Source organism: Aphelocoma coerulescens, chromosome 2 (assembly GCF_041296385.1).
Source record: "Aphelocoma coerulescens isolate FSJ_1873_10779 chromosome 2, UR_Acoe_1.0, whole genome shotgun sequence".
NCBI classification, from domain to species: Eukaryota; Metazoa; Chordata; class Aves; order Passeriformes; family Corvidae; genus Aphelocoma; species Aphelocoma coerulescens.
Genome location: NC_091015.1, coordinates 116745252 through 116817340, shown reverse-complemented (window position 1 = coordinate 116817340; position 72089 = coordinate 116745252). Strand labels below are relative to the sequence as shown.

General features: G+C 40.0%; 2 long non-coding RNA genes across 2 annotated transcripts; one reads left to right on the top strand and one right to left on the bottom strand.

The window, feature by feature from the left end:
* Positions 1-28185: 28185 nt before the first annotated feature.
* LOC138105882 (uncharacterized) lies at positions 28186-66272 on the bottom strand. The gene is made up of 6 exons (XR_011148764.1): positions 66132-66272; positions 37797-37835; positions 35882-36009; positions 35355-35545; positions 28457-28575; positions 28186-28308 (listed from the first exon to the last, which is right to left on the bottom strand). It is a non-coding gene; the product is annotated as an uncharacterized lncRNA (long non-coding RNA).
* Positions 66273-66748: 476 nt separating this feature from the next.
* Positions 66749-71878, top strand: LOC138105881 (uncharacterized). Its single transcript, XR_011148763.1, has 3 exons — positions 66749-66818; positions 69432-69610; positions 71801-71878. It is a non-coding gene; the product is annotated as an uncharacterized lncRNA (long non-coding RNA).
* The last annotated feature ends 211 nt before the right edge of the window (positions 71879-72089 follow it).

The following is a 72089-nucleotide window of genomic DNA, read 5'->3' as shown; positions in this document are numbered from 1 at the left end:
GAATCAAGAAAAAATGGCAGAACTTTTACTGTACACTCTAGAATTTTATTGGAGGTGCAAAAGTATTTCAAAGCAGAACTTTTGCTTCTAGTAAAAGCCACCTGAAAAATACTGAAAGCCCACTATAATCTCACTTTTTTCAGTGTATCTTTATGGCATTTCATTGTGATTAAGTATCATGGGGTGGTAAATGAGTCATAGAACAGCACAGAATGATGTGTTAACATCCTCAGTTCTGTATTTTTTTTCTCTTGCGTGACTGGAATTGTCCTGCTATTCCGTATCCACTGGTACATTTGTGACATACGCCTTCAGTTATAATGCAGTTATGTGTTCTTTGGATGATAACAAAAAATGGAGTTGGATTTTATACCTTTATTACATCAGTGATCTCCAACTTTTTCGAGCAGTTCTAAAACTATCTTTTCTTAAATGACTCATAAAATTCCCCATGCAATGTGTACTCCCCGTAGCCAGGCTAACAAGACTTAGCTACTGCTCAGGAGTCTTCTAGAGCAATATTTGTCATACCTCCTCCTTGGTGTGCTCAGGCAGTAACAGCACACAAAAGCAGATTGTATCATTAATCTCAGATCTGATAGAAATAACAGAAGGTTAGAAGAACTGATTAAAATAAAAAGAAATATTATCACAACCAAAGATAAGTGTTGACCTAAACTTCTCTGAAAGCTAATGCACTAGCAGCTATAATTCAACCCACTAATGTCCACTGTCTGAACATGCTATCATCAATCAGGAAGCTCTCCCAGGACTTCAAGATAAAACCAAATGGAAGGAGTTTTTGTGCGGAGCTGTTGCGCTAAGTGAGGAACAATCTCAAATGCCTGTGAGGTGAGGAGTGATACATAACAAATAGAGGCAGATTTACAAAGGATTTAGGGCTAAGCTCTGCTGGACTGGGGCCGCCTGAGACACTACATCTTAGGGAAATAATGGATGCCATTAAAAATGGCTATTTATTGCACTGTGCTATTTTTGACTTACATGATTCGCAGTATTCCCTTAAGAAATCTCTTAAATACCATGGAAAATACATCAGTAATCAATGGGAATTATAATGCCTAATGTGGGAGGTATATTGTAAAGTTCAGTTTAAAGCACAGGTCAGAGAAATCAGACAAGGGAAAACCTTAATTGCATACCATCAATGAATCTATATGACTCTCTAATTACAATGTAGACTGTTATGAATCCAAGTGTTACTTCATGAAAGAGATTTATTACTCACAAAAAGCTTTTTAATCCCCTGTGTCCCAAGGAAGGGACATCACAATGCAAAAGGCTATTTTTCTAGTCAAAAGTGCTGTGAATCTGCGTCTTGTAGCTGGAAGTTGTGAAAAATTGCAGTAATCAGAAAAAACCCCAACGACCTTCATTATAGCTAATATTTCATTTTAAGTCATGTGGGCCATAAAGTGGAATTTTTCTCTGGTGTGATTTTTGTCACAGAACCTCTTTTGTTTTGCATGATTATTTTTAATGCTTAGCTGTAAGGAATGTCAGTTTGTTACTAATATGGATGTGTATATATTTACACAACTCTAATCAATAGATAAGAAAGTGGTTTTCCCAAACCAGCAAAATGAGGCCCATAAGGAAAGCCCAAGGGAGTGAGCACTGAGCACGTGGGGGGAGCAGGCTGCCTTGTCATACTCTGACCTCCAGAGCTTTCCAAAGGAAGACTGATTTTCTTTAATTGGCATAAGCAAGTACACATATTTTAGCAAGTACATATACTCACTAAATAGTACAGACACAAAAAAGTACTTGAATGGAGGCATGCATGTAAATAAACAGCAGTCACATCTATTGCCCACAGGTGAATCCTCATAAATCAAGCCCACTAGGAAAAAACAGACAAAAGCTCCACTAAGTTTTCCATTAGCAGACACACACTCAGTCCCCTATGAGGATTCTTTTTCGTAGCTTGTAGAAAGGCAGCGAGTGAGGAGAAATGTCCTGGCTCAGAGCTAGTTCGTCAGTAAGCAGCAAATGTGTTAGAAAGCCATTCCAGTCCGTCAGTAGGCAGCAAATGTTCTTAAAAGCCACTGCTGCCCAAAATGATCTTTTAGAAAATAGAGCCATCAAGAACCCCATTGTATTAGAGAAAAGCAGTGGAAAGGCATTAGAGATGAGATTACATTTCTGCTGGAACTGAGAAGTAGGCGAGTGAGCAAAGTGGTCCAGGTGACAGTTTACCACCTTTTCATAATACCTTCACTTGTCGTATCTGAGACCCTCACAGCACAAGACTCAGGCACATTTCCCATTGGCCCACCTCAGCATTTTCCACATTCATCTGTCTTACCCTTGGGCCTCATGGTGAAATACTGCAGATGTTCTGATATGTGAATCCTCACAGGTGCATAAAACCCTTCTAGCTGCTAAGTATAGCATACAGACATTGACCCCAACTTTCTCCCATGGTTTTGCCAACAGGCACAGAGTCTTGTGCACAGCCTTTGTGTTAGGGAAAGCATTTGTGGGGTACATCCAGCTGGTCAGTTCTTGTACAAGAGCTGTTTTTGACACTGTGATATTCATAAAATGGTATTCTCTGTTTTCAAATTTAACACTTTTTACATCAAACAGAATACATCTCCAAGGGAGAAGTATCTGCATCTTAGAACGTGAGTAGTATCTCCATTTAATTTACTGGAACAATCATTTTCAGATTTAGATTTAGAGAAATGAAGCAAAGACTCATCTTTGCATAATTAAACTAATCAGGGCAAGTTTCACTGGGAGAGAAGATTGTTAATGAAGCATTTTACCTGGTTTGTGAGAAAAGGAAATTCTTAATAGTCTCCTCATCCCCACTTCTTCAGTATTCTTTCCTCTAATTTGATTTCACAGTATTTACATAACAGATATAATGGGATTATTTCCTAACTACCCTATAAAAGTACTTTACATACTCCTCCACCACAAAAAATACTTTCCAACCATTTAAAGATATTTAAACAATTCTCAAGTAATGTAAAAATTTGTTTGTCTGATGAGCATTCTTAGAGTTACTTGCAGAACTACATATACAACTATAGCTACCATGCCCATAACTCTTCTTTTTTTCCCAGTGCCCCTTGAATAGAAGTTCATTGCTTGCAAAAAGAAAAAAAATCTTACTGTTCACAAACCCCAACATATTACATGTGTTCTGAAATGCATCTAAAATCTCATATCACCTTCTGTTTCCTGTGATGTATAATGTTGAAGCTAAAGTCACCTGATTGTTCTCTCATTTCCTGCAATGAAGGGCAACTACATTGAAGTCTCCCAAAGGAAATAACACGAGGGTAATAAACTCCACCTCCAGCACAAGTTAACCCTCGGCTTGTGTTGGGGATGACTGGCAGGTTCAGGGCTCTGCAGCCCTGGGCAGCACTGGTCTCCCACGGCAGGGCTTGGCATTGCTCTCCTCTGATCTGGGGCACTGGCTTACAGGCTGCGTGCAGCGTTTGAAGGACAGGACATAGGCAAAAGCCACAGATCGCTGGTCCTGTCAGCTGCTTGGGGTCTTTTATAATAAAATAAAATAAGAAAGTACATTTAATTCTCGGCTTCAGCTTGTCTGTGCCTTCTCCCAGCCCTGGCTAGAAGTGGAGCACAGGCTCCCCGTGCATAAACACCTCTCCAATTGCCTTGGCTAGGATTACCATCCACCCACAAGTTCTTCCTAAAGAGAACAATAAGAATATATCAAATGGAGAGGAATACCTTTAGTGGTAAAAAGGAAAAACAAAAGGAATGCTAATTTCTCATCAAAACTAGCAAGTTCAAACTGAGCAGATGCAGAAAATCTATATCCACAGAAGCTCCCCCTCATGACTGAATTCTACCAGACATCACCTCTCACAATAAAGTTACAAATAATGACAAAAATTATCTTTAAAAGAAACAATGTCAACTCACAGGACATAACACAGTTTCATATGTTACTGAATCAGGCAATTATTTCATGAGATATCCAGAACACCCTGCTCTTCTGTCGGTGTCTCATAGTAATTACTCCTTCTGATAATTGTTCCTTGCTGATTAATCCAAGATAACTTAATATCACTGATGTAATCCTTTTCATTGATTTATAACTTCTAGAGTTTTTTATCTAAGAATAAATCAATAAGAGTTGAAAAATGTTTGTATAAATATATGTGATTGTAATGCAGCAAATCACTGTTTTTACCATGCTACCTTCTGATTAAGAAAACTAAGTATAATATGCACTAATATATATATCCTTAGGTAACAGTATGGAGAGATATTAAATAAATTAAAATTAATAACTCCTTTCTATTAAAGCTTATTCATATTGATGATACTTTAGATTTATGATGTTGTACACTTTCCAAAAGACTTAAGATATCCTAACATTTAATATTAGTTATTATTGATTTAAATTAGCATTTATTTACTTCTTTTCTTAAGCTTCAGGATATCCTCACTCTAAAGATATCCTCTGAATATATAAATATTCCTCTTTTAAAAGGGAAGATTCTTTTATAAAATTTGACCCATATGGTTTGAGATTTGAAGAAAATACAACAGTATTTTGAGTTTTAAGGATGTATTCCTGGCAGTCAGCTTAACACCAAAGTAAGACAGGAAAGCTGTCCACTTAACGATGCAAATACTATTAGAGAGAAGATCAATATCAAACCCAGGGTGCTACTGAAACTGCATTCTTATTTTCTTCTTACAGTTTTATATTTTGCTCTATGATTTCAAGACTTATCTTTGCTCAGTATATATGTATTGCTGAGCATTTACAGAAAAAGAAAATTGTCAAGTGTTTCCAGCATTATGGAAATTTCTATCCTACAAGTTTCATCCAGCTGTGTTTTCTCTTGGACTAGTCATGACAATAAAGAGCACAGCAAAAAATGAGTGCCATTATTCATTGCAGATACTGATTTTTTTTGAGAACTTTTAGTTTTTGATAGTAATTCGTAGCCATTATTGTGTATTTTTCTCCAGCAATAGTGTCTGCAGCCATGATCTGAACAACACACCTAATTCCTGAGTAACTTCAGATACACAGATGAGTAGAAAATCTCTTATGAAGATATTTAATGTGTCGAAATGTAAAACTGTTTCAGTAATAAAATAATCTTTTGAATACTTTTTGCGTGGAGAAGAACTAAAATTATAGCATGAGAGAAGATTTCAAGGTAACTGAACCCAAAGGTTTGACAGTGCTCTTTGCATCTTTGACAAGGCTCAGAACAGCAGAACACACTGGTAGTGCTGGAAGCTCACATTTTTCCCCCCTTGCCCTTTCATCTTTTCAAAATTGTTCATGTCTATAATGCAGTAAAAGGAAAAGAAAAAAAAAGGCAACATTTTTCTTCTTGTAAGACACAGGTTGATTGCTATCTCTTTTTGAGAAGTAGTATTTGCAGAAATGAGGTCACTGTCTGAAATCACTCCCCCATCTGCTCTGTTTAGCCTGTGAGTCATATGGAGTAAGAAAAAAGATTATCTGAGCCAGAGTTAACGTGGAACTGAAAACAATAGAATAGCACTGCAACAAAAGAGATTACTACCCCACAGTTTGCTCTGTTCCTCTCTATTTGCTTACTAGCTTGGATGCATTAATTAAGAAAATCAATTGAAAACAAGGCAGTGAGAAAAAATAGAGTGCCTAATTGTGATTAAAGCAAACAAAGAAGTGATCACAGAAGAACCACGGCAGTCAGGATGCAAAGTGAGTATTTTCAACAAGAAGTGCTACAAATTTGATCAAGGATGAGATAATACCATTATGTCTTGTAAGTGCAACAGACTGGTATGCCTTCTGGTCCGTAGAAGTAAATCCCAAGGAAGTCTCAGGCTCTATGTACATGGTGAGTGGGGGCACAGACACAAAAGAAAAAGAGTAACATAACAAGTTATAGGAGGTATCAGTATACTAGTGACACCTTGCACTCAAATCTTTTTCTCCTGCAAAGTTTGAGAAAAAGGAAGTTTATTTCTGCAGTTTTCTTCCCTATTAACATTCTATACAGATTTGACAAAGTTCTCAGAGAATAGATGTCTTCCAAAATAGACAGTAATGAGATTCATTGAAGTCAACATTTATTTTCCTTTCAAATTTCTGGGTTCATCTACAGAAGTAGGTCAAAATATTCCACAACTAGTTCATGACCTAAAAATGCCACTTCAGATGTTTTGAAACTATCTACAAAACTGGGTTTTAAAAATACATAATAATGTATGAATGAAATGAAAAGTGAATAGTAAAGTAGAAGTAGACCAAGGCTTAGATGCATCTTTTGACCAAAGAGCTACAGATTTTGTTTCTTGAAAAATAAAGTATTTAATGTTACACGTTTGTTGTACGACATAGACAGAGTTAACATGAAAAAAGCCCAACCTGAGATGTGCTTTTCTGCGTGATTCTGTGGGTGGGTTGCATAGTGTTTATGTCTGTCTTAGGGAAGAGAGGAGAAACAGCTGCTCACACACTTTCTGCAGCGAAGAACTGGGAGCTGGCATCACCTTCACCTCTACCCGAGCAGATCCACCTGCACCCCCTGGGGCTGAAATCAGGCCAAGCTCAGCACAAGAGCTCTTTCACAAGAGGAAGCTGCTGCCCTGCTGCTGATGCTACCTGTGCTCAGAGCCCCAGCCCAAACCCCAGCCCACAGCTCTGACAATCAAATCTCACTGGAGAAGGGTTGGGTCAAAATCTGGCACTTCCCCATTTGCAGGAGTGCCTGAATGTTGACCCTCTGCCTCCATAAAACTCAAGTTTCAATGTGTGTTCTTCTGCCCACACTTACAATATCTTCATCTTGGCAGCTGAACCCGAAGGCAAGTGTTTGCATAGGCTTAATCAGCTGCCTTTTGCTTTCAGTCTCAAATTTATTGAAATATTTCTTTGGTGCACTTTTTCAGGGATGTTACTGAAAGTGGGGAAGCCATCAATGGCACAGGAGAAGATATTGCTATAAACCCCACAAAATTTCAAAGTTCATCAAGGAGCAGCTTAAGCAGGAGGATTGTTCATTCAGTTCTTTGAAAGGGAAAGAGAGGGAGAAACTAATGCAATGATTGAACAAGATAAAATATGCAACGTTCATCAAAAGATAAAAATTTTGATGAAAAATAGAATTAATTTTAATGGTAAACTATTCAATATACTGAATATAACAAAGGTTGGGTTTTGTAACTTGATTAATCTTGTAGGAAGGACAGAAAATGAATAATTTAGTACATTTAACAAATTATTATTTATTAAAGCATTTAATAAATGTTTAAAGAACAGTTGGCAATGCCCATTATTAGTAAACAAATCTATAATCTCACTACTAGTAAAATAAGAGTAAACATCAAGCCCTTATTGATGCTCAAATCCATAAAAATAAAAATGCCAATTCAGATAAATTTTTGACATTTGTTTTTGATGGTTTTTTAATTCAAATGAGTGTTTCAAAGCCAGCTCTCACTGAGGGCTGCATACTCCAGTCCCTTGCTCTTCTGACAAGAAATTAAATGTGAAACAACCAATATGGAAACTAATAGCTGAACTCATGAATTCTAAGTCCTAATGATGCAAATTCTGCTTATATTTCTAGGATGTGAATTTGCATTTTGAGCTGGTATGAAACTTGTTCTTATCTAAATAAAAATTTCTCCCAAGTACTAAAAAGAAGTTAAAAGGATTTTTATTACTCCCTTAAACCCTAAACCAGCAAATTCTTCTCTTTTTTGCTCAACTTTGCTAGCTGGGAATATTTCATTATTGCCAGTTGAATAGCTAAAATACAGACAATTTTTAAGCAGCAAGAGCCAATGCATTTGCAGTAAAATTCATTCAGTGACTACATTGAACTGCTGAATATTAAAATCTGTAAAATCTTTCACTTTGCCTTAACTGCAATGACAATGTCCCTGCAGGTAAAATGAGGTCAGTTCACTTCTTTCTCTCTCACTTCACCCCAGGCCTGTTCTCATAACGCATATCAAAACACCCTAAACTAATAAGGCTGACTGAACAACCACATTCTCCTAACACTTCAAAAGCAGAGCCGTAACCGCTGACGCAGCCAGCTGGAGTGTCAGCCCCCATGGGCTTGCACCTATGGTTACAAAGTGCTGGAGAAAACATGGAACTAGAAACTCCCAGCCAGGACAGTCTTTGTATGTTTGTGATCCTATAGCTCTGTTTGCAGTCCCAAATGCTAATAACACTCCCCCCCTGCAAAATTCTGCTGGCTCATCCCCACCCCCATAAATGCTCCAACCCTTACAGCATTAGTGACCCTGAGTTTGAGAACTGCTGCCTAGGTATTTCCCTCCCCTATGCTATATTTGTATCCAGTCAATGAATCCGAAATCCCACACTAATTACCATCTAAGCTGTTATAAAGAATCTACACGTGTTACTGCATGAAAGAGGATTACTGTCCTTTAAACTTAGTAAGGCTTGGTAATCCCGTGTACTGCAGGACTGGACACCATAAGCGATGCAGGTTTAGGGACAGCACTTTGGGCAGAGTTCCCTTAGCAGAGTGCTTCAGCTGTCACCACTGCTGTCTGAGAGGTCTGCTCATGATTGCACTGCCACTTGGTGAGGAGCAGGTGAAAAAAACCAGTGCAAATATATGCTGAGTGTATCATTATTCTATTATGTGTTTTACCAATTCTTTTAACAGTTCTGTAGTGTCCTTTCAAGATGGTGATGGCAGATTTCCTTGATGGTATTTATGGCCCTTCAAAATTCCTCTGAAATACATCTTAGAGTTAATGGTTTGTGTTTACAACAACTGTGGGGGAAAAAAGTAAGCAGAGCTCCTACCCTAAGAGGTCAGATAGTCATCTTAAGCCTATGCTTATCTCCCAATCTGAGTATTTTAGACATCTGAAATTCCTGCTGATGAACAAGTTAGTAGTTGATGACAGCATGAGAAATACAGCAAGCATTCCATTGCATTAAAATGTGTTTTCAAATTTGATCAAATAATTTTACAGCAAGCAAATAAGAATGCTCTGATTTTATTTGCAGACATTGTGGAAAAAGGATCACTTTTATTTATAACTTATAGACTATAAAAATTTTACACAGCTCCATTAAGAAGCACTGGAAATCATTTGCTCCTAAAGACTTATGTAATATCTTCCAAAGCTCGTGCCTTTTCCAGAGAAGAGACAGGACTATCCAGTAGAGAAGACATTATCTCAAGAGACTCCAGGAAGCTGACTTTTGAGAAAGGCAGTGCTTAAAAATCAAGGAAATATCTATTACACAGCTAAGAAGCATTGGAAGACAGCTAGGAGACTAAAAAATATACCAAAAAAGTCTATTTTTAAGGAATTTTCCAGGGGTTCAGTTTAAAAAGACACAGAGTGGGAGGCTTACAGAAAAAAAATCAGTGAAGACAAATTGCTGAGTTACAAATTTTAGAAGACTGACTCCCCAGAACTCCTGGATTTTTCAAGCTTTCAATGACAAAGAAGATTTAGAAATGGCTGATTTAGACACCACCACTAAATCACATTGTCAAGAAAATATTTTCATTATCAGTAGCACAAATAATCATGTCTACCACAGGGCATGGTCCATTACTCATAAGTTGGTTTAATCAGCTACAGTAGTTTTGTGAATATTTTGCTGAAAATAGACCCTTTCCAGATTAGAAGTTTCTTGTCAATTTAGAAAAAAAAAAAAATCTCCTAAACAAATCTTTTGCTATATCCGTTTTCATCCATGACACGATTATCCCAAGATGTGGAAATATACCATGTCACCAAGGAAGGATTTGCTTATGCAGTTAAAAAATCAATGTAAAGTACAAATATAAAAAAAGGCCCCAAAATCCCAAACAACATTTTTACATTGCATCTTAATTAAAAAGAAAAAAAGTAGAAAACCCAAGCTAAGCATTTTACACGTGTCTGCCCCTAGACTGAGAACTCTTCTGCAGATGTCACTTGTCTACAAAGGTCCAAATTCTGCAGAGTATTTCTTCATTGAACCCAACTAGACTCTTTGCCCTGGTACCTTCTGGCCTTGAAATCCATGGTTAAACTCCTCCCCAACAATTTTTAAACCCAAAGTTAAGATTATTTCCCTTGTGTCCTCATTCAGTCATTCTCAAGCCACTGAAACCAAGGAAATAGTGTCACAAAAACATGTCCTCTACAAAATTTTTAATTCTCATGTCTCAATCCGTGAAGTCAGTAGATCAGTAAACTTCACAAATGTGAAACTGCAATAAACTGCAGCAATGTGTAGGCAACATTGAAGTGAAACACCACCGACCTCCTCAGAAGTACCCCATTGTGTTCCAGCAGAGCAGTAACCAAGGTTTGTTTGGTTTTTTCCCCAGAGGTCAGTTAATCTAAAATGTTTTTGGTGCATGCTTCAAAGTTTTTCTATTAGGAGAGAGGGCATAAACTTTCCACAGCTTCTATTATTTCCCTGCCCTTTTGCATAACTTCACATTTCTTTATAATGAGTTAACTGAGTCATATAAGGTGTGATGATACTGTCTATAAAGGGACAAACTGTATGCTTTTGCTTGTTGATTGAATCCAACTAAACTCTTTGTCCCAGAAACTCAAGGTTCTAAGTTTCACAGATAAGCTCCTCATTTCCCCAGGAAGTGAGTAGCTCAAAATAAATATTGCCCACTGACACTTTCCTTTATAGTGGTTATAGAAATCCAGTTAGAGAAAGCCACTTCAAATAAGAAAAGGTTGTAGATTTTTATATAATACTTTCAACACTCCAGTTGACAGGTTTTGTGCATGGCAGTATCTTCAATTTTCTTCTGATGGTGTCTTGTTATTTTTTTGTGACCAGTTAGAATCAAACTTCTCAGGAAGTACCTGAGTGTTCCCAAATACACTTCCCCTACATCAATATACTTAGCTTTCTCAGCCTCTCACTTTGGCAGTGCTCTTCTGAAATTCCTGTGATCTCATGTCAGCTAACATCAGTAATTTCATCATGAAAACAACAAGCTTTGCTGTCCTTGTATATAAATCAAGTCATGCTAGTGTTTCCAACCTTCCTAATGTAAATGCTACGTTATAAGACTGAGGACTCCATGTCTGAAAGAGGTCATAATTTGCCTCCTCGAAGAGTGTTTACAAAACAAAAGGAAATCTTGCGGATTTCTGTTGCTTCATGCAAATGCATTATCATCCTTTTCTCCAAAGACAAAATCTGAAGTCTTGTAAAGATCAATGCTTTGAAACATTATTCTACCTGAAATCTCTCTCACCATTCCTGACAGAGAACCTACAGGGAAAAGTTTACTTTGAGTTGACCTTTTAAAAACTATTTAACATGGTATTTTTGTGATTAAAATTATTAAATTACCTGTGTGCAATATGATATCTCTTCACACATGTGATTAAAAGACATCTCAGAAAAAAAGGGGGGTTAAAAACATCAGGGAAGATGACAAGAGAACCAGCCCAGAGGCATGTACAGGACCTGATGCACTGCTGACTTTCTGCATAGCTGTTTCTAACCTCTGCAGCAACCATGGTCCGTTTCAAGCTGGGCCCCCCGAGAGGCAGGAGACATGAAAAAACAGATGATGATTGAGCATTAATTGAAATTCCAAAGTAAATATGACTTTAAAATATTTTTTTCTCTATATTATGTAATCTTTTTAATATGTAGCAGTAGATGTGCAGCATTACGGTCTAAGGTTTGCAGGGAAAGGAGGGTAAAGGTAGCCGTAAAAAAATAAGGCAAGCTTGCAGCCACTGGTCTTTAGGAAACTGATAAAGTTACTCTGAGACCAAAGATCTCATATTTCCTCTGTTCCAGCTCTATCAGTAAGTCTAAGGAAAAGGTATTGCCTCCCTACAAATCCTTCTTCCTTTTTCAACACCGCTTGATCAGAAACTTTGGGGTCAGTTTTACCCAAGTGGCAGAAAGACAGAGCAATTATGTTCCTGCACCATAGAAGTGGAGTTGGTAGGAGTCAACATATACTAAAGATATGCAAGGCTGGAGGAAAAAATAAGTGCATCTTACAGAGAGACTCCAGTCTTTCTGAACATACCTTTTCAGCTGCAGTAGCACTTTGCCAAAACATTTTTCCTTTCCCCCTCTATGACAGCATGCTGGAAAGTGCTTTGCAGAGACCTTTCCTCCCTTCCCCCACATCACATTATTCTTTACATCTTCTCTCTTACACTGAGCAAATGATGCAGAAAGAGTGGCCAGTGTTTTCCACACAAAACAATTTGTTGACTGTTAGAGGGCATATGGGCAGGACAAGTGCTGCCTTCAGCAGGGTATCTGTGCCCTCTGTCATTATTTTCTGCTCTCGCTGCCCGTTCCTAGCTCAAAGCAAGCCCTACTTCCGTCCACTACTCACAGCAGTCGTTTAAAGGACAAGAGTTTTTTTGTGGCTGTACTGCAATTCACAATGCCAACACAGAGAGCCTCGTTCCTTCTCTAGTTTTTGTCTAGGAACAAACACAAAAGATGGGGTGGGGGAAGGGAAGGAGAGATGGAAGAGTGCCCCATTGTTTCTTCTGGTGTATACGATATTCCTTGCAATGTTCACAGACTTATCATATATTAACTGGGTTACCTACAGAATATTAAATCATTATAAAAATATTAAAATACCTGAGGGTAAGTTGTTTTCATTTCTATAACTAGAGAAGTAGAAATACCATTGTTTTTATTTAAACTAATTATCCATGTCTGACAATTACTTTTTAACTGGTATTCAAATCTAGTTGCTATTTTGGGGAGGTACTTTTAAGCACATGATAGGTAGCAAACACAAATATTTCTGAGATTTATCTACCATAACTCAGTACTACCGTTTTATATAAAAAGGATTAAATGTGATTTTCCAAGATACCTTCTTTTTCACATGAGTTAAGTTTTATGAGTCCTTTTGTGGGCCTCTTTATTCATAGCCACATTTTTATAACACAACAAAATCATGTGCACTAGTAGATGAAAACAAAGAAGGAGCATTTAAATTCCTGGAGATTTAAAAAATCATGTTTCCATGCCGAACAACACAAAGTAAAATCCTCCTACCATCAGTCATCTCACCAGTGAATGTACTGTGAATATCCAATTTAATTTACTATTGTAAATCAAAGAGTAGATAAAGTTTTAGTGTACTTAAAACTGAGGAAAGCTATGTTAGATTTGGAAGAGCTCAGGGAAGGACCTACAAACACAAGTACGTGGGGCTCTGACCCCCAGGGAAAGTAAAAAAAATGAAGTTCCAGCTAAGTTATCCTTTTACAGCTATTACCATTTCTTAGCTTATCATTTTACAATTACTATCTCTGCTAGCTTGAACACATAACTGAGTATAACAGTGAAAAAAAGATATCACAAACCTGTGCTATCTTTAGCTCTTTAGTTTCTCTCTAAGAAGAAATATGCCTAGCCTGCCCTATTAAAATTTTTTCATTTACCTGATTGTCCTTTATTCCATCCTCAGCTAAGCACTGGACTGTGGATAATGTAATCTCAAAGTATCTCCAGGAAAGAATTCAATTTTTTCCTTCTGTTATGAATGTTTAGGTAGGCAAATTGCAGTCAGTCAAAGTTTTGCTTTGAGGGTAAACATTTGACCCAGTTGATACAGAGAGATGGTCAACACTCAATTAGTCACTGAAATGAAAAGATTTCTTTCCATAAATGGCGTGCGTGCAATAGGCAACAGAATTAAAACATCCCATCTTCACTGAGACAAGGAGTACAAACACAGTGGGATAAAACACTCCTTGCTCCACATAACTTTTATCTCCTAAAATCAATTGGAACTTTTTCATGTAAAACGTTACAAATTTTGCACTACTTCACTTGTTACAGTACAGAAACAATCATCGTCCATCTAGGGAAAAAGGGGGTACAGCACACTTCAGGTCTGCCTCCCTCTCCAACAGGCAGAATGGGTTTGATGCAGAGGTAAATAATGAGATGACAATAGAGCTGCTGCCTTCCAGGGAGGCTTCCCGTGGCTGTTCAGGCAGCAGCAGTGAGGGGGGAAGGAAGAGCCTTGCCCTTGCTGCACCTGATAGCAACATCCCACTGGTAAGTGTAGAGATTTTGAAATAGAATTCTGCTCTGTGTTCAAGGAAAAAACAATTATAATTTGTGAATTTAAGTACTTTGAACCCCTCTGAAAGGTTCAAACAAAGTATTTTTCCATTTTGCATGTTTTCATATAAAGTTGAAATAAAATTTGCCATGTTATTGAAATGAAATCCTGAAATTGGGCTGGAAAGCTCTGCAATGAAAGAATGATGCTCTCACATTGTGCCTGCTTCAAAAGGGAATTTTCTCAGTGCCAGTCTGTGTCATTGGAAAATGTCACTGAAAAATGCCTAGCTGACTTCGGGTAAGTGTCTAACTTCCAAGAGTTGTCTCTCCATCTCTGGGATGTGGAAAAGGAAAGTGGAAGTTGTGTATTGACCCTCAGTCTTGTCTTAAAAGAGTGCAGCAGTGTGCTCTCTGATACTTGAAACTGATGGCAAATCTGGCTTACCTCCCTGCTACACAAGCACCTCAGGTATTTTTAGGTATAAAAATATCAGAACTATTTGTGTTCTGAAGGGTGCAGAATAGCTTGAGAGCAACGCTAAGCTTCATAAGAACCAACATGACAAATTTGCAGCCTTATTTGTTAAATGCCAAATGATATTCCATTTTTCAGTGCTTAAGCCCACCATCTCTGCTGCAGAATTCATTGGTTTCTCCAGCCTACCTCAACATTGAGATTTTTTTGTTCTTGCACACAGCCGGCAGTCTGGCAAGCTAATCGTCCTCTGCTGATTCTACCAGATGCCTGTGAAATAGAAAGCTGCCCACCACCAAACAGACTGGCAGCTTTATGACTGTGACAATTGCTTGTGGCAAAATTATAATTAGTACACCAATGTTGCTATGCATTCTAAATTGGATCACACTGATTCCTGCTCCAGTTTTTTCAGACACTCTGAGTATGATTTTTAAACAATTGTGAAAACAGCTGCATGCTGATTGCCATTAAAACCAATATCCACCAGATCTTAGCATCAAACGTGGTGATGTTTCTCTCGCTACTCCAAGAGACGGTTTCAGTGGCAAGAACTATGTTGTGTTGGTCCAGGGAAGGCTGTCATTGTTCTTCCCAGAGCATAAAACATCCTTGAATGATTAGAGATAACAGCTTGTGTAATGTCTCCAAGTGGTTGCTGACATGCAGATTACACAGACTTTTTGCTAAACAGAACACTTTATACAAGGCTGTTGCTGTGATTAAATATTTTTCATGTGTTTCCATTCCAAACATTTTTAAACACCTCTAAGAAAGGGAGAGTAGGTGGAGAAATACGACATGCAGAGAAAAATACTTAGACATTTAACATTTTACAAAAAATATTCTTGAACAGGTCAGAAATGCTGTGCTTCCCTCTGATTGCTGCCCAAAAATGGCTGTCATGTCACTGCCTGATCTCTGTGAGCGTGCAAGATGTAATTCCACCAATTTTTTTTTAATACAGGTTGGTGTTGCTTAGGGAAAGGACACGCAGGGTGCACACCTCTCTTTAACCAGTGCAGCAAGTTATTTTCAGCCTAGTGCAGCTGGCATGAGGTCTCATGGAGGTGTTTGGTGGTGGGGGAGGAGACATCTTTCCAGGGAAGGTGGGGTCTCCTGAACCAAACAGGAACCATCACAGGTGGTGGTTTCTCACCTCCCATAGTAAAGCCTGGCTGAAATCAGCTGCAGTGCACTTGCAGACTAGTGAAACCAGCCTATTGTGAAATAGAGAGCACAGCAGGCATGCTAAATACCATTTTAAGGCACTTGAGATAAGAGTTAAGATGAGATGCTCTATTTGTGCCAGACAGCTGTGTTGCAGGCTAGTGGAACCTTCCCCAGAGATGCTTCCTGCTGCAGGGGTGATGGCAGGTGCCAGGACTCTGGGCCATCCCTGGCCCCCCAGATCCAACATTTCTTTGGACAGACCCACAGGAAAGCCCCAGGGGGCTGCCCAGTAAGGCTTCACAACCTGCTGCACACACAGAGCAGGTGGGGGGTGGGCAGCCCTTGCAACAAGCAGGACAGTTTTGCCATGCATTTGCTAACTGGCTGGTTGTAAGTTTTATAAATCACAGAATGGTTTGGGTTCGAAGGGACCTTAAAGGTCATCCAGTTCCAACCCCCCTGCCACAGGCCAGGACAGCTTTCTCTAGGTCAGATTGCTCAGACCTCCATCCAACCTGGTCTTGAACATTTCCAGGGATGGGGCATCCACAGTTTCTCTGGGAAACATGTTCCTGTGCCTCACTACCCTCAGAGTAATGAATTTTTTTCTAATATCTAAACCTACTCTTAGTTTGAAGTCATTCCCTCTTGTCCTATCACTATCTGCCCTTGTAAAAAGTCCCTTTCCAGCTCTCTTGTAGGCCCCCTTCAGGTACTGGAAGGCTGCAACCAGGTAACCATGAACCCTTCCCTTTTCCAGGCTGAACAATCTCAATTCCCTTAGCCTTTATATATAAGGCTTTTAGAACCACAAGCACCACAATATGAGATATTTTTCTTTGCATTGCTTACAGCAGAGCAGCACTTGGAATAAAATCTTGCTGGTCAGAGCTCCCAATGGAGAATGTTCAAAGGAACATACCAGGAACAGTGGCTCTTGCTTCCTTAATGATAATGTGCTTTGTAGGCATTTAGTGATGGCTGCAACAGATATGAATAAAACACCATTCACACACTGCCACTACATGATCTGTCCTCCCATTTTGATTTTCTACAAGGTAGGTGCAAGGTTGGGAAGCCAAAATGTTTGGGGAAGAAATGAAAAAAATCACATGGCAGTCAAAGCTGTTTATGAACATTTGCTGTAAGGCAAACAAATGGAGAACAGAAAACCTGTGCCTGAGATTCTCTTGCACACAGCTCACACAGCCACTGTCACTCAGCAAGGACATGTGGGTGTCTCAAAGGGACACCACAAAGGGAGTGATCAGCAGCCAGCATTGAAAAATCCAACTTTGGAGCTGAGATGTGCTGATTATAAATAGCTGTGGTCACCATCATAATGCTGAAGACCTAAACACTCTTTACTGTTCAGGATGGGTCTTTCTGTTGGTATTGCAAATGCCATCATCTTTTAAAAGAAAATACTCTTTCAAGACAGTTTCATTATTCAAGGCCTGCCAGTGAGCAAGTAAATCACCCTTACTCATGCAGTGATTAGTCCAGACAAAAGAGAAGGGAAAAAGTCAGAAACAAAAACTGTCCTTCCGGGCATCTTCTTTATCATTCTTCCTAGTGGATCTTAAAAAGGAGCAAAAGGAAAAAAAAACATAACCCAAACATCAAACAAGTCATACCAGCTTAAAATATCTCCCTTGAATAAGGAAAGGTACCAATCCATTGTGTGACAATACAAAAATTCTATTAGTATGTTAGCACAATGTCACATATTAATATTGACCTAAGATATTATTGAAACTACTTGTAGTTGAAAGCAACTCTTCTATTCCCATACTATGTTTTACCTGAAGTGAGGGAAATCAAGGAAGGAAGCAAAACAAGGGGGAACAAAAACAGTTTTGGAGGTTTTATGGACACATAGGAAAAGAGTCAGTGGGGAAAATCTCTACTACTGCAGACTAGCAATGAGTAAGGTATGGCTGAGGGACAGCTGGAAAACCCAATAAGACCAATAGCTTATGTTTTTTTCCAGGAATGGTGTAAAACAAATAGCAAACACTGTCTCATGGAGCAATTGTTTGTGTATTACATGGTTTTCTCTCACTGGTGCTTGCTCTTTTCAGATGGTCTTTACAGTTTGGTATCACATAGTGCTTGGTACACTGTGGAAACAGACAGCAAATGGGAAACTGTTGATCCAGTTAAACATTAGCAAGTTATAGGCAGTTAGCAATTAAGTGGATTGATCCTTTTGGTGCTATTTGGAAAGCAGCTGGAAGACTTTAGGGATGTAATGGAAAAATTACAATCAAAAGTAATCCAGCTCCCCATTTTCTTCAAAACAGCTGCTTCTTTTCATTGAGGAACTTTGCATGTCTTGCTAAAATTTCCTATTGATTCACATACTTTGTGAAAAGCATTTATTAAGTTATAATATCTTCTGTGGTTTGTTTTGGGTTTTTTTTTTGGATTGAAAATACAAATTGCCAGAAATTCACAACAAAATTCCACACAAATGGATAAGAGCAAGAAATTGCGCATGGTAATTTGCTCACAGGTTGTCTCTCACCTTGTTTCATAGGTGTTGGTGTGCTACCTTCAATGACTAACATTTAAACAATTAGCACAAAATCATCTTCTGAATACCATGGTTTGCACAGGAGAAACATTGTGGTGATTAGCTCTATGCAGTTAAGGGTGCATGTGTGTGGCTAGGGGAGGAGGGGAAGCAGTGTTCCTGCCTGTGCATATCTCCAGATGTTCAAAACAACAGGAGCCATCATCTCTAGCATCAGTACAGATACTACAGTACTCAAAGCTCAATTAAAAAAAAAAAAGTTATCCATTTCCAGAAACAGTGAAAAGTCACAGATGTTATGAATGTAGGGGCTATACTACTCCAGCATGTTCCCACGCTCCTTCATCCACTATTTTCTCCACAGCTGCATCCCCAGGCCCTACCCAATAGCCCCCTCTGAGGAAAACCAGTACCAAAAGGATGAAATCCATGGAAATATACAGCTTTTATAAGATGTTAGGCAATTTAGCTATTAATAACACTTGACGTCACACCTTCAGGGAAGCAAGAATGCTACTGAAGGGGAGATAAAATAGGCCAGCTTCAACTCAGTATGGCTACAAGAGCTGCAGCCAGCCAAAGGCAGCCCTACTGCAACTCACTTCTCCAGAATAATAATGCTCTTTAAACTATCTCTGCAAGATCTCTGTTTCCAGTGATTTTGCTGTCAGCAAATTAAAAACAATAAAGAGACAGATAATATACTTGTGGTAATTTGAATACTATTTCACGTTAATTAGCCAGGTCAGCCTAGCTGCAACACTTGAGTTAATTGTGGGAAAGTGGTATCATCAGTTCACTGCTAGGTAGCAGTGACAGAGCTGTTCAGCAGCTAATCCATCATTCAGAGACAGAAGCAGCATTTTGAAAGAAGATATAGAGCTTCAGGCATTGCTTTTTCTCTGTGACCCACTGATGGAGCTTGTTATTAGTATTAATGTTTTACTAATGAAGATGGTAAAGGAAAGGGACATTTACAGATATGCCTAGACTAGGGACTCCTAGCTCTCTCTATCATGGTCCATTTCCCAAAAGGACAGAGCCCTTGTAATTCCAAAGCTGTCTTTGCTTATCTGGCTAACACTGTGTCCGCGGTCACACAGGCATTAGGAACACTCTGTGCCATGCAGCAGTGCTCTCCTCCGTACCTCCACTCCCACCAGACTTGGTGCAGAAGGACAGCATCAGTTGTGACGTTTCTGTGAGGCAAAACTTGTTAGCAAAAGATTCAGCACTGCAGCAGCAGAGCCGTGTTTTCCCCCTGACCCCAGCACTGCTCTGTCTTGCTCAGTACTAGCAGAAAATTTTCACATCCCCAGGGGAGCCCTCAGGACCCCTGCAAGCTCCACTCTGCTTTTCTGGACAGCATTTTCCCTGTCTTCTTTATAAAGTTAGTCTCTCACTTTGTTCTTCATAAATGCTGCTTAGAAAGCCCAGTGACAACCTGCTTAGAGGAGAAAAAAAGGAGCATTTGTCCTCTCTGAATACAGTACAGCACACATACAAATATACCTCTTAGCTATAAAGGATTTCTTCTTCTTTCCAGAAGTAACTTATAAGAGTTTGCTCACTATAAGTCAAATACAGCTGATTAAGAGGGGTTACTGTTCGTATAAAAATAATTTTCCTTGTCATGACAAAACTTATTAAAATATAGTAAAAAACCACAAATTGCTGCCATCAGTTAGAAATATTTGTGATACAAAAATAGACAATTAATGGGCATGTGAAATTGCATCATACTGATCCCAGGCCAATAGTTTATTATTACCCAGTTTGCGGGGCAGTTTCCTCAACAGAAGGCATCAAATTGGGTAAGACACTTCCATTGGATTAGCCCACTGGGTCATTTTCTGACTGTTGGTACAGCTCACTGTAGAAGTAGACATGTTTTAAATATCAGCAAAACTTTAATTTTATTTCTATACCACATCATAAAAAGAATAGGTTAGCTGTAGCTTTTTGACCTTATGAAAGAAAAGGCAGTAAGCCAATAGAAAGAGCCCAACCTAGCTGATTGCTCTTTTAGGTCCATGACCTCTAAGTGCTAAAGGTTAAAAATAAATAAATGCACAGTAATAGCTGTCAAGACTTTTTTTCTGTTTATGCAGTGTGCAACTGGTTTGCATTTTCCATGCTCTCACTGAAGGTGTGCATCCACATTTTTTCTCCCTATGACAATACTTAAAACAAAACAAAACTAGCTCTTCTCTCAAATACAAGATCCGAGTGTATCTCCCACATCTTCCCCCCTCTCCACCCCAAGAAAGAGAAACAGCATTTTAATCCCTGAGAAAAAAGATTATTTTCAGTGTGGAGCCAACATGTATGGTTGCTATGGTGACATAACAGTTGGCTAAATTCAATCAGTTCTCCCTATTATATGGTATTTTGTTTAAGATCACTACTTAAAGAAGACTCCCTTCCCCCCATCATTTAAAGGTACTCAACAGGCTTATTACTGTACTGACCACTTTGACACAATCTCACCTTGATGTGAAGCCTCTTCCCAAGGGAACCTCCAATAAGCAGCAAGAATAATCAGCTAATAAACTGTGAAGACATATGACACGTTGCATTCTCCCTTTACCTTCCTCTATCTTATCTGATACATTCCTGAATCCTTATACACTAATGTGTCTTTGCAGAGGCTATTTTTAACACATCAGCTACCTAAGCAGCTGGCTGTTTTTTTCCCCCACTACATGTTTTCATTTTCTGACATTTTTCAAATAAGTATAATTCAATTTTCAGCTATGCAGAAGTTTAGCCACAGTGGAATCATCTTGAAACCCCACAGTAACATGTGTAATGTTCAACATCACTAGGACTGGGAGCTTTTTAGAGTCACTAAAGGCAATTTCCACTTCCCAAATAAGAAAAGTATTAAGGCTTACGAAGGGAGTTTGAAAAAAATTTGATTGAAGTAGATAGGAGGTCACTTTAGTCCCATAAATATGTCTAAAATGGCCATAAAAACAGTGAAAAATGAGTATAGTTGACATGGGAGTCAGAGAAATCTCAGTACAGGAAAGACATGGACCTGCTGGAGCTGAAACACCTCTCCTATGAAGACAGGCTAAGAAAATTGGGATGGTTCAGCCTAGTAAAGAAAATGCTCCAGGAAGACCTCATTGCAACATTCCAGTATTTAAAGGGGGGACTTTAAGAGAGATGGAGACAGATGTTCTAGAAGGGCCTGTAGCAACAGAACAAGGAGTAATGGTTTTAAATTGTAAAAGGGTAGATTTAGACTACAAGAAATGTTTTACAGCAAGGGTGGTAAAACACTGAAGTGGTTTGCCCAGACAGCTGCCATGCCTGGAAACATTCAAAGTCAGGTTCGATGGGACTCTGAGCAACTGCTCAACTTGAAGACATCCCTCCCCGTGGCAAGGAGGTTGGACTAGGTGACTTAAAAGTTCTTTCCAACCCAAACCACTCTGATTCCATAATCCTAAATGGCACCCAGTGTGTTTGTTAAGGCTTTAAGAAACTGGTTATTAGATTGTCCATCTTAAAACAGAGCCTTTTGTGCCCTGTTTCATCATGCAACCAATCTCTAGAAACTCCACAGTAAAAGTACAGGGAACAATGGCACAGAGTGTCTCTACCTTGCAAGCAGAGTGAAATGGTGGTCTCTGTGCAACACCCCGAGATAATTATGGCAAATCTGGATTTGAGCAACACTTTTACATCGGCATACAGCGATAGACAAGGGATAATGGCTTTAAACTGAATGAGTGTGTCTTTAGATTATGTATTAGGAAGAAATTACTCACAATAAAGACAGTGAGACACTGAAACAGATTGCCCAGAGAATAGATGCCCCATCCCCAAAAGTTTTCAAGATTGGATGGGGCCTTTGTCAAACTGGTCTAGTGGAACGTATCCCTGCACACGGCAGGGGGCAGAAATAGAGGACCTTTAATGTTCCTTCCAACCCAAACCGTTATATGGAGACTGCAGATGCTAGCAAGATGTAGGTTTTTTACACATGCAGGGACCAACACTGAAATCCAGGAGTCTCAGACATTCACTTTCCTTCCTTTTTAGCCCTATCCACCCCCTGTTGCCACTCATGGAAGTGGGTTCCAGATTTACTGACGGCCTCGAGCCAGTGCTGGGAGAAAGCAATTGTGCCACATCCTCATCCTGCTATTCAAAAAGAAATACTCCCAGAATTGATGATCTCTTGGGACAGGGAATAAAGCCTGAACTGAAGCAAGCCTTGCACTGTCTCTGCAGCATCTCAGTAACTGTAGGGGCTCCTTTCAGCTTTTGTCTTTTCCTTCTCATCCTTGCTGTTCATTCATCATAAAAACACACAAGCTCATATTTTAATGACAACTTGAAAGATCTCTTTTCCTCTCTTTCTAGCCAAGGACATTGGATTCAACTCAAAATACTGTTTCAAAATGTTTTCCCCACTTAAAAAGCTCACTGAGAAAATTACCTAAGAAATTCTGAAAAATTTATTTTATCCAGCAGTTGAAAACTATGCTAATCCTGACAAACCAACTCCCAAATTAAAATTGTTGCAATAACATAATTGTGTAAATTTATATTGTAAGACTGCTTCACCCACCGATGTGGCAGCACAAAAAAACTCACATCTAACCAAGGGAAAAGGTCTCAATAAGATGTATGGTTTGCAATGGCAGCAAGGCTGAGGCCTTTAATTTGCCATACTTTTTCAATTCCACTTTTATTTTTATTCCAAAGTCAAATAGTTAAGTTGACAGTAAAGAAAACAAAGCACACGAGCAGAGAGAGAATTGCAAGGTATCTTAATGTAAAAAAAAAAAAAAAGTATTTCAAAGTTTTAAAAAGGATTGTCTGCTACAAATCTGCAAAGCAAATCTGAAACTATCATGGAATGTATTAGTGTTATTTACATTCAATTATTTGCACTAAACCCTCTATGACTGATGCCTGGAAGAAGAGATTTATTTTGTGCATTAAAGGATCTTCTATTTGGAGTTTACAATGAGCAGATGGGAGCAACTGAGAGTAATAATCTTTTTCTTCCAGTGTACTTAAATAAGTCACCAGATATTGCCTGCTGTTAAAACAGAATGGAGCTAATGCCATCTATAGATATTACTGCATTTTCTATGCTGAGAAATGCTTAGGAAGTTTTGACAGTTGTTTGGATACTACCAAAAATTCCTTCCAGGATCCTGGTCTTTACTGTGGAATAAGGTAAGTTTTAAAAGACAGACACTAATGACATCAATAAACTTTACTTGATAGGTACCATAGCAACACCACTACCAAACTCTGATGAGCTCTGGAAGGTGTCAGAAACATTTCAGCAGTTTTATTGAATTTTCAAAACTGATTTACAAAGGTTAATGCACATCAATTATTTACTTGCAAACCCTCTGAAGGTTGCTGGGTTTCGAAGCATGTAATTGATGGAGGACCGTGAAAGTGGAGGTTTCACGGACTGGCTCAGCTAGATGGCGTAAACATACCTGAGAAGCCATGGCTCTTCTTTAGGGAGAAAGTATTCCAAAGCTTCAGGCCAGGGACCTTGACAGCAGCTCACAATATTAGACAAAGTCTTTAAGTTCCATCTTTGCTGCTGATTTGAGTCCTTTTAGGTAAACCTAGCTTGAAAATGCAGTCACGTGTAAAAGAAAGTTGAAACTACCAAGACAAATTGTTTTGGCAGGAGATGAACTGTGCAAGGAGCAGAAATGCGAGAACCAGGAAGCAACACCTGAGCTAAACACCCGTGTGAATGGTTGACAGCAAGCAATTACAGGCAGCTTCCATAAATTCACCACCAAAGTTGAACCCTCAGTTCCACATTCATTTCTACTCTTTTCCTGCCTTTAGTTCACTTTTTATTTTGCTGTATTTGGGCTCATGTCCTCATTCACCATCCTTTTTCTTCAGAGGAAGTCTCAGAACCAGTGAAGCCCCAGTACCAGCCAGCATGAAAGCAAGCCCATTTCAGAAGAAGCATTACTAGGATGGCTACTGAACACTGGGAGCTTGGTTTTCCCAAAGAAAAGAAAATGGGAATGACAAGCTTAAAATTACTGTAAAATAGAGAAGTGCTTACTGAATACCTGTATGCTTTCTTATCACTCAACAGTTTGTTTGGCTTTTTTTTTTTTATCATGACTTTTCTAGATTGCCTTTTCAGAGAAGACACTGAAGCATAAATTTAAAAATCATTTATGTGCAACAGCATTGAAAGATTTAACAAAGAGCTCTAGGAAACATTGATTTCCAAACAATTTTTGTCAAAACACTGAACACACAAAGAAAAACAAACTCTGCCCAACATTTACATGAACAAAGCATCTGTTTGTCTCACTAAGTAGAAGAAAATAAAATCTTTTTTTTGTCCACAGAGGAGAAAAAAGTTTGGCGAAAAAGATTTGGATTTGGTCCAAAAAGCAACCAAGAAGATTTCAGGAACTTCCTCCAACCCCACAATTTTGAAGAGACCTGCTTAGCTAGTGTTTAAGTTTCTTATAACCTTAAAAGTTTTAGCTTTGCAGAGATAAGAAAGAGTCACCCCAATACCAAAGCAGCTCAGCCTCAGCCATACCTACATCTAATTAAGGCTCAACATTTCTGTGCCCATATCTCTGACAGTTTAATCCAATAAAACATACTCAGATTAGTACTACTGTATACTAACAGGATTAGTTCTTCTTGCCATCAAGCACATTTTACCTAAGGATGGCTAATGCCACTCTACCTTCTGAGAGTATTTTTATGAGAAGGGATCCTTTCCACTGACTTATTGAAGAGGAGGAGTTTGTGAAGGGGAAGTGAGCTGCAAGTTATCAGGAGGACTTTTCAGGCAGGTGTTCCAAGTCAACAGAGATGTGGTGTCTCGAAGTATGACGCAGACTCACTCTCCACAGACCTCAAGGTAGCATAGTGACCTTGGACAACTTTCATTTCAGAGGGCTCTCAGGTCCTTGTGCATCTCATCTCTTCTGCTAACGAGTTTTGGCACCTGAGCTCAACCTCACTTAGAGCTGTTCCTGCTTCAGCACTCTAAACTTCACCTTCATTGGTTCTAGCCCTCCAGTTTCTATAGCAAAGTTCTGAGCAGTTTTCTCAAAAAATGCAAACAAAGTTTGGAGATCAGAAATGAAAAGTCACAAATAGTCCTTTGGGCTACAACACATGTCCTGGAAAAGCAATGAAAATCAAAACTTTCACAACAGAGCATTTAAAAGAAGCCATATGCACTTTCCAAAGGAGGGTGTGAGGATATTTGAAGCATAGGCACATATAACTATCTGGGATCTAGGTAAGGTGGTCATTTCAGTGCAGCTCTGAAAGGTGGGGATTTTTGCAGCTATAACAAGGAATTCTTTCCTCATCTCAGCATATCAGAAACACAGCTTTCATTTAAAAAAACCCCAAACTACACTTATAAGAATGTACCACCGGGAATAGATCCTCTTTTTGAAAACCTTGGATGTATTTCTAACAAGGAAATAAGTTGCTATTTATAAACATCCTTGATCAAATAGCCATTGACGGATTGCTGAGACAAATATTCCTACCTCTACAATTTTACCTGAATTCAACAGCTTACACATGAAAAGCCCCACAGGTTGAATACATTCTCACGTTTCAGCAGCACTCAAAAATGGTGCACTTTGCATTACCTATGATCATCTGTCCTCATCTGCTTGATTGCTAGGTTTAATCTTGAAATTAAAATGCCCAACGAAATTTCAAAGATTCACATTACGTTCCACAGCATGTCAGTGGTTTTTAATTTTTAAATAACTTGCCTGTAATGCTGTGACTCAGAAGAAGTGTGAACAACAGAAGGAAACTTATTAGATTAAAAACTGTTTGTTGGAGAGAGCAGGGAAAATGAATTCACCCACAGGAACAGGTCCAATGTTTTATTTTATTAGCAGAGATTCAGGAGCCTTCTTCCCACTCCACTCTCCAGATCATGCACTAATCACTGTTGTAAGGAGCCATTCGAGTCAAGGCCATACAAAGCCTGAATATGGATTAAATTTGTCTCAAGTAACATAATAGTAGTCCCAAAGTTGAGTTCAGTTTAGGTTACAGCTTGGAGAAATCCATTCACCTCTGGACATTCCAGAAGGTGGGATTTTCCCAGCTTTTATTGCAGAAGCTCTCTATGGAGAGAGGTCCCCAAAAGCACTTTAGGTACTCAGCAGCCCTTCTCAGTCAATGCATAGCCTGGAGTCCCTTAGCAGATTATTGCAATCCCCTATATCTACTTTAAACATTTTAGTCAGAACTGCCAAAATCTTGGACATGCCAGCCATGTGCTTTCCTACTTTGAGCCTTTGCCTCCAGGATCCATTACTCAGGGATTTTTCCTACTGCCACAACTGAAGCAGGCAGGTGTATTTGCACACCCCAAAGCAAGCCCTGAAAAGAGTACAGCTGAAGTAAAAGATAGGGCCCTTTCACACTCAGTGCACAGTAGTTGAAGTGAAGCCATTAAAGTCCTGGGCACAAAAGTCACATTTTTCTCAGGAACATGAAAGTTTGCATTGCTGACTCACCAGCATGCCATGAGACGTGGCCTGGGACCACTTACACACACTCTGCCCTTCTACATGTCTGCACAGGATATGCACAGGGAGAAGTTTCTAAGTCCATGTAATACTTGTGTGCCGACCAAGTAACAGCAGATACTATTACAGCCCTGCCATGCACGGCTAGAACTAGACTGTGGCAAGGTTTTTTGGCATTTGGCATTGAAAGGCAAGCTGTTGTAGAAGAAAAGGTCGTAGAGTAGAGGTCTAGCATTGCTCAAAGGGGAGCCCAGGAACAGGGTGTCACAGTGTTTGGGAAGGCGAAACCTGGGAATTGCTGGGAAAATATGGGTTGATGACGATTAGTGCTGAAAGGAAAGAGATAGCAGAAGGCAGGACCAAAGCTGGCTACATAGCAGTTCTGAGTTTAAAAAAAAAAAAAGGAAACAGTTGTTAGTGGTTCAACTGTATTATTAAGTATTTCTTGGCATTCTCACAATTTCTTCCACTGGAAGTTTTCCTCCGACATGAACATACTGATATTTATTAAAAGAAAGCACACTTTGATATGTAAATAGATCACTGAAGAGACTCATGTGCCCTTGCAAAGGCATTAAAGGACACATGCACACACACACAGTAGGAGATGCTGATCAGGCAGCAGGTAGAAAGACAAGTTTATTTGGGCAAAAGAAAGATCTAAGCCAGAAATTCCTGTGTCCTGGGCTTGTGTCATGATATACCAGGACATTCAGCATAAGAGAAGTGATTCTTCTTTAGTGGCTTTTTGTAAGGAACAGGCCAGTTACACTGTTCAAGGAGAGGTCCCAGCTAGCAAGTGCACACAGAGCAGGCACTTCAGCACCTGGATTTGTGTGAAGAATTTATAGCCAAATTGAAATCAATTTCTGAAGGCAGCGACTCAGTCTTACCAGAGTGTCTTATTGTATATAATGTAAAATTAGCAGTTGAATAGAACAGTTCAGCATATTACCAGAAGAGGCAATAGTCTTATAGGAGTTAGCCCAAAGAGAAGTTTAAGGTTCTTCAAGAGAGTGAATTTATTTCTACGTATTTCGTATCACTAACATTTCATTCAGTGTTACAAATAAAACATTTTTTAAAGTAAAAACTACTTAATGAAACAATTTATTCTGGTTTTCCTTCACAGAACTGTCAAACAATATAGTAATTTTCTTAACACAAAAAATCTGAATATTCAAACCTAGCTATAGAGAAACTTCAAAATATATGTATTTTCATTAAACCAGTTTAATTATTTTGCTGTCTGAACAGAAAATATTTCTTTAATTATTTAAAATATACTAATTTTTAAAAAAGGAACAAAAATTCAAGATTTTCTTAAAACCAGTTCCCACCCATATGACATTCCCCCACCCCACTTTGTGCTCACAAACTTGGAGGTTATGATTACACATCTGAAATCCACAGCTGCATTAGGATTTCGGCAGAAGGTAAGAAACACAGTTACTCAGTACTTGCATCATATTTGGTGACCTGACAGATGTTTTACTAGCAGCTAGGAAAGAAATAATTGGCAAAATGAGCACACACTAAAGCAACACAATCTGCTTCTGAGAAGCAGTTATGGGCTTCAGGACTGAAACAGCCACATATAGACAAGTGTATTAGCAAGATACCCCAGGGAAGGAATAAAATTAACCAACCTCCTGACACAGAAGATGGCAGGTGAAGTATTCTAGGAGATGGAAGAATAGGACTGCTTTACTTCTGATTTTGAAGAACATGAACCTGGCTTAGGTTCTCTGTAGTGCACATTTGTTAACTATGAAAAAGGTAAAAACATACACCATATCAAAACTAAGCTATAAAAATTCTTGTAATGCACAGATTACACAGGAACCTTTTTAAAATTTTTTCCTACAAGGTAAGTGGACAAGAAAAAAGGAAAAAATAATCTAAGGCTACCAGATATGTAATTTTCAACCCATTTGACAACTGGTATTACAACAAGCAACATCATTTTCTTGCTTCCTGCCTTTCAAAGATACATGTGGCTTTCTCAGGTCCTCTGAGTACAAGAAATGTAACATCAGATGAAATAACTGTGGTAATAGCAAGGCAGTTTCAGGCTGTGAAACTAAACTGCAAAGTACAGCTGGGGAAAAGCCCTAAACTGAGCCAAAAGACTGCTGAATTAAGGCAGGCACAAAGCATTTAACACAACCTTTTATGTTAGAAGCAGTCGCCTTGGCAAAACAGTTTTCTATAAACTCCAGTTATTGTGCAGAATAAAATCCTTAAAGCTTGTTGTACTGAGCAGGAGCAAGCAGGCAGGAAGGACAGGGCTGCACTGTCTGCCTCCTCTGTGTGACTCTAGTGTCACTAGTGTCCCCATCCTCCTCATTCACTGTACAATCAAAAAGCAGCAGCAATCAGAGGAAACAAAATCCTTAATGTCACTGTGGCTTCATGTCTAATCAGTGATGGTGGTCTGTAATTCAGTTACTTAGATATGCATGATCTTGGTTTGGGAGAATGAGGCATAGGAATAAATCACAGGGTGAGAGAATGGATTGGGTTGGAAGGGACCTTCAAAAGTCATCTAGTCCAACCCCTCTGCCATGGGCAGAGACACCTTCACTAGACCAGGTTGCTCAAAGCTCTGACAATGTGGTCTTGAACACTTCAGGAGTGGAGCATCCACAACTTCTCTGGACAATCTGTTTCAGTGCTTCACCATCCTCACCATTAAAATTTTCTTCCTTATATTGAATCTAAATCTACCCTCCCTCATTTTAAAATCATTGCCCTTCTCCTGTTACTAAAAGCTCTTATAAAAAGTGTTTCTCCATGTGTCTGATAAGTACCTTTAAGACCTCATACTTGTGGCAAAGGTGCACCAGGCTGTATATCATCTACATTCCATCCATAAGAGATTCTCAGAATACTTAATAACATCTAATGAGTTCCATAACACCTGGGAAGCGTGCATGACATTTTACAGAGGCATGAAGAGGTATGGAAAGTTTGACTTGCTATACACTGGCTTTGCATCAAGCACCTGTCAGATATTTCAAAATGCACAGGTTACTTCAGCTTCTCAAGGAAAGTCAGAGCTCCAGTGACTGTTACACAGTTATTGTGGCATGTGCTGAGGAGCAGACCAAGGCAACGAGATAGCTTAGTAGAAATGGGAAAAGAAAACAGAGATTTGGTCCTGGTGAAATTTTGATCTGAACACCTATTTAGTATCTCTAAGATTAAATATTGTTCCTGTGCATTACACCCTGAAATATTTCTTCAGGAGCATGTTTTCTAATCAAAACAGTTAAAGCTGAGATTTTAGAAAAAGTCTAGTTTTCAGAATATGGGAAAAAAAGTCTTCCAGACTTTTTCAAGTGTTTCATATCAGTATTTTTATTATTGCAAACACATTTTATTGTTGTAAGCACATGCAAGCATCAGCGCACAAGTTGTCCAACAATCTCAACACTATGAATGAACCTAGAAGGTGATGTGATGAACCAGTTTGATTTAAAAGGTCTAAGACATAAATGTGTATTTTCCAAATTTATTCCAGGTTCATTTCCCTATTCCTCCTTTTGCTCTACACTGCTGCTGTAGAACAAAAGGTGTGTGAGAAAAGGGTTTGACACAATATCCTCTACAGTCAATTCAAGTGACTCAAATAAATTATGCAGTGTTAACAACTTCAGACAGTTTTCACAGGAGACAAATGAATGAGTCTTACGTCAAAATACATTAATGTTTCAAAAAGAACATTTTGTATTGGCAGGATTTGTAATCTTAAAAGCTGGAGAAACCACACCTTTCTCAGGGACTGTGATCAGTATTTCAAGGACAAATGAAGCTGCTAAGCAAAGCAAGAAATACTACCCAGGCTGTCCGTTTGTTAGAAGTATTTCCACTGACACGAACATAGTGTGCATTGACAAGATTATCTTTGGGGGATAAAATTATCATAGTCTCCATGGAAATAATGCATACCAAAGAGGAAAAAACTGAAAATTTTGGGGTGAGATTTTTGATCTGGTTTGGTTTTAGTTTTTACAGGGATAACAGCTCTATTATGTGCCTCTTATAAATGTTTACAGTCTCCTTTGTGACTTCAAGGTCTAGAGACCCTCAAAAGACTTTAAGGTCTAGGCCCTAAAGTACCTGAAATTTTCACATATCTCCCCCTGGAAGATGAATACAAGCTTTACAAGAAATGGACCTAAAGCAAATTATGTTTGAATAATTTCTGTTATGATTTGTGTTCTCTCCCAAACAACCACATGAGTACACAACTGGGTGGTTGGCCCTGCTTCATTTTTTACCCTTTAAAAAGGAAAAAAAAAAAAAAAAAAGAAGATATGGTCTATTAATATTACAAAAACTCACCAAGCCCAAGGGCTATTTTTAATAAGTTGTTTGGGTTTGTTTTCAGTCCTGATGGAATCAATCATATTTACTTTAGATTTTAAATCCTCACCCTGCTTCTGTGGAGTCCAACCACAAAGCACAAATTAAGTTTCCAGGTTTTGGGGGGGTCATTTTAAAAAGGTACTGTCAAAGACTCAACCAATTTATGTAAGCTACCTATTCCTGTGGAAAAGGATGTGCCTGAATCCAGTCAACAAGACTTATCTCACTTCCACCAGCATAAGTGTAGCTGGGCTCCACCAATAATGCTTGAGGCCGATGATTTCCCTACCAGCTTACTTCTCAGCTGCACAGTCTGAAACAGCAGAAAAACATTGGTTTATTTCCACTCCTGATATTTAACTTTTTTCACCTCTTACCTGGACTTGTGACTCCCTTTTGTATTGTATATTCACAGACTGCCTTGCTGTGTTGGAAGATAAATGCAGAAAAAGGAGCTACTGCTTTGCTATAAGGTAAACAATACCTAATCCTATTTATTTTCTTCCTAAAGTACTGAAGATTTGGCTCCATCTTATATTCTCTGCCTTCAGTTTGTGAAAAATAACTGTTGCATAAGGCGTGAATAATATTGTGTTATATAAATATCTTGTAGTATATGAACATGAAAGTGTATATTTATGGAGTGAAAAATGCGTAAGAAGCTAATTGCTTTCTTCCACTTTAACTTAGTGGGAGTTTTCTCCAACAGTTTCTAACTATACTCTTTAAAGCTTAAGTGTTTTCCACTTTTGGGATTTGGGAAAAGCTGGCAAAATTCCTTGAACTTCAAACCTCACAAAATGAATATAATTTCTCCCCAGTTTCTTATGTCCTCACAGACATGAGCTACATGAGAAGTCTCCTGCTATCATGCTGCTTTTCAAATTATTAGTGTTGTATCTGAAATTTAAACCAGTAATGAGACAAGGAGGCTTGGGAGATATATGCCATAGTAACAATATCATGTTGATGCTGCATTCTACTATTCCCTAGTTGCTACAGCAGTGGTGGCTAATTCTACGTCAAATGGAATATTTGCTATTAAGCTGACTTCCCTATGTTTCTTTACGCAGCATTGTGGAAGTCCTTTATTTTCCAGCTGGGTTGTTTTCCTTTGATGTTTCTTTGTTAGTGAGTATATCCCTTCTGTTTTGGGCATGCAGAAAAGCTAAAGTAGAAAGCCAAAACTAAAACTGAAATAATTACCATTCTGTACTTTTATTCTCTGAAGGGACTAGCTAGCATAAGAGATTTGTAAGAGCTTTTATATCCTTTTGAATCCAGCATAAGGCAGTTGTCTACTATTTACCCATAATTCTGCTTTTTTTTTTTTTTACTTATTCTTTTATGCTTAGTTTTTGCCTATTTTAGAAGAAATACATTTTTTTAAAGAAAATATTATTATTTAAGGTAACTTAATCTAGTTGTTTACCAAGGCAAGACAAAGTGGTTTAAGTGTGTCCCTTGCTACTTCAGGCAAGATGAACATGTCTTTCAGAAGGCTTGCCTTTATCTTTGCCTTCAAATGTTCATGTTTTACTGAGGTACCACAATAAAGAAGCCAGCCTGCAATGTCACCACCTCGAGGTATTTCCGTGATTTCATTAAAATGCACCTTTCTGAAAACTCAATCAAGATTACTTTTCTCCTTAGCAAAACATAAAAATGCTTTTGAACAAAACAGAAAGGAAGAGGCCAAACTAAAAGCTGTGGCTCAAATTAGTTTTGAAAGCCAAGGAAGTGAAACTGCCTTGGGAACTCTTTCATGCATGATTTTTATCTGTCTGTAGAAGTATGGAGAGGAGCCATTTGTTACAGCATCTATTTATTACAGAAGCAGCCTTTTCCTGGCTTTGATGACTTTATTTCCCAACAGAATTACCCCCTTACATAATGCACTGACAAAACTGCAACTCTACAACTCGATGTAGAACACACATTTGCACTACCATCAGAGAAGTGTCACTGTTATGTAATTTATCGGCACAGGCAGAAATTAACCTTGCAAATAAGAAAAGCCAAAGATGAGAGCGACAGAGAGAAGACAGGATGCTTTAGGTCAGTTGCAAGCAACTTTAATTAAGCTTTCCTTGGATTTCTGCACTTGTTTCCCTGTCTTCTTGCATTGAAAGGAAACCTCCCACTGCCGCTGCTCTATGCTGCATTCATCACAGGGGTGACCATGGGATCGCTGAACTCGAGGCCACCAGCACTTGAACCAAGGAAAAATGCAGTAAGATATGAAAGCAGACATTGGTCTGTACCACCTGCCTGCACTCCATGAGCTGAGACAGTGAGTTGCCTTAAGGGGAGAGGTGGGAGCTGCAGTGCAGGTAACGCTAAACAGGCACCAGGTAACCCCAGAGACTCCAGCCAGAGGGAAAGGGACTCTGGGCTGTGGAGCATGCAAGATGTGTCATACTGTAAATCACAACTCTGTGGCAGTTGCTGTGGTAACCACACCTTTTTAAAACCAGTTGGCAGATAAAACATTTATACACTCTCACACCCTTCCTTTGCACATAGGTGAAGGCTGCAAAAGTGTACATTCCTCACTTGGCATAGGCTTTTATTTTCCTTCCATGAATTCTCTACCACCACTTCCCCAAGTTACTCAAGACAGGTCTTCAAAGAAAGAGATACAGACTAGTTTCCCCAATTTCTCTGTACAGCAGTGAATAGTGGCAGCTACTCAGAAAATAAAAAAGACAAAAAACTTTAATCTTTTGTCTTTTTCTTCTTTCCCAATTTTCTCAAGTTTATGAATGCATTGTTCCTAACTTGAATTTCCACTGAGCTGTCTTGTTTGTTTTGATACATAGACAGTTCTTTTTCATGATTTTACAGAAAAAATGTTAGCACATTGCAGTGCTTTATTACTTTTATTATTAGAAGATACTATGCTAAATGTATCAGTACAATTCCTTATCAACTAAAGATCTCCCACAGCACAATAAATCCTGATGCTCACCCCACAGAGGACAAATGTAGGACCTGTATTTGAACTTGATCCCAGTTCACTCTAAATGACTTAGTTTGGCATGAAGAAACCCCTAACACCCTTTGGTGTTCCATGCAATGGAACCATCATTGCAACCTCTCCTTTGACCTTTCTCTTGGTGTGCTAGATCTACTCTCCTCCATATCACTTAGAAAAGACAGAAATGGAGAAGCTCTGGCAAAACCATTACCAAACCCAACCATTAGGTTGTACAAGGACACAATTCATGAGCAAACATTTCTGTTACACTGAAATACCAGAAGTGTCCTACAAGAGACTTCATGATATTCCACAAGGCAACCTAACACAGCCGAAAAGCTTATGGATGGATTGTTTTACATGTACAAAATTCCTGTATGTTCCCAGGGATTCTGTGTAGTTATTAATGGATGAATTATCACAAAAGCCTCATGGCTAGCTGCTGCTGAAGGTCAGTTCAGTGTGCTTGACTAGGCCTGAAAGCATGATATTACAGGCTCATATGTAGAATGGAATTCCAAACACCAAGCTCAAGATGCATAGAATTTTAGCTTACTGTCCTCAGGAGTTTGAAAACAGAAAGCTTATCTGTGGTGTCATGGGGTCTGTATTATGCTCCTTAGTACTAATCAGTATTAAGTCAAAAGGAAGAAAAAACACAATAAATAAATAAACACTGCTCCTTAAGAAAACCAAAGTACAACAAAACACAACCCCCAGCCATTTCTATATTTCTTAGAGGGAAAAAACATGACAGAAAACAAGACAAGCATGTCCTGTGCTAATCTGTAGAAATATATTAAGAATTTATTTAAAAGATCCCTTACCAAATAGATGCCTTGTTGAAGTCGAGAGTGAGACCTTACATACATGGTTGTTTGCAACTATCAGAGGCTATTTGTGACCAAAAAAAATTACCATCAGAGACCAAGATGCTTGCAGAATCAGAACTGAAACTGAGGGTTTGGTAGAATGAAAACACTGGAGGCTAAAATGCTGCCATGGCTCCTACAGCATCTGTATGCTCATGCATGAGAATTCAGGACCTAATTTATTTTTGATGATATTTACAAAGAGGAGACAAATTTGAACCAATATTGTCATTACAGTTTCCTCATTTTGAAGGAAGAATAGAAAGCAGCCAAAGCTGTTTCTAGCCAAATCATGGGAAGGAGATAAACGTGCATTCTCACCACCAGTTGTGCCAGTGGAAGGTGGCACCATCTTCCTGCCAGTGCACCCAGCTGTTCACTAGCAGCCAGTGCTGGGGATTTCTGCCGTCCTCAAATCCCCTGCCATCAAAACGCACGAAGACCAATCTTTGCAGCTTGAACCAAGATAGATAATTTTGCTTGATTTGGAAGGGTTGCTCACTTGTACAGCCCTGCCAACAAAAATGAGGGAGAGTGACGCTGGCATGGGGTGGGGAAAACAAGACAGGTTAGCAGGCAGAGGGGTTTCCTGCCTGCAATTTAAGTGTTGGTGAGATTACTACTATTTTTATTCCTTTTTTAATTTCTTAAACATGAAATATTTCTCCAAATTAACATCTCAGAGTTAATCTAATGTTGAAAAACAGTATTGAGGATTATATCACAGGCAGAGTATAGCCTATCTTTTTAAAAGGGTAAGTATGTGTCAGTGAGCCAGGAGTTCAGGGGATGATATTCTGTTCAGGAAAGATGGTGCAGCTTCACTGACTTTGTCCTTTAATGCCTACCTGCAAGGATCTTCTGCATTCTCCATGTGTAATAGATGATCATTCCTCAACCACTATGGGAGGTGGTACTCATTATCTTCATTTCATGTGGTACACTCCCCAAGGCATTTATATTATTTCCCCTACATCTGATTAAAAAAAAGTCAACAGCAACAACAAAAAAAACAAACAGCAAAAAAAAAGGGCCCAAAATCCAAAAGCAAACAAACCCCATTCTCCCACTGTTTGCCACAAATCAAAAAATCCAAAACAGCAATAAAAAATTTATTTCACTTATATATTATTACTGTAATGCTCTACTCATTGATTTTATTAGCAGAGAATTAAAGTGTATGATAAGATTATTGGTGTCACTTGCAAAGCTGGGATTTTATCTTATTCATCTCTTGAATGTGTAACCATGTTTGCTTTCAGTGTAACCACATTTGCTTTCATCAGGAGGGAGTCTGGCTTATTATCTCAAATGCTATTGCCATAAAGTAAGTGCACAAAAATCCCAGGAAGAAATGCCTTCTGCCTTTCATAAAACAGAGGTTGCTTTGCACTAATGAACTTGCCTGTTAGTGGAAAAGTGAAAAAGATAAGAAGCAATAATGTCCTTCAAGGAGGAAGCAAAATGAAGCTTCCACACACGTTGCCATGACATTTTCTACAAATAATGATTTCTGTCTATGCTATCCCAGATATCAAAACCACTTCTAATGCTGTTGCTATAACAAAGCACCCTGCTTTGGGAAAGATCTTTTACCCCCCTTTTTCACTAGTGGTTCATATGCAGCATGCCTTCAAACCCTGTTAAAGCCTGAAAAACAGCACTTACTCACTGATGATTCCACTATTGATTCAAAGGCATTCAAGTTATTATTAGTCTCTGTCTATGGATGCATCATCACTAGTACTAGCTGACTTCCAGTGGTAATAGTCCACCTCTGTGAGACTGAAATTGTCAATATCTCAAATCAAAACAGTTGGCTTGAGACCAACCTAGATCGATAGAGCTGATGGATGATGCACACTCCCACCCCACTTAGACTGGCAATACAAGAGATTTTAATGTTTTTTTCATTCTGTAGTTCCTACAGCCCAGTCATTAACACTCTGGGATAATTGGGGTTGATGGATTATTGAAGTGAGCACAGTGCAACTGAACCAAGGTGACTCTTTCCCCACACTTGTGTCTAACCCTCGCTAGAGGTAGTGCAGCCTGAGCAGCTGCGGTGTTCAGCCCATGCCAGGTATGAAGCAATTCAGCTCTGCCTTTTGCTTTGTGATCATTACAGCAGGTCAATGTTGCTGCACACTGCATCAGGAGAGAAGCAAAAGGAAGGGACAAAATAGACAAGGAATAGAAAATACTGTAGGGTAGCAAGAAAAGTCTACCATCAGCTACTGTGATCCTTGTCATGTTCCTTTTCTTCAGCCCTCATTTTTTTATTAGCATGCCCTCCCTTCACTGTTTACGACACTGTTGAACTTTCTGTGTAACTATTTATGAATTAGGCTTATTCTGTAACTCTTCTAACAGTTTAGGAACAGCACAGGGTGTCTGGAATCCTGCTGAGCCTGAGAGGTAACTAAACTAGACTCTGAATGGATTAGAAAAGAAAATTTATTTTTGGCTGAGTATAAAAGGTAGTTTCTGAAGACTGAGGAACTGAGAAATGTCATTGTGAAACAGAATGACTTCTGATGCAAAAAATTTTCCTTTTTCTGCTGTTAAATACAAGAGACATGGGTTGTCTGCATTTTAAAACTTGATTGTTTTTTCCTTCTAAAAAATAAAACCACTTAGAATCCCTATTTTCATCATATACTGGTTATTAATGATTAAGTGTGGCTATTAGACTGATAACATTTGCCATAGGTTAGATGTTCTTAGGCTGTGGAATTATGTTAGAAGTAAGCACAGAAATACCTGCAGCACTAGGGATATCTGCAACGCCTGACACACTCCCTGTAAAAAAGGATTTTGTACAAAGAGATTAGCAAACAAAAAAATTTAAAAACCCCAACCTTCCCAATTTTGAGCCTCAAGGTGTCTATGAAGGCCTAAACTAAGCCAACTCAAACTCAGATCCTCCTTCAATTGCTATAAAAACAGCTTTGGATGCTTTGAAGTCCATGACCTAGTCCCAGCTTTTAATTGAGGTTGATGTTCCAAGTCACACTACAAAAGGTAATCACAGAAACAAAATAGTTGGGACTTATGATGGGCATCAACTCCTCTCCAACAGTGCTCAGGTTCAGACCAAAGAGTGTCATATACCTAAGAAATCAGATTTCACAAAAGCACTGGGCTGCATTTACCTGCAACAAATGTTTCCTTTGAGGCACCCTTTTAATTCATAATATGACTAATTTTTAAATCGATCCAAGGTCTGCAAGAACAAGTCCTTTCATCTCTAAAATTTAAACCTCAAAATATTTTTTTCTCCTGTCTTCTTGAGGACACTGCCAACCACTTTCCTCAACACTTTAATGCCTTAGAGCATCCTTGATCTTGCTCCTGTGAGAGCACTGCTTTTTTAGTCTTATGCAGACGTTTAAAAAGGTAGCATCTTATCAACATACTATGCGCGTAGTAGGAAGTTGAGAAGGTCTTCTCTCCAGAAACCTTCTCTACTTCTCAGTTTTCTCCGCTGAATTCAACATCAATAGCTTTCCACAGAACGGCTTGCCATTTTAATGTTGTTGTAAGATCACAAGCAGCAAAGGTCTTCTAACACGAATATAGTGCTTTCCTCTTCAATCAGCAACAACCCCCACCAAGCCCTCTGTACTTTTTTTTTTTTTAATTTTTGATGTGTATTTCAGAACTGAGAAATCAAAGTCAGTGTCTTTCAAAATGAGGTCATGCATAGCTCCAAAATTATTTCCCTGCCAGACTTCCATTTTCAAATAAAAATAGAAGAGCAGAATTTATTTTTACAGCAGAGGAATAGTCTCTGTTCAGGGTAGAAATTTTGTTTATTCAAAAATCTGAAAACAAACATCTGGCTCCACAGGGAAGACCAAACTAGCGAAAAATATCAGTTCAAAAGACAAAAACAAGAAGTCATTGCTGGCAACTGGAAAAAGGAAGTTGAACAGAGAATATTATGCAGCTGATACTAAAACAAGTCCTGCCAAGCTCCAACAGTAATACTTCACATTCCACAGGTTGTGTCCTCAGAGGCATTCAATAGTGCACGCCGGAAATTTCCCACTTCAGCCTTGGAGTGTTTTAGTTCAGTCATAACATAATAACTCAATTTTATAGGGCACTTTGACATTGTAGGAGAAAGTAATTTACAAACAGGGGGACATGATGTGCTCCAACAGGAAGCCTGCTACCTCACAGCTCCTACTGACTTATTAATTTCAAAGGAAAAGAGAATGGCAACTGCAGCCATAACAAGTGTTTTATTCTCTTTTCAAAGTCTACCACCCATTAATGAAACTAGAGAGAAAGAAACTTTCAATGACCATAACACACTAAGATGCACTCTACACCTCAACACGTGCAGCACCCAGAGTAGTGGTGGCAACACTTGCTCAGGCCCTGCCTTGAAACAGCTTATTTTGTACTGTTTTAAAACATTTATGTGTCAAAAGGATGGATGAAAGCATCACCAGCAAGGCAATTTCCTGCAAGATCCCAGAGTAAGTTGCTTCTATACAATGCTAGCAGTGGGTTCTGCTGTTCAGCCCGTCATATCCAAACAACATCATTCCTATCATTATCCCCACCACACTGTACTGAAATAGTTATTTCAGTGGCATACAGGCATGTATTATGTTCTTTTGTCAATCTCTTTAATAGTGGAATCAAAGCCATTTTTGCTGTCTGATCTTTCTTACTAACTTTGTTGTTTTCCAGCTCTTAAGCCAGCCATCAACATCCTCAAGAAGCAGCTCCCAAACAAGCAATATATATGTGTAAGGTCTCAGAGCTGACTGGGAATTACAAGACTGTAAACATTCATTACTGGTGTGGTACAATTTTTTGTTCCTGCTTGGTTAGATCTGAGTGAAGTTATCCTTATGTTGGTAAACAGCCTCCTGAAGTCCTCCTGAGGTTAAATAACTTCTAAAACTGACTCTGCATCTTGTCCCTTTCAGCTACTACTTCAATTCCTCTTAATTTTTATTTAAAAGAAAACGCTAAAAATTCAGAAGTTTTCAGTGCACTCTAAGTTTTATGCATAGTGAAGGTTTCTTATCCATCCGTTTTAATTTTGTTTTACAGAAATGTTGGCCCAAAAGGAATCTATTTATTCCATCTGAGTAAAGTAGCCTGTGTGTACAATATTGTCAAATTGCAGTGCCATGCTGATTATAGCATCATAGTTGGCTATCTGTATGTTGTATGAAAGGCACAATCACTCTGCAGTGTTGCAGTCAGAGCTAACAGGCTATTCAAATTCTTAACTACCAAATGTCAAACACTGTCCTTAATATCCAGACTTGTTTGCAGCTGTCAGAATTATAGACACTTTCTCCTTAAGCAAATCTTTCTCAATCTTTTCAGAAGCAAGGAAGAGATCAGCAAGAGTCAAGACAACGGTTATTACTCCCTAGAGAGACATAAAAGAACCCAAATTTTACTAAGTTCTTAATGAAACTTGATTTCTCTTCTTCCCCTTGAGAAAAACCCAATGTAAACTTAGTTATATAGAGTCTAACCTGATCAACAAATAAAACATTCAATTTAATGGCCTTTGTTGCAGCCATGGAGCTTGTGCTGGGTTTTTTGATAACCCAGTACTAGGCCCACTCACAGAGAATGGTTCCAAAAATCAGCTGAAAATGCAAGGTTTCATAAAGTCCAAAGCTTTAATTCATCAGCCCTGACTTAAGTGTGCTTCTCTCCTTCACTGTTTCCCCCACTTTAAATATTGTTTCACTTCCAAGATTAAATTTTCATAATGACACTATATTTTTGTAGTTCAATTTTCCTGCTTAGTGATTTCAAAACAGAATATTTTCAACTGTTATTTTACCGAGTGTAAAGTCTTCCAAACGGTAGAGCTTTGGCCCCCTTACTGTTTGATAGTGCCAAAAGCTGTAGCTTACAGACATGCCAAAAATATGTTGTCATACTTCAAATAGCATCTTATGTTTAGCATGATCATTCCAACATAGAGAAGATTTTGGGCAACAATTGGCACCTTTGTGTTTAACTTCAAACAACACCAGAGAGATCTGTATTGTAGACAAACATTTACTGTTCTCTGAGATCAGAGACCTATTCAAGGTCAACTGAGCAACAGATTTGAAACAAGAAATTTTTGACTATTTCTAGCAGCCTTGGCTACATAGCTTGCAAGTTGTTGATTAGCAACATTTTATTGCCATGAAGTTATGCTAAAACCGTGACAGACATTGCTGCTTCTGTATAAACAGTGCATGAGAAGTGATTGCTGTTCCACTCAGGCACAGCGTGATAAGGCACAAAAGAAATGTAAAAAGGAAACATACAGCCATAAAAATAGTGCACCACTTGCTTAAAATTTTAGCTGAAATTTTAAATACATGCAGAAAGCGGATAACACAACCTTGTAATGATTGTAATAATTATCAAGTATGCTTTTTGAAATTGTAAAGCTAATGACATTGGACCTTGAGCAGAGACTAAGCAAAGAAAGCAGCAATTGTAAAGCAATTAACTTTGTTCTACTGCTGTAACTTTTTAGGATAATATTAAAAGCCACTTGCCATTTTAGACCTTTAGAGAATAATGAAAGCCTAGGAGATATTATTCAACCAAGAGAAAATTTCGCTTAAATGTGTATTTCCTTATTATTATTTGGAGTGATTAGATCCTACTTTGAGCTCAAAGAACAATCTCGTGCTGGTGTAAATGGCTGGTGAGATATTAAACTTTTGTTACAGGTCATGTTATACCTTGTTTGGACTGGGGCATTTAACTCTTTGCTTTAAGTAGTTAGATAGCTTTAAAAAATAGCTAGACATATCATAATTGAAAGGTTAAATGCAAGGGATTTCATGAATAGAGCACTCTGGCTTGAGAGGCTCCATTAGTATTATATGAGAACCAAGGCAGAGAGGAAGCAGTAGAAAAGGTATTGTTTGACCAAAGTGAAAACATCATATTTGGGAAGCTCTGTACATGAGCTTGAATGAAATACCTAAGCATTTGCAACAGAACATATTAGCAAAGATTATTGCCAGGCTTGGAGAAGTAATTCCAGGGCAAAGCACCTATGCAGCCCGTGTTGGTCTCTCTTCTGCATCTCCCCTGATGACTTTGAGGAAAGAACAGATATAGCATTCATATAAAAACTGTGGAAAAAAGGAGGTACATAGATGACACCAAGATGAAGAAGCAGCAAAATACTCTAGAGGACAAAGCCAGTGTGACTATGATAAATTGAACAAACGGTGCGAGAAGATGAAAGACAATAAAGAATGAAGTGATTGATTTTCTATTGTTTAATCTAACACCTAGCTGCAAAAGGACCACAGCCTCCAAGGACTGGAGTTTCAAGTGCACAAGAACTAAGTAGGAGTCCTTCTTACCAAAACCACCATCTAATGCATATGAAATTGGGTAGATGTGCTGCATTTATGAAAGGAAAATGGTCTTTTCTACTTCACACTGATGACAACCACCACTGAGTCTCCAGTTTTGAGCACTACACTTAGAGAGACAGAATAAAAGGCAGTAAAATAAGACACCAAGTTGCTCATTCCTGGTGTGAGAAGGGTCACTAGTGTGAGAAGGGTTTCAGGTTGTTTGGCACCTGAAGGGCTGACTCCTAATGTAGCTGCCATCTCTCCCACACTTCCCATTTCACCTAGCAGCAATGATCCATCTCCATCTTTAGATATGCTCTATCTCCCCTTGCCCTACTGTGTCTTTGATCTCTGCATAGGAAGTGTTGAATTGTTTTATTTTCTGTTCTCATGTAAATATGACTGTACTTGAATTGTACTTTCCAAACTGGAAATACACATTGAAATCAAGGTGCACTCTTAAGTCTGAATACCCCAGATTCATATTGCTCAAATGATAAAAAGTTTTGTGGTTATCAATAGTACTAACCAAAAAGATTAAATCAATAAACTGATATTTTAGCCTTCTTGTGCTTAATCCCCAGAAGGGAGGTAGTTGTATGTGTTGACACAAATAAACAAATAGGAAACAATCTTCCTAGACTACTAGAATAACAGTTGGATTGCATACTACTAGAATAACAGTTTTGTGTTTAAAATTTGTCCAACACTTTCCTTGGATTGATATTCATGCCGTATTCATCAAATCATGCAACTCATGCAAACAGCCTTGAGGGGAAAAAAAAAATTACCTATGACACTGTGGTTCAAATATTTCAGTGCAGCAGCTTCCCATCCAATTAAATTTTCATGCCTTGGGTCGAGTTCTAAATCAGATAAAGTTTTTTGTGTTGTTCTGTACACTATCAACATTGTAATAAACACCCCATCTTTGAATTTTATGCCATTTAAAAAAAAAAAAAAACACCAAACCACTTTTCATGGAGCACTGTTACAATAATTCTGTACTTTAGTTTAAACTCTAGTTTGTGTGAACAGCATTGTCAACCTACGTGTTCCCTTACTGCATGGCTACTCTGCTAACTGCTTACTTGTTATAGCAAAATAAATTTTTAAAAGTGAAATCTTGCGCCCCACATATAAATATTTTATGTTTTGTATTCTTCTTGGCTACCTTACTATTGAAAAGGCATCATGCTAACATATAATGAGACTAATCCTTGTGTGGACCTTTGTCTGGCTTTGCCTGAAATATCTAAAACTACAACTGAAAAGTTTGAGTGTTCATTAAAGAGCAGAATTCTGCAGGGCCTTTCAAATAATTCCAATTCCATTAAGTGATGCCATTGAGATGTGAAATACATGCACTTCTTTAAACTATAAAACAACCTATAAGATTTGTTTTCAAGGAAAAAAAATCTTTTATATCACCAAAAACTTGGTTGCTTCTCTTCATGTTTGAGGTTTGTTATATTTTTATATATGTAGAACAGCAGAGTCCAAGACCACCATGATCCTCTCTGTGTTCACATTTCAAGGAACTAATGTGGCTCATGTATTACCCCAACATTTTCAGAAGGGGCATTTGTGTACTTCTTTTTTCAAATTCGATGTTGATCTAAATTATGGTTATGAGCATCTTAAAAAAAAAAAAAAAAGAAAAATCAGGAACAAAGTTTTGAGGGGGTCAGTGTTCACCTTTCACTCTGCCCCACTTTTAAAGATATCCAATACTCCCACATCAGAGTGGTTTGATGCTTCCCTGAGAGGAAGGGAGACAGAAAAGTGGGTGGGATGGGAAACCAAACACATGTCCTCCTAGTCCAGAGCCAGCTGGCTCAGTCCCTAGACTGAATTTTTCAAGAGTGAACCAGTAATTCTTCTCCACAGGGAAGTAGTGGGGAGATCTACATTTTTCCTGTCTCTCCTCCACCTGTGGATATACTCTCTAAACTTTTGGCAAGCTAAAACACAACTAAAGATAGTAATGTTTTCATTAGCTTTACCCTGCCTTGTATAATTTGACCCAAACTGCCAGCACTTCAGAGAGTTTGAACACACACTGATTCAGAACAAGAATAGACACTTCATGAAGGTGGATGCTTACCTTATCACACAGAATAGTTAGGACCTCTGGAGATCATCTAGTCCAACCCCCTGCCAAGGCAGAGTCACCTAGAGCTGCTTACAATAGGAACACATCCAGGTGGACTTTGAATGTCTGGACTCTCTCCAGTATCAGAATGCTTTGGGTTGAAAGGCACCTTAAAAATCACCTAGTACCAAACCCCTTTCCATAGGCAGGGATACCTTCCTCTAGACCAGGTTGCTCAAAGCCCCAGCCAGCCTGGCCTTGGGTGTTTCCTGGTCTGAGGCACCAACTGCACCTTTGGGCAACCTGTCCCAGTACTTCACCACCTTCACAGTAGAGAATTTCTTCCTAATATCTAATATAAACCTACTCTCTTCCAGTTTAAAGCCACTGTCCCTTGCCCTGTCACTACATGCCCTTGTCAAAAAGTCTTTATCTATCTTGTGGATCCCCCTTTACCTAGTGGAAGGACACAATAAGGTCGTGACAAAGCCTTCTCTTTTCTGGATTGAACAATCCCGATTCTCCCAGTCTTTCCTCATAGGAGAGGGTCTTTATAGTTCTAATCATCTTGGTGGCCCTCCTCTGGACTAATCTCAACATGTCAATGCTCCTTCTGTGCTGGGGACCCCACAGCTGGAGGCAGTATTCCAGGTGGGGTCCCACCTGAGCACAATGGAGGAGCAGAATCCCCTCCCTTGGCCTCCTGGTCACGCTGCTTTTGATGCAGCCCAGCATGTATTTGGCTTTCCAGGCAGCAAGTGCAGATGGCTGGGTCATGTCCAGACTCTCACCCACCAGCACCCACCCCCAAGCCCTTCTCAGCAGTGTTGCTCTCAATCTGTTCCTCCCCCAGCCTGGGTTGATACTGCAGGTTGTCCTGACCCAGGTGAAGCACCTTGCACTGGGTCATTTTAGAAGACATGAGCTCGCCATGGATCCACTTCTTGAGTTTATCCAAGTCCCTCTAAATGGCGTCCTGTCCTTCAGGAGTGTCTGTGTCTCTCTTGTACTGCAGAGCAATGGGACACAACGCTACTGGCTCCCCACGAGTGGTTTTGCAGTACTAGGCCAATATACACAGAATGTGGCAAGTCTTCTGCCATGATTTCTGACTTTCTTATGTGAATGCTGCTTACAACCTTCTAGTTTACCTTATGGTCTTACTCTTTCACACAGTCATTCAGCATTTGGGCTGAGCAAGTGTAACAAGTTCTAATAGACACTGGACACCTCACAGTATCTGCCACTGACATTTTTTTTAAAGAGATAAACATCTACCCTTGCATTAAGCAGAATGTGGAGATCTTTCCATTATGGTTTCCTCTAGCAATACAGCAAGAGGTTTGCTATCTTTGCTGTTGCTCTTAAGCACAATGATGTTTTACAGAAAGCTGGGCTGCACACAAGAACACTGGGGAGAAGTCAGGGCCTTCTCAAAAAAAATCATTTAAAAGAATAGCTGACAGAACAAAAAGAATCAGATACTGGGTAATAGCTAGTTGAAATGCTGCCTCATTTTACAGTTCTCTAATGAGTTGCACTGTAACACAGTGACTGAAATAACTTTAGGTAATGGGACTACCTCTATTAATCTACTTATAAGGAAGCTGTTCATTAATTAGGGTGGACAGAGCAATCACAGGGTTGCTGAACAAAAGTAATACCAATTCACATTGTTGACAAGTATCTAATTAGAAATTAATGGCAGAAAACTGTCCAAATATATAAGCCCCATCTATCAGAGAAGCACATAGCACAGGTGTACATAATGAGAGAATCTAACACATCCATCTTCAAAATAGATTCAGGAATCTGTTTAAAAAACATTAACCCTTCAATACACAACTAGCTCAAAGCAAGAGCCTTGTTAAAACCATGTCATTACTTCAATTGTGAGTCCTTTGTAAACCTCCAAATTTTTACTTACTTGAAGATTTGCAACCTCAAATCTACCAAACAATAGAATACTCCAAACCCCAGCTTGGCAACCAAACAAAAGCATAAACACCACCCAAACCCATAAGCACACAACACCCAGGAGTTATCAAGCACTCCAAACAGAGATTTTCTGGAAAGAGGATTTTTGGAACCCCTCAATGTCTTCTGTGCAATAAGGAGAATGTAAGTCTAGCCCAACTTCTTTAAGAGATGCTTTTACACCTTGGGACAGTATGCTAAGAAAAATTATTTATGCAAGACTAACCTAACTATCTGTACATGTGCTTAAATATCTGGATTTGTTTGGGTTATTGTTTAAACTTTGAGAAAGTTGAATATCCGACAGTGGTATCTTCTGCCACCCATCTCAAGCAGGGCACAATGAACACTTAACAAACAGTTCATTCATCTGGAAATACTGATATGCTTTGAAGATTGAAAGACCAAGGGCTTGATAAGCAAGCATATTGCAGTCCATATCTTACCTCCTCAACAATTTTTTATTTTTCAATAATAAGCCACATTTATTAATCCCATATCTCCTAACACATCATGTAGAACTAAGTAATTAGTGCAACATCTTTCATAAGCTATGTTAATAAACCCTAGCATCTCTGTGCATGCTTTGGGAGAAATTCAATAAGCAAAAGGACTTAAACTCTCAAAGAACATTTGAGAAATTCATGTGTGAGACAATTTGAATTCAGGGAGACCTGAATTCACCTCTTTGCAGGTCTGTGTTCTGGCAGTGTGACGGGGCCAGACAGCTCACCTTTGGAGACAACAAAGGTATGTTCATTCCCTTGAGATGTGTTAGCCTTCTCAAACAGGGCAGGGATCTCCATCCATCAAAAGCCCTAGACACCGACAAAGCCAAGGTCCATCAGGAAAACTGTATATTGACAGTATACTTCAAGACAGCTTGAGGCACATCTCATTTGCTCATACTCAAGGTACACTTTCCCACACACCACTAGCAGTCTGTACTTGTGAGGAGTAGGACTTTGTCACTGTCTTGATTCCTCTCCTGGCTTTGCTCCTGTGACAGATTAGGATTCACAGCAAATGACACAGGTATAAGGCATGTGGGGTGAGGCACTACAAGAGAGTTTTGTAGATCCTTTGGACTAGGCAACATTTTCTGGCTGTATTTTACATGCAGGTATTTGGGTGCTCAGCCCCAGAGGTTTTCAGCTTGTCCTCTAGTTTGCTAGAATGAACAAGAAAGGGTTTGCTTCTTTTTTAAACTAAACTATTTTTTCTTTAGTAGATGCCTGTGTTCTGATCTTCAGCTGTCCAGAACTTGTTTCTACTAGTGTAATAGACAATTCTCACAGGCAGAAGCAGCCTCTGGCATAAGGGAAGGGCAACACCCAGGCCAGATTTGGAAGGTGACAGGCAGGTAGCCCACACCCATTTGGAGGCACAGACAGACTCCAGCTGCATCCCACAGAGCACACAGCTGCAGTAGCACTCACTTGGTTATTCCTGAACCCTTGGCTCAGGTACTGGCTTTCCATCTATCTGAAGGAAAAAGCTGACAAGCTGGTGGGTTTTTTTCAGCTGAAATAGAAGAAATTTTCTTCTATGTATCAGTACAGTGCTATGTTATTGGTTTAGTATGAGAATAATGTTGATAACACACTGCTGTTTTAGTTGTTGCTAGGTAGTGCTTCCTCTGAATCAAGGTATTTTCAGTTGCCCAGGCTCTGCCACAACACCAGGAGGGAGCAGAGCCAGAACAGGTGACTTGAACTGTCCAAAGTGATATTCCATACCATGGAATCTCATTCTCACTAAATAAAGTGGGGGCAATTGGCTGGGAGCCAATGCCTGGGCATTGGTCAGTGGGCAGTGAGAAATTCTATTGTGCATTTCTTGTTTCTCTTGGGTTTTATTCCTCCCTTTTCATCACAGCTTCTTAGGGTTTTTTTGGTTCTATTATTAAACTTATCTCAACCCACAAGGATTACCTTTACTTTCTGATTCTCCTCTTCACTGGGGAGGGGGGCAGTGAGCAAGGAGTTGGTGGTCAGATGGTTTGATGGACAGCTGGGTAACTTCTAGCCTGGAGACCAAACCACTCTGCAGTTAGCTGAGTACCACTTACACTCTAACCCAAGTGCAGATTTTACAGCTTTTTACCTTGTTTACAGAAGCATGCAATAGGAAGACACTCAGCTTTCCATTACTGTTGCTTACAGACATCTTAAATCAAGGCCAGTAAGTTAGTCCCCCCTTGCTGTGCTTTGCACATCTTTTGCAGGCTGCAGAATGCAGTGACCTCCTGTCCTGGCTTGGTGATACTTGATTACAAGAGAACCAATGCAGACTTCTCTCCTGCTCTCTGAAGCTGAGCAGAGAAACAAGAGAAACCTGTATTTTCCTTACTACTCTAGCCCATACTGCTTCATGCTTGAAAACAAAGGTGGAGGAGGAGGCAGAGGGAAAACAGACAGGCCACTAACTGTGAATGTGGTCTCACCAATTTACTTTTTGCATTAATATGAACATTTCCCTCTGTTTAAGTGCCATACAGCTTTACTTCATTATTTGCAGCTAACTGTGATGATAGAAGATAATGATTCCGCACTGTAAATTAGATCCTATTATATGAGTTGTTTCAGATTGGCATCTTAACAATAAGACAATGTTACATTTTTAGAAGTAGACAGGAAATTTGTTCTTTTACTTTGAAAATGGTAAGCAAAATTTTGCTTTTACAAAGTGCATGCAATCATGAATGGCTAAACAAATCAATTTCCCCATGGACATGCATCATTTATCAAACATACTGGAGAATCTGATCCTGAAACCCCTGCCACACAACAGTCCCACTGAGGCCAGTAAGGTCATTCTCAGAGCTACAAGACCAGGCCTTTGCATTTGCTAGCAAACATGCAAGCAAACCATTATTTTGCAGACTACACTGAATCCACTCTCCAGAAATATCCTGAGTTTTGGACAGTGTCCTTTGGATAAGCCCTCACTGACAATTTGGCAATAACCTCCAATCTCAGCATTTTAGAACTGCAATCAGAGATTGAGAAGATGATCTGTCTCTCTACAGTATGAGAGTATGGTATATTTATCTCAGAGATGCTGCTCATCCTAAGAAAAAGGCAAAGCTAAAAAAGGGATAGAGAAATAAGAAAAAGAAAGAAGATTACATTGAAAGGTGATGGAGAACAGAAGGAAGAGAACATGAGCTGCAGCCAGACACAAGAGCAGTGATGCAGCCCCAAGCACCTATTGCTGGGTACAAGGTGTGGACAGGGGTGAAGGCAGGAAGGTGTGTGGTTACATCCATTCCTGTGCATAAGTAGTCTGACACCACACCAGCAGCTGCTACTATCAGAAGTGGTAAGCAAGCAAATCTTCATGTGCATGTGTGTTCTGATATAATCCCCTGTAGCTATTTATACTAGAATACCTGCATACATTTTTTTTGTACTACAAATCAATGTAATTTGGGATAATTGTTTTCTTTCCCATTAAATCTTCAGGTGCTTCTGAAAATGCTAACTGAGAGCTGCATAGTTAACAGCTATCCAGGCAGCACATATTTCACTGAAATAACATTTCCAGGTGACCCAGCACTGTTCTTGAACAAAGACTGGTGAGGTAAACATGGTCAGATTTGTAAAGCTTCCTTCAGAGAAAAAGTGAGTCAATCCTCTATATGGGCAATGAAGACATAAGGGCTTTTAAAGAGTGCTCCAGAGTCCTTCAGCAAGTCACTGCATGTGGAGCTCATCTTCTGAAAGGCCCCAGAGGCCATGAAGGACAAGCAGCTGATTGTGAGCCAGCAGCGTGCCCTGGCAGCACAGAAGTTTGTACAGCAATCTTGGGCTGCTGGTATCAAAAGCACAGTCAGCAGATCAAGGGGGGGGGGGGGGGGTGATCCCTTTCCAATAAACATTTTTTATATTGCATTTGGAATACTGTGCACAGATTTTGGGTCCCCCAACACAGGAGTTCAGCAAAGGACCACTAGTTTGGTCAGAGTTAGAGCACCTGCCCTCTGAGGAGAGGATGAAGCCATGTTCAACCTGCAGACAAGACAGCTCCAGGGGCATCTGACAGGAAACCCCCAGTACCTATGAGGTCACCCAGTAAATGGAGGCATTCTGACCACATTATTGCACTGTGGGGAGACGCTGGGCATAAGGAGAAGTGAGAGTCACAGGCTGGATTCAAACAGAGGCTTGTGCACTGATTGAGATTGGCAAGGGAGGTAGTGCAGGATATGCCTTGAGGTTTTCAAGACCACTAATCCCAGAATAATCTGATCTGACCACTCTGCTTGGAGCAGAAGGCTGGACCAGAGATCTGCCAAAGCCCCTTCCAACCTCAGCAATCCATCCTACAATCCATTTTGTCTGCAGTCCCTGTGCTCAATGCAGTCTTTTCACATATGTGTCCATGAAGCATAAACTGACCTTCAAAGGCAGCAGTACTCCAACTTGTCACCCTCACAGCACCTCCACCTCCATGTTGTAGTCCCACTGCTTACTCGGGGGAGGTCTGGCCAAGCTGGTCGCTCATCGTCCTTTGGGGTGCTCAAGCAGCCCTCCAGTCTAGTGGCTGGGGCAATACTTTGAAGGTGAGAGCTGTCAATTCTGGATTAGAAGGGGTACAGGCCCCAATCTCCTGCTTCCCAGAGAGGAGATGAACAGAAATAGGAACAGCACCACTGACTGCTGTAGTGTTGGGTAGGAGATGAACATGAAGCTACCTGTTTCTCCAGAAAAACTGAGACTAGGTCTGCCTCAAAAGCAAACTGGCTGATAATGAGCAAGAATACCCAAGCCTGGATTATAAACTTTCCTCAGCAGTTGAAGAGAAAGATCTGTTGTATTTGGGGGGTCATCACTGCCAGATGACACCGTGAATGGGCAGAATGAAGAACTTTCTTGAGTGCAGGAGACAAGATTTCACCTAAGACGGACTTATGCCCCCCTATGGGCAATCCATAGCTTTCGGTGGTTTGGGGTGGAGAAGTTGTCAAAATTCAGTGCTTATGGAACAGTAGAGCTCTCAGAAGAAAGAAAAATCTCATACTTATATTTAGCAAGTGAGCAACGAAGCAAAATGGCATAGCAAATGCTGACGGTAGTGGTGAGGCTGTGGGGGTGGGAAGGGGGCGTGAAAACTGGCAAGAGCTTCAGAAGAACGAGTTTTGGTATTTCAATTTAAGAGGTAAAGGCTATATGATCTGCAGCAGGTACTGAAATTCCAGTGCTGTAGAAATTTAAACATCATCTGAGCTTTCTCCCATCTCCCACCCCTCTGTCTTGTTTGAAAAATATTTACAAGGGGGTGAAAGGCAACCTTCAGATGTGTGACCATAGCTGTGTGCTGATGGTTTCTATAAATATGGGTTTGCTGAAGCACTAAACTATGTTCTGCTGCAGTATGGCATTATGGCTTCTGCTCAGCAAAAGCTGTTCCTATTCTCATTTCAGACCCCTGCTAGTGTTGGCATCTGGCTCTCAGCTACATGACTTTTTTGCCCTCTATCATCAGAGCAGAGAAAAGCAAATACTGTCAAGTAGAGCTTTGGCTGTAAAGAACAAAGTTTGGGTTCGTAGCTCAGACCTACATAATGGATGGCAAAACAAAAGTGATTTTAAAAAGTCTGATGATCCTAGACTTTATTTTGGGCACTGCAAATAATTTTGTGCTTAGTCATCATTCATTTTGTGGTTTTATCCGTGTCCACTCAGTTCTCTGGAAAGAGAGCAGTGCAGACAATTTGCATTTTATTTCCCCAACTGCTTTTCACAGCTTACTCCTTCCCTTTTTTCAATAGTCCTGCCACCTGCATGCATGTGGTAGACCCATTTGAAACCCAATTGCCCTGGGATGGAAGCATAAGTTTACATGTACAGCTCTTCAGTGGTGGCAGAAGGCTTGCAAAAAAGTGCATTTTTTTTCTCACACAAAATCATATCCCTTTTACACTTTCTCCATACTGTGGAGTGGCCAGTCCAGTTCATGTTACAAAGAGGAAAACTTGGTTATCCTAAACATAGGAAAGGGGTTGCACAGAGATGTGCTGGAGTAATTATTTGTATTTTTTACTGGTAGGCTCAAAACAAAATGGCTGAAACTTCTAAAAAGAGTTTGCAGCTACAGTTATACATAGAATCAGTAGCCAGGAAATATTTTTTTTTGCTTGGTTGCATCATCATCTTCCCTCATTTAGAAATCAAATTAAGTCAATAAAGCACGCAAGTGCAAGGCTCAAAAATTCCATTTTACTTCTCCTGTTCCTCTCTTCCCTTTTACCACTACTAAGTACTCTATTTTCCCCTTGTATTTTTCTCCTTTAAATGGAAAGAGAATTTGTTTATGTACTTATCTTAGCTTTGAGCTGTAAAAGAAAAAAACACCAAAACAATATTTTTCGTGTGCTTTGTTATAGAGCTTCTTCAATTCACACACTGTAGGTTCACAAAGCCTAAACTGATCACCATGCAGATTATTTCAGACTAAATCGTATTGTGTGGTTCTGGATGTGTCCACCCATGAAATAATCTCATGCCTGACCTAGAAGCAAAAATTACTTCCAAATTCTATTTCTCTAAAAGCCTTCCTGTTTTGGCATCTTTGCTGACTTGCATTGGTAATTTGGGGAACAGCCAAGAGGGAGATCGGTTTGGTTTTTTCTTTTTAAATCTTCTTCCCAGAAGCATCTGTTTCAGACATTCCTGGAAAGAGGCTGTTGGACAAGATGAACTTCTGGTCTGACCCAGTATGGCTGTTCTGCATCCTCTGAGGGAAGACGTTCATGTCACATTTAAAGGACTTGCAGCCAAACAGTTCATTCCAAAGAGTGTTGAGATATACATTTGAATCAAAATATGACACAGGCTGTGAAAGTCAAGGGATTGAAAGACCTGGTCAGGAACTGATAAAGACATTGTGGATAGACATGTGCAAGGAGCAACTAAAAGCAACAGAAAGTGGTTGTAAGTAAGTGGTGAAAATTTGTTAATCCAAAAGTTTGGAATTTAATCAGTGAGAGCAGGTTTACTAATTAGGCTTTAGTATTCCCTTCCTCCCAGTGTGTTGTTCTTTTAATAAAACCTAATAAGCAACCCAGTTTTGAAAATTAAATACAAAGATTATAAGTACACCTATATATTTCACATTTATTCATGTTATTTTAATCTAGCAGCAAGGATTTATAGAAAAAATAGAATCTGAAAGAAGAAGTGAATCATGAAAAAAACAAACAACAAAAGAAAAACACCTCTACAAATTCAACCTTGAAACAAGATGCCTTTTCTTTCTTATCTGTAAGGATAATTACACATTGAAAGAGCTTATCTGGTAGGTGGTAGACTCAGCAGAGGCTGGAGTCTTTAAAGATTGAATATTTAAAGAGATAACTCAGTCCAAAGTAGGAAACAACCCCTTGAAGTCCATAATATAAAAAAGCCCCAAACACTAGATGACCAGAATAGTCTCTTGTGACCATAATATCTGGACATATAGATAACACTATATATTTCCTCCTCCAGTAACCATGCAGCAGTCAGTTTCAGACACTTTGGAGGCAGCAGAAAAAAAACCCCTTTCCTTTCTCCCAAGCTTTGGATTATGCAGTCAGACAGGAGCTTGCAGCCTCCATAACCCTGCAGAGAGATCTACGCTCGCTTCAGGCACCCACGTTCAGGGTGCAGAAAAGGCTCAACAAGTCTGTGTCAACACACACCAGAACTTCCACGTGGCACCTCCCTCTACCAGGAAAACCAGCTGGCTGAAGGCTGGATTGGGCACTGTAGTCTCTAACTGAAGGGTATGTTGGTTTGGCTTTTTTTTTTTTTAAGCAGACAGACTTCAGCATAATTCTACTTCTCATACAAGCTGCATATGCCATTTCACCAACTTTCCTGCAATATTGGGAGTCCTGAGCATTGGGATCAGTTCCACCTGCTCTATCTTCAAGTTTCTTTTCCAGGGACCAAACTGGACTGGGCTAATGAAAATTCCACGAGTTAGGTCATCTGAGGGAAACTGGACAGCTTAAAGCTCAGAAGCAGTCAGGCAAGCCAACAGAGAGGTTTTTGTAATTTAAGACCTGAAAAGCCTTTTTAAGCTGCAGGTTTGCTTTTCACTGTAGCTTTCCTACAAATCATGAGCAGAGCAGCAGCAGCAGGAAAGCGCAGTGCTATTGTTATGAATCACTCCTCTGTTCTGCTGCATCTCTATTTGTGTTTAACATATGATATTAAGGCCTTTTCAGAGTGTCTAGAATCACAGAGCAAATGACAATAATATCTCATCAAACAGTCTCCCAAGTATATAAATAACATTTCATACAAGTCTTCTCATAGCATACATTTACATAACTTTAAAATAAAAAAGGGCAGGAAAATTTACCTGCCTTACACTGTTCTTCAAAACAGTGCAAAAAAAAAATCTGTTCAAGACTCTTGGGAAAATGAGTGAGTATGTAAAAGATTAACATGCTGTGAAGCAACTGTTCTCCTGGAGCTACTGGGGACCTAAAGATATTTTTATCCTTTAGAGCTGTGGATTTTTTCTTGCTGCTTTGGAGAAGGGCCACTGTCAAGTCCAGGTTTTGCTTTCATAACAGATTCAGGCAGCAGTCAGCCCAAGACTCCACTTTCTTTTCGAGCTATATTGCTCAGCACATCCTTGAGCAAGGGCAGAGTTTGGGAAAGCTCATGGGGCTATCAAGGGACAGAACTGACACACATTTTATTTCATCAAGGGGTGACTAGGTACAGGGAAACATTTGTGTCAATGGTAACAGAAAGCTCTATAAAACAGAAGCTGGTTATCTTGAACCAACAGATGTTAGAGGATACTTCTAATTTAAGCATCTTTGACACTGGAACATCTTATTGCCCCACTGTCCAGGTTTACATCTGCCTCAACTTCTGTAGCTCCTCTAGGCCATACTGCTGCTGGAGCACTGGCCTGTCTTTCGACAGCAAGATGAATCCCAGTGCAAGCCAGTTTACAGCAGTATCCCAGCCTCAGCAGTCTCGTGCCAAAGCTCTTGGGACATTGTCCTTGGCATGAACCCCACAGAGGAGCCCCCTGACAAGAACAACTAAATATGTGGGGTGGGAAAGAAGTTTGCCATGCTAGGTAGACTCCCTCTTTGGGAAGCTTGTGGTCTCTTATTCAAAATTTAAAAAGACCAGGTGTTGGTAACCCTGTTCTCCTTCCATTCAAGGATTGGACAACTCTTCATAGTATGACTACAACATGCTATTGCCCAACATTTTTTTTTTTAACATCCAATTATTAAGCTCTATGAGTATCACAACCTTTATAAAACATAATCACAAAACTTTCAGTTTTGTCACTGTTGTCAACTTGACCCCAAGTTCACATACTTACATCCCAGCCCCACAGAAGCAAAACCCCATTTGTCTTCCCTTCAATAGTGTAGTGGTTTGGGCTAAAATGCTCATTACTGTTTATCTTCTGTGAGATAAGAATTAGGAGAAACACAAAGCAGGCACCAAACTTGAAAGAATATAAAGAAGTTTATTAACAGACCTAAAAGAAGAAAAGAAAAAGGAAAAAAAAAAAATTATACCACCTTCAGAATTCTCCTCCTCCCCCCACCTTCCTCCCTTCTCCCACTGACAATGTAAAAAGACAACCCTTAAAATGTTCAGTCTGTTTACCACTTCCATAATAACCTTGTTCAGTCCATTTAGAAAGAGAAGTCTCTTCTTGCTTGTGCTATGAAAACAGTATCACACCGAGACAGCCACCCACTTCCAAATATTGTTCAGTCCATTTAGGAAGAGGAGTCTCTCTGCTTGTGATGCGAGTCCCTTCCCCCGACTTGCAGCTTTTCCCGCAACTGCTTTCGAGGGTCCAGTCTTGAAGGTTTTTGGGGTACAATTTTAAGGTTGAGCCATTCAGAAACAAAGAAACAGAGGCCCTTCTCCTTCCCTGGGAGCAAAGGGTCTTCCTCATCTTCATCGTTAGGACTATCTCTGGGAGCATCTCTAGGAACTGAGGTTTTTCTCCTTTCCCATTTGGAGCAAAAGTCCTCATCTGGTTCATCTCTCCCTGTCCAAACTTCTCATGAAATTACAGCTGTGTCAGCATCTGCCTATTGCTTACGAGTTGAACACTCCACCCCCCATATCTTCATGAAATTACAACGGGATACTCTGATATATCATAGCTTCACAACAGAATTTCAGCTTTAAGCATCTCCTCTCTCTCTTCCCTCAGGTTTTCAGGTCTTCACAGCAATAAAAGGGTTAATCTCACCTCGGCCTTGCAGCTGGAATGTGGCTTATCGCTGTTGGTCACCTGGCCTCTGCCGGACAGAGGTGCCGCTTTGCTGAATCTCGGCCGCAGTGGGGGGCGGGAGTTCCGAGCCTCTCTGGCTGCCCACGGCAAGGCAGTGGGGGGGGGGGTTCCATGGCTGGAACAGGCCCATGGCTCCAGGCTGGCCGTGGCCCGGCCTGGCCTGGCCCAAGCAGGGCCTGGCCGGGCCTGCTGGCCCCCACACGGCCCTGCAGCCACCTGTGCCAGCGCCGGAAACGAGAGAGAGCTTGGGGGGGAGTTTGTCTATTCTTAAGTGTGGATCACAGAGGCGGTCACAACTTTAAGTGGCTTAAAGAATTGTCCATATTCAAACTGGCCAGCTGATAGGTTCTATCAGGTCCCAAAGGAAACTGTAAGCACCCCTTAGCAAGGACATCCCTTCCAGGACTATCCTTGCTAACTTATGACAAATAGCAACAAGCACCATGGTTATCCGCAGAATAAAAATTTTCTCTAAGTTCATAAGGGAAGAAACGGGGGAAAAAAAAAGTCAAGTCACCTAGCAGGTGTTAGTGATGTGCTCTGCTGCACCAGCAAGTCAGATTTTGCTGTCACACACAGCAAGAGTGGGGCAGCTCCAGCAGATTAGGGCTCACCAGTTCTCATGCTGCCTTCTACCACCCCTTCATATCTCTTAGCAGGAAGAATATGGGAAAGTTTTAGTCACTTCTATCCTCCTGCAGCTTAAATTTCAGTTTTTAGGTAAGTGATACCCAGGGGACAGTTGCAAATCAGTTTTTACCAAGAATACATGGACTAAGAATAGAGTCACCAGCAATTTGGATACATCTTCCTTCTAGCTAACTTCCTTCTAACATCCCACAGCAGCCAGAAGTTGCACACTTCTGTAGTTTCCCCAAGAAATATATTCAGCCATTTTACAACTCTCAGCATTGATCTGTCACTGAAAAAACATGGAATATCAAACAATTCTTGCCTGTCTTTCATTTTTATGAAATAGAAATTTTCCCAACTTCCTAAACCAGAAGGGATTTCTATTTAATGATATGGCTTTTGAAAACTTGGTGCAAGTCGAGTAAAAAAGTTCTTTGGCTTCCAATTTAGCTATTTCCTCAGTTGCTTTTTATGACCTCTGAAATTGGCCCAGAATCTAGATAAAGTTTCAGTTTAATCTTTTTTACTGCTGCAACCAGTAATATGATGTTAGTGTCTCATCAGAGGATGGTTTCATTTGGTGCATCTTTCTTCCATCCTCAAAGGGCTCCTACTGAGAATTGTCCCACTTGCTGTCTATGGAATGGGTCATCCTTTCATTACTCCTTTAGTGATTTTTGAATGACCACAGCCTGGCTCCCTGAATGGTCTTGACCCGGCCAGGAGTTTTGATTCTTCTTTTTGTCCCCTCTCTGCAATCACTGGGGCTTTGGCACCCCTGTGCAGTCTCCTCAGAGTAACCCCCAGTAAAACTCTGCAGCTTATTGCAAACCTGGAAAATGAAAAATATTAGGACAAAGATAAGAACAGATATAGAATTTCAAACCCTGACATTGACCTCAAAAGTTAGAAACTGCCCTTGTCAAGCCATCAGTGTCACAGCCAATAGCTGTGACAGATACATGTCCCTGACACTTTGCAGGGAAAATCAGAGAGAGGAAACGCTCTTATCATACAAACGTTTATTTGTCGCACACTCTTCTGTGGCTGACCACCAATCTCCCAGTCAGGTGTGCCTGCTAACATTTGCAGTTTACTAAGTATTTATCTGTTAGAGGGAGATGCTGAACATCCTGTAAATAACGCGTTCACCAGAATTTTCACCCCTAGCTGTGATGTCTCTTTCAGACACCAATCTCTGTTGGATGAAGGCTTCAGCTTTACAAGTTTGTGAGAATTTCTGACAGCCTTTCCTGAGCAAGGATTAAAGCAAGTGAACTGGAGACCTCTTGTACAAGTCATTTAAGCCAGAACATAGGAAAGAATAATTAAGAGCTGCAACGCAAGTTTTTCCATAGTGATCTGAGTTAGCAAGGTTAAGAAGAGAAACAAAACTCACAGTCAGCTATTTCCCACTAGACTAAATCACAGTAACACACTGCATGTAAGTTGTGTCCAGAAAAGTCTGCCTTCTGTAATGCATCTCTAGATTCAAGTGCTTGAGCCAACAGCAGGTGTGGATGTCGCCAAGATATTTCCTAATCACAAATCCAAGTTGTCTAGTGATACATATTCTCATTTAGCACATGAAGCTGGCTGACACCACTTGCAAACATATTTCTAAAATTTGCTCCATCTTATAATTAGCACTAGCTGATGAAGAATCTGCAAAAAAGCTTTTTCTCTAAATTTTATATCTTACTTCAAATTCAGATCCCACAATCCATGGTCTACTTATTGGCTTCTACATACAAAATACAGTAATGAAAGCCTAGGCTAATAGCATTCATATTTACTCTGATACCAAATTCTAACACTGCTTTCTAAAACACATCTACTAAGCAGCCTAGGCCATTGTATGTCTAGGGATTGGATAGTCTTGATTTATCAGACAAATAGCCAATAGGTTCAGACATTCAGCAGGTCTGGGCCCAGAGCCTAATATTATTATTCTTTTAGCTTATGCCAAAGGACTCATATCTTCTCTACAAAAATATTTTTCCAGTAAACCACTAACAAGACACAGACAACACAGCCAGCTAGTGACTGAACATGACCAGCTGGGGTTGATAATAGTATATTATTTGCTTGAAAATTTAACAGAGTCTCCAGGTCCAAAGTAAAGATGTCTAACTGCATTTGCAGTCATGGGAACTAGTCCTCAGTAAAAGTCCAGCTGGAAAAACTTGTAAGGCCTGTGCAATGATGATCTGAAGTCCATTTCTGACTGGATCTTCATATGCATTGTTTCTATCGACAAGATCTTCTAAATATCTGCCTGCTGTTGGTTTTGCAACAGTGCCTTTGCCCTGCTCTGGGTGTGCAGCCACTAAACCCTGTACAGCTCCCTCCACTCCTCTGCACTCCCTGCTCCTTGACTCACCTACCTAATGCTAAGATGGGAAAGGTGCATCACCAACCTATTCCCTTCTGAAGTTCCTCGACCATTCTGTGAAAAAACTCAAGCCTCAGTTTTCTCCCTTTCCTCCTTTCTGGCCCTCTACCAAGTCCTGATCCTTTCTTTCTGCTCTCTGCTATTTTCCACTCCTTACTGCAATTCAGCTCTGCTCACACCCCCTCTGCAGCCTGCTGGATTTTAGCAGCTTCTTCCCAGCTGAGCATTACCTAAATATAGTGGGGTTGGGGGGACATCAAAAAAAAAAAACCAAACCAAAAGCTAATCTCTGCTCTATAGACACTGTCAGTCTCAGGTGCATTAGCAGGGAAAACAAAGGTTTTCAAATAGGGAAAGAAAAATCCCAATGACATATATATATATATATATATATATAAATGAATCAGTAAAACTGATAAATCAGATGCATCAACAGCCTTTTTATAATTGCAGACAGTGCCCTGGAGGGCAGTCACATAAAAATAAATACATTTTTTAAAATCATGTGGGTTATATATTGCCAGTTGGAGTGAAAGCAGCCATGTAAGATGAAAGTCAATACAGAATAACTTAAGCTTTTTAAGCTCCCTTTTCATGTATATTTGAGCTGTATACAACCAGGGACACCTATCTTAGAAAAACATTCTTCCGACACAGTGAGATTACTGCTGCCTGGAAATTTTTTCAATCCCATTTCACTTATAGCTTCTGACAAAGTTGGTGACAGCCATGTCACAAAGCATTAGGTAAAATTGTGAGAATTAATTATGTGCTATTTGTTTAACTTCTCTTGTCATCCATCTCCGCTCCTTCTATTTGAAAATTCATTCGCTCACCTAAATCATCTTTCCCTCACTCACACTGCGTGTTACCCAGCCCCACATTTGCATTGAGCACTTATCTCCTTTTCTTCAGGAAAGGAACAAATTTGAAAACATTGAAAAACCCTTAAAGTGTTTATGCTCCATTAAAACTTAATTCTGCTTTTAAACCCAGACCAGAGTGTTGATAGATTAATTCATATTAAATGGAACTTGAGTCTCTGTAGTCCCTTTTTCTCTAATGAGGCTAGCACAGAAAGAGGATGCTATTCACTGTGAGCAGGGATATCGCTTTCTGGTCCCACTATTTAATTCTACCTTATTATAGGTGTTCAAAAATGTACTTTATTCTCTATCTCACATTTCAACTTTCATTAACTACGTAGTCACAGTTCACAGAACAGAATTGGAACAATTACTACAAGGGACACATTTATTTAGGAGGGGAGAGGCAGATGACAAATGCTATATTCCCCGATCGTTAAAACATAGCTCTTTGGCTCAAGTATTCTTTTTACCATGCCAGACTATTTCTAGACCCGACATACAAGTCTAACATTAACCTTAAGACAAGCTGTAATACGGGCCTTCCTGGCAATATCTGTTAGCGTGATTTTCTATTGATATGATTTCTCAAAATAAGCCCCAAGCAGAACATCATTGAAATGTTGTCAATACACCAGGTGCTTGCAATTAAAAAAAACCAAAACACCCAGACATCTAACAAGCACACCTCTGCTAGTTCTGTTTCTATTTCTTAGAAAGAAATCCAGTCCCAATTAGACCAAAGAAGGAATAAGTATTCAATCAAATCAGATTGTTTCTTCAGAATTAAAAGTAACATTTAATAACTTTATGTACCAAGTTATCTCTTTAAACATTTCAATTGTTTGAAGATATGACACAACTGTGCAGAAAGTCTTGTTCCCTCAATCCCTGCAATGCCAAATCCTTCCCCTTGAACTTGGGAGGGGGGGAAGTGAGGGAGCATGGAGGGGAGTCACTACGGAGTGAATCTTTGCCCAGCTGTATCACAGCTGTACTCAAAGCAAACCCACACTTGACAACGCTCACTTTCTGTGCTCAGGTCCTGAAGTGTTTGCTCTGGGGTCACTGCAGTTTCTGGAGCAGGCAGTGTCACCTCCAGCTGCCGAGGGCACCGCCACACAAGCACTGTCCTTGACCACAGTTTGCTCCCATCCACACACAAAAGAAGCCTTTTCCCTTGTTAGCAACACCACGCTGACAATGGAGACAGCATCTTGCCCGCCAGTCAGGCGGCTGCTCCCACTCCTGTGCAGCTGTGCATCAGCAGAGCCGCCTGTACCCGCTGCCCACCACAGCTCACACCACGCTGGACGGTGCTGCCCATCCCCTGCAAACATTCCTTGGCTTTCTGCACCCCTCGGGGGGGGGGGTTGGGGGGAGGGTGTGGAGAAATGTGTGTTTATTGGGGCATCTTTGTCACCCCTGCACTTTCACCAGCCCTCTGGTGATGCCTGACCACACTTCCTTCTGCAGTAGGATTACCCAGAGGAGAATGAGGCAGGGCAGACCAGGCTGTGTATTATGCTGAGGACAAAAGGGATGTGGGATGAGCAGGCCTTGATTGCCACACAGCTTTTCTTACAATAAGGCTTTTCCAGGAAAAGTATGAGGTGTTTCCAGCAGAACAGCTAAGTCTAGCAGAGGTCTGATTAAGCCAGCAACCCTTGTGCTTTTGTGAGCTTCTGCTAAGCCACCCCATAACACCAAATTTACTGGGCAGGATTTGACTGTGCTTTGCTGCCCACCAGATGTATGTGAAAAACTGGCACTCCAGCTGACCCAAGAGGGTAAACTCTGCTGGCAGTCTGGAGCTTTTAAGGCTTGTTTGACATATTTAGTGAAGAAAGTGTTCACCTGAACACAGAAACACATAGTGCTGCTTTCCCTCGGATAGGAGGCAGCAAAAGCAAGGGAAAAGGTAAGTGGATATAAAAAGAAAAAACACAGATTAACTGTGGTTTTTGTCAGTAGAAAGGTACCTGGATTTCAGCCCCATTACTCCTGCTTATACTGTACCTTGCAAGTTTACAAATGTCCTGGTCCACTGCAAGTGGAAGCAGTAGTGTACCTGGATGCAGGAAAGAGCCTATATGTCCAGGCGATGATCCCTTGGAAGCCAGCAGCAGGAATTAATAGGATAACACATGAACAAACCCAAGTGAGTCTGTAAACAGACACTTTAGGCATGCCTAGAGAGGCATTAAGATCCAGGCACACAATCCTCACCACCACTGCACTTAGATCACATAGGCTCACTGACTACAGTAGCAACATCCTCAAAACAGTTTGCTTTTCCACGTAAGCAAAGAATGGTGATTGAGCCAATAATTATTTATTGCCTTATGCCAACCTTCAAGAGAGAGGAAAAGGTAAGGCATGTTAAGCAATATGGTAATGTGCAGAAGGAAAACCATCTGCAGTGCCAAAGGCCGTGGAGCACAGAACCTGTAAATCCTGAGTTACAAGTAACAAATAAAAAAGCATAGAAGCATCTGAAGTGACTCAGAAACCCATTAAAAATAAGAGTCCCACAATACTTGCCAATAGAAGAAATGAATTTTCTGGTTTGGGTAATTTAAGTAATAATTATATTTTTGAACAAAGTCTGCTAAATGATAAATGCAAAACAAATCAGAATTGACTGAACTTGTTCAACAGCACTAGGAAACTTCCCTCTTGGAGATGGAAGAGAAGGGGAAGCCTCCTTCTCTAATAAAGATGAACTGGAAGTCTTTATCATAGTTAGGTCAAAATGCTGTTTTGAAAACAGCATTTTACAAGCTTTCTGTAAACACATTTGCCTTTGAATTAATCTATCTTCATAAAAGATCTCCTCCCCTCTAATCTCCCTAGGTGAAACTTCCACTTTCTTCCACTCCAGTTTCTGCAAGCACTTGCACACAGTGTTACACCAGGTAGCTTTAATTATCTGTCAGCAGCTCTCAGCAGCAACTATCAGGACAAGGAAGATGGGGAATGGGAATATTTACCAAGCTGCAGCCAGCAGTGTGGGGTAGGGAACTGCTGGCCAGTTCACAGCCAAAGCCCCACACCTTCCTTCCCTCATCTCACTAGGCTGTTGGAAAAACACTTGGATGAGCACCTTTGTGCTTCCTTAAGCAGCACAAATTTGCTCACAGTGCATTTGTACTCTGACCCATATGGCACTAACTTTTCCTTAGCAAAACAGAGGTATTCAGTCATTTACTGAGAAAGGGGGGGGAAAAGGTAGTGTTCCCGCTCTCAAAGGATCATGCTGTGAATTGTATCAGGTACACTTCAACAGCATGAACACTAATGAAAAAAGATGTACAGAGAGGTGAGGGGCTGCAACTGCGTACAGCAAAGCTGAAGGGACTTCAGTATAACATATATTTTGCTTTTGGTTACCTTAGTTATTGAACCATCTATCTAAACACAAACTGAACAGACAATCCACAGACAAATCCCCAGTGTGATATTTAAAGGCAGTTGGTGTAAATAATACATAAGAGTAACAATGGAGCCTCAGGCCAGCACAGGGCAATTCACATTACACATCCTCAGACTCCACTCTCAACCTGATGTACAGAATCCAGCAGCAGTTTCTGCACTGAAATATTTGTGACACTTCACTGCCACCAAGAGCTTCAAAGGACATACTGTGCCATTTCTTTTTTGAAATAGGCCTTTTTCCCAACTTCTGGAGAGAAGACACGAACAGACAATAAAAAGCTAACGCTATTTTGGTTGGAGTCATTCTTTTTTCTTTGCCACTGCAAATGTTCCCTCTCCCAGCCTCTTATAATATTGCATTACACAGGGAAGAAACTGTTCTACTTTTAGGGTTTCCTCTGCTTCTGTTTAATGCCAGTGACTTATTTCCAGTGCAGAGATTGTTATGATTAAAGTGGGTTAGAACTTCCAGAAAGAGGCCTCAAGAAGATATTATTTGTACAGGAGCAGAAATACCATTATCAGGAATCGATTGCGGCAATGTAAGTCAGAAGACAGGAGGATTTACACAGAGGTATCTCCAGATGTTTGGTAGCAAGACCTACCCAAAGTCAATAGGTACGTTATGAAAAGGATGCCCACACCTTGACAATCTACAGTATAAAGAACTCTCATCCTAGTTACACATCCAGCACATCTTACAAGACACCTGCTGCCATAGCAGGCTGCAGCAGCAAAAGGGTGCACTCTTACTTTCCTACCCATTGCTCAGGTATGTCTTTTCTCCTCACTCACTCACGTGACATGAGGGCCCAGAAGTTGTCCCAGTAGGTCTGGTCTGGTTCACCATGCTGCTGACAGTATTACCTCCAAGTCATTACATAAACACCTTGAAAGGCAAACACGTGACAAAGCACTACAGCACCCTAAGACTCAAACCCTTCACAGCTGCTGATTTCAAGTTCTACTTTCCAAAGAGCAAATATCCTGCATTTGTTAAGACAGAAAGAGGAAAATCTTGGAGAAAGTGTCAGTTCTCAGAGTCAGTGCTAGCTGGGTTTTTTCAGCATATAACAAAACCAAAACACAACCATTTCATTTCTTCCTAATCCTCTATTTTAATATGTGAGCTTGCACATGTCAAATAGGTGCTTCATTGAAAAGCACGTGCTCTTCACAATAGTAACATTTTTTCTATAATTGTGAGTAACACAGAAACAAAAAATCTGCTCTCTGGAATGTACCACTGTTTCCTGTGAGGATTTCCACCATGATTTGGAAACCTTATGGTATAGAACACAATATATCACTTAGCTGTACACCCTAACTGTGCATTTCTAGAATAAGTATCAATCATTAAAATTTCCCCTTCTAGGACTGTTTTATTTGATTAATGCATAACAGCTTTATCTGAGACTTTCCTCCTCATTTAAGCTGATATGAGCCTCATTTCTGCAGTCTAGGGTTTGGAGTCTTTCAGATGAATTCATGTTTCTGGTGTTTAACAAACACAACAAGAGGAAACAACTTTGAATGTTATTAATTAACCACAGGCCAAGTAATTATTAGCAGTGCAGATGATAACAATAATAAGTCACAAAGTACATGAAATAACATCATCACCTTTTGTACATGTTAGAAAAATGCCTGAGGGCTTCTAATAGATAGTCACTGTTCCAGCAACTCACAAAGAACTTGGCCTTATCCTTGAGGAGCTTCAGGATTCAAATGCACGAAAACCACAGAGGAAGTAGGTAAAGAAAAAAATAGGATAGAAGCAAAACAAAACAAGTAGACTTATGACACTCAAGTATCAGATTATTTTCTTTTAAACTTTTGTTCCAGGACTCACTAAGAAAAAGAGCATTTAAAGAAGAGATAAAGCCTAACAAAGGCTAGGAAAATAATGAAAGTAGCTAGGAGAAGAGGGGAGTCAGCCCAGAGTACAGGAAGACAGAAGTGCCTCTCAAAAAGTCAGCTAACCCCACGAAACAGCCCCCTCAGTTACAGATATTCTGAGCACACTATTGGCAGCCACAGTACCTTTTCCTTTCAATCTCTGCTTCCCAGTGATCACAGTACAGCTTTTTCCTGGATTACTCCTAAACTTTGCAAACCAATTCAGTTAAGACAGAAACAATGACTACCAAATCTCTCAACAGAGGCACATCCTGCTCTCTTGTAGCTGTGGGTGGTAGAGAGGTGAGTGGTCCCAGCTGGAGCTTGTTGCCTGAAGTGGGTCTGCACATCTGCTTGCCTATCCTTCACAGGTGGGTATAGAGCTTATTGTGCTTATGAAGGAAAATATGCTGAATAATTCAGTATAGACTTATTCTAGAAATGCTGCAACAATGAAATCAAGTGATTAAGATATGCTTAATTAATATAAACCCATAGAGCATCTTTGTGCTCCTTATCTTTTCCCTCTTTGCTTTCCTGGGTGATAAAATGATGGAGTGTATCAGGGATTACCAGATGGTGCAAAAAGGGTGAACAATTGTGGGCATGTATGTGCATAGAGAGATGGATAGCACAATAAATGCAGTAATATCTAGGTTGCAATGCTGAAAACACTGTGGGGAAAACAAGTGCGAGCCTTGAGCTCTGAAGTGTGATTGTCTTACTTTCCAGAGAGGAGCAGAAATCAATTTGTGGAGATTTGCTGTTCTAATAAAAAGAGGTTGTGCTTCAAATCTCTGGCTGCAGCATGCCCAGATGTTTAGCTTCCAGGTAAGGTGAAGTTAAAATCTCTCAGGGTGGGTACCACCCAGCTGTAAAGTAGCATGAGGTCTTCAGGTTGCCTGAGTACCCAGAGGCTGAACTCCTGTGGTGTGCCTGCACCTGTATTTAACTGGTACCCCAGGGATACCTGTGCATGCTGCTTTAAGACCTCAGATGGTCTCTCCCAAAGCAGTGGGGAGAGTCTGTGAGGGAAAGCAGGTTGGGCAGCACTGCACAGCACAGCGGCCACAACTGGAAAAGCAATAGGGAAGCATGAGAGGAAAAAATCCGAGTCAGAGCTGAGAAAAAAAGCACACAAACTGGCAGCAGTGACAGCTTGGGCAGGCCTATGTGTTCGGTAGGCAGGTGCATTGTAGTGTACATTATATCAGAGGGAAATGAGGCTTCATGTGGCCATCACTCTAATAAGAAAACTCTAATTGTCACATAAGCCACTCATATTTTATTCAGGCTGAAATTACAGCCTCAGAATGTGGTTACTTGCTGATAATTGGGCTGTGTCTTCAGCCACTGTAAATCTGCATGACTCTGCAAGTGCCAGAACAGTTGTGCTGATTTAAACCAGCTAAGTACCTGACCCTGAGCACTGACCAAAGCAGCATCCTGTGTCTGCTGGATTTATGGACATGCTGTGTTAGCATGGATGAGCTCATCCTTACAATTCCCCCCTTTGTGTGGTCCTGATGTTTTGAGCCTGGACCCAACTATGCCATGCCTGTGCTGTAGAGCTGGTGTGCATAGCTCAGACCAGAGTGTCCTACTTGCCCCTGGGCCTTGCATGGAGGCAGGGATACTGCATCCTGATGCCCCACTGGGATTCATCTGAGGCACATCCTCAGTCTTGGGGTTCCCTCTGTGACCCCGTTCTTGCCAGGCAGAGGAGCATCCCTGTCCAGCCCAGGTTGCTCCAGTGCTACAGTGGGAGCCAATGAGCTCACAGGGCTGCTGTGCTGCACTCCACAGTATGAGCATCTGTGTCTGGCCATTAGTAAGTATAAGAGACGCATTGGATGACGCCTAAAAAATTGTGGTTTTCACAGCTATTTTCATCTCAGGGTCCTCTGCATAAAGCCCACTTTGTGCAGTGTTCCCTACAATGCCTGTTTGCATAGTTGTGTGGCTTCTGCTCTAACCCACAACCTAGGCTTTTTCTCTTGGCAGAAGGAGGTTGAAAAGTGCACCTTGTTTTTGAATCTGTCTCTGAACATTTCTTTTCACAGCAACCACAGATCACATCTCATAAACAGCCACATTTTAAAATATAAGTTTCATGTTTGTTGGTTCTAATCTAATTATTTACAGAAATGCCCTTTTCCTGTGATCCATAATCTTCTCAAACTTCAGTAGTTTCTTGCTGCAAAAAATGATTCACTCTGGGCTGAGTGTATCGTGTTAGCTGAGTATTTGTTCATTGTAGTGCATTTTTTATCCAGAAAACTAAGTCTGGAAATTATTCCTGGGTAACAGGTCCCCTGAAGAGCACTACCAGTAGGCTAATCCAGTCTCCAAATGTTCAGGATCCTCCTGAAATTAACTGGAAGTGATTGCAGAAGTGTGAGAGAACGTCCTTAACATATTCTGTCAAATATTTATTGCATCTATTTTCTCCTCATTGACAGATTATGCAAATGATGTTTTAAGGCATTTACACCCATTAAAAATTAGCTCTCTGAATTTACAAAGTTAATTCTAGTGGTTGGGTGGACCCACACAAGCTTAAATTGACAGACAAAATGAGAATTGGAAATCTTAAATGCCTGTGTGAATGCCTACCAAATCTTTCTGGTTCTTGAAACCAAACACAGACCAGGTTGCCTGTGGGACTGGGGCTATAGCCCTTCTGAGGCAGGGGTTAAGTGCAAAGGAAAAGAAGTCCTTAGGAAGGAAATTGGCCACAAATTTAGTGAGCTTAAAGATGTAGGAAACACAAAAGTTGAAAAACCTCTTAGGTGTGAGAAAAAAGCAGGTTTCAGAAATAAAGCAGAAGAATTTAGGAACCAGCTCTGGTTGTCAAAACTTGAAGATAGAAGAAGATACAATTATACAGCAAGCAACGACATTAAAACAATGGTTAGAGTTTTTAGGTTTGGCTGAGATGGGTTTTGAAAGTGCAAAAAATATGCTTAGCAGGATAGATAAGTTTAAGCCTAATAATGTAATATTGTGCATTATTATATAAGGCATAACAAGCAAGTATTGTGCACAACAGATGTACATGCATTACTGAAGATTGGTTAAAACAGTTTTTTGTAAATTTTAGAAGCGTGCTATTGGCTAAAAAGCTTTTAAGAATGCTTTGTAACAAGGAAGCCTTTGGATGTCTGGGACAGCATGAGCTTTGTACCATCTCTGTCTCAACTCTGTATGTGAGACTGATAATGGAATAAAATAATAAAAGGCTCCTGGAACACCTGTCCGGGCTCCCTGTCCCGTTTGCTCTCTGAAAACACCGACATAAAGAGCTTTGTTCAAATGTAGTTTACTGCAGAACAACACCAGTATGCAGACAACCAGAAATTCCTTTGAAAATTTTTATAGCATATTTTTAATAGTCCTCTACAAGATAATAGCTTGTAACTAGTCTTTTTTTTCCCTTTGAAGGTACATTTTTACCGTGGAATGGAGAAAGAGGTATATTGTCTCACCATTGAGAAAGATCCCACCCATTTATTTCAAAGGATCAAATTGTTTGTTACAAAAAATCACTCAGGCAATTCATATTAACATGTTAATTATGATTCAACAAGTTTTCCATGGCAGCCTAACATCAATTTCTTTGGGTAAGTTTTGTTACAAACTACTTTAGCATGGTAAATGGAAAACAGATCGTTGCCAGAAGGGTTTGCTTTGTCGGGTGTCATCCTAACTGGGGACAAATGCAGCCTCATGGGGAACGTTAGACACATAGGGCCAGGAGCAGGGGAAGGTTTCTCCCTGTGGGATTGAGCTGGGTTACACGACCCCACCGCCCTGCAAAGTGCAGAAAGGAGCACCGCAAGCCCGTTGTGTTTCAGTCAATAATTGGACTCATTAGTGTCGCACGGTGAGTTGGCCTCCTGTTTGCCTGCTGTAGAGGAGTACTGAATTTGTGTCGTTTCTGATTTCTCCCCTCCACATCTCAGCTGCTCAGCATAGATACTTTTCCACAGGCAATCAGAGAACCTAAGAAAAGAGCCGGAGTGAGATGGAATGTCGCTGCTGTACCAAGAACAGCCCAGTCCAGGACTGGGTTCAAAGGACAGAAAGGGCTATATTTAATTATATAATTCAGCTTATATAGCTTTGTTTGCAAGAGTGGCATAACACCACTGGGTGCTTGACCATCTGCCTCCCAGAGCGATTGGCTGAATGGCATAACACTAATTTCCAAAATATTTTTCCCAGTGTGGAAAACAAAGACACAAACAGCTTGTGCACCTGTGAGATAGTTTACAAAACCTCAAACTGCTTTCCCAGCTAGTTAGTGTGAGAAAGGAGACTTTCACAGGTGGCTGTAAAAATAGGAAAATTTCTCTGCCACCTCTCTTAGCATCTACAATGGAAGACACTGTGTGTTAATTAGGGTGTTTTCAACTAACTGACCCAGTCATGCAAAGGGAGTCTCTGAGATTTGTTGTTGCTGCTGTTATTTTCACCACTCACATATCTGAAGTAGTTTTACATTGAATTGACTTAAAACCTACACCAGACATGGAAAAATTCAATGATGAAAGCTTTTGCTCTTTGGGAGTTTTGGTGGGGAAAAAAGGACCCACTTATCAACTATATCTAAAATATCTGAAAAATTCTACACCAAAACAATATTAACACTGTTTTCTAGAATGAGGAATATGAACATTTGAAAATATGTTCATGTGTTTATACGAAAATATACAGTGAAATAATGAATCAAACAAATGTAACACTAGTATTTTTGCCCCAGTAATTAGTTGGTAAAACATAAAATTTTTAAAAAACAATGTGAACAGTAAAATTCTCCCAGTTGGATTCTAAATCATTAACCTAATAAATTTTTTATAAATATCACAAGGAATAACAATAAAAAGAAGATATTATTCATTAAATGAAATTATATTTGAGCTATCAAGACATGTATGTATCTGCTGCACTTCCTTTCTTCTTCCACAACCTTTGGATGCTGCTGGACAAGGAGGCAGCTAGCAGAGGTGCATGGCTTATGCTCCAAAACATAGGGCAAGATGCCTGATAGAAATCTTGTTAATGTACTCACTGACAGAGCCCTTGAAAATAAAACATAGGAAAAGAGAGCAGAAAAACTGATTTTATCACTTCTACATCCAGCAGGAAGTGCTGTGCCCACTCTGCTGAGCTCTGTACTTCAGAGCTGGGCCACTCTGTGTGAACTCAGGAGTATTAATAGTATAGGAAACAATCATGGAAGAAATACTGAAACATGTCTAAATGAGGGAGGGAGTGAGGGAGTGAGGGAGTGAGGGAGTGAGGGAGTGAGGGAGGGAGGGAGTGAGGGAGGGAGGGAGGGAGGGAGGAAGGAAGGAAGGAAGGAAGGAAGGAAGGAAGGAAGGAAGGAAGGAAGGAAGGAAGGAAGGAAGGAAGGAAGGAAGGAAGGAAGGAAGGAAGGAAGGAAGGAAGGAAGGAAGGAAGGAAGGAAGGAAGGAAGGAAGGAAGGAAGGAAGGAAGGAAGGAAGGAAGGAAGGAAGGAAGGAAGGAAGGAAGGAAGGAAGGAAGGAAGGAAGGAAGGAAGGAAGGAAGGAAGGAAGGAAGGAAGGAAGGAAGGAAGGAAGGAAGGATTTGTTCAGTGTTTAATTTCCCTAATATAGTCTCCTAGATGAGTCTTTGGTGGGAAAGTCTTGTTTCTTATCCCGCTTCTCAAGTTTTGTAGGGGCACTGAATGTTTGAACATGTTACAAACCTTGTTTTGAATGCATGTGATCTTCTTCCACACCCGTACAGGCTTTATCTCAACAGCAGAACATGTATCTTTTGTCCAGGTACAACGATGATGCACTGCTTCCGTCCTATACCCTCTAAGTCCTACCTCCATGATCTGGAAAGCCACTAATTCTCACCATGACCAGGGATGTGTGACTTTTGCCCTGGCAGTAAGGCTCCTTCACCAGTAGAAAGGGGACAGCCTTGTGTGAGCTGCCAGATCAAGCAGAGAATTAACAATCAGAATCAGTGTGTTTGGCAGCAGCTATTTACATTAGATTAGAAAAGGTTTTAGGAGAAATTAGCTGGGGATGGGCTCAGAGATAGTAATAGGGGCCAGTAGGGACA